This window comes from Zea mays, chromosome 10, assembly GCF_902167145.1.
Source record: "Zea mays cultivar B73 chromosome 10, Zm-B73-REFERENCE-NAM-5.0, whole genome shotgun sequence".
In the NCBI taxonomy this organism is placed as follows: Eukaryota; Viridiplantae; Streptophyta; class Magnoliopsida; order Poales; family Poaceae; genus Zea; species Zea mays.
This window is the reverse complement of record NC_050105.1, coordinates 93,501,721-93,573,809: the sequence shown is the minus strand read 5'-3', so window position 1 is coordinate 93,573,809 and position 72,089 is coordinate 93,501,721. Positions and strand designations below refer to the sequence as shown.

The 72,089-nt window shown below is 43.6% G+C and overlaps 2 protein-coding genes and 1 pseudogene across 2 annotated transcripts; 1 reads left to right on the top strand and 2 right to left on the bottom strand.

Annotated features, from left to right (window-relative positions):
- Positions 1 to 13,650: 13,650 nt before the first annotated feature.
- On the bottom strand, positions 13,651 to 15,779 carry LOC103641402 (cytochrome P450 CYP99A1). Its single transcript, XM_008664757.4, has 2 exons — positions 14,468 to 15,779; positions 13,651 to 14,383 (listed from the first exon to the last, which is right to left on the bottom strand). Exons 1-2 carry the CDS (start codon positions 15,377 to 15,379, stop codon positions 13,745 to 13,747), a joined length of 1,551 nt encoding a protein of 516 aa, XP_008662979.1. The 5' UTR covers positions 15,380 to 15,779; the 3' UTR covers positions 13,651 to 13,744.
- A 14,738-nt stretch (positions 15,780 to 30,517) lies between these two features.
- Positions 30,518 to 33,302, bottom strand: LOC109942863 (uncharacterized). Its single transcript, XM_035963414.1, has 2 exons — positions 33,135 to 33,302; positions 30,518 to 33,061 (listed from the first exon to the last, which is right to left on the bottom strand). The coding sequence occupies exon 2, from the start codon at positions 32,950 to 32,952 to the stop codon at positions 32,293 to 32,295; it is 660 nt and encodes a 219-aa protein (XP_035819307.1). The 5' UTR covers positions 32,953 to 33,061; positions 33,135 to 33,302; the 3' UTR covers positions 30,518 to 32,292.
- A 14,112-nt stretch (positions 33,303 to 47,414) lies between these two features.
- On the top strand, positions 47,415 to 58,513 carry LOC103642630 (probable isoprenylcysteine alpha-carbonyl methylesterase ICME; annotated as a pseudogene).
- The last annotated feature ends 13,576 nt before the right edge of the window (positions 58,514 to 72,089 follow it).

The following is a 72,089-nucleotide window of genomic DNA, read 5'->3' as shown; positions in this document are numbered from 1 at the left end:
ATTTTTCCTTAAACCTTTTAATGTTTATTCTTTTAAATGGATACAGAACTTGCAAATTTCATAACTCGAATTTTACCCAACCAAATTTGGTCAAACTAATTTTGCTAGGTTCTAAATAATATGAACTACTTAGGAAAAATAACAAACACCCTGAGTACTGCAAGACTTTTTAAAGTTTTGATTTAAATAGTAAACTGACCAAAAACTAAATAAATAAGGGAAAAATAGCTATATTTTTGGACTGAGGTTAAGAAAAAAATTAGAGACATAATTAACTACTAACTACCCTGTTTAAAAATGATAAACTCCTCAGTACACCAGAGTAAGAAGGATTAACCACTAAAACTTGCTTTGGTCCAAACCTTTAGAAAATGGAAAAGAGAGTTTAAAATGAGAACCAGAGGGCAACCACATTTTTCCTAGCTTACTTTAGTAACATAGTTCACTAGAAAATTTTGTTGAACCCTCTGTTAGTACAAAAGAAATACACATGTTATTTCATAAAAACAATAAGAAATTAGAAAAAAAATCCTAGAAAAATAATCCTAAGGAGAAAGCACCCCAATCCTTGGGATAACAAATATTATGTTAGTATGAATCTAGGAAAAGTATAAGTTTTGTTGTTTGACATTTTTCAAATAACAAGTTAGTTATAAATGCATTTTGACATTAAACTTTAGAAAATCACAATTAAATAACCATTAGGACTTTTTCTATGATTTTTGGCACAGAGACCTATTATCACACATGAATCCTGGTAAAAATAAGTTTTAGTCCAGAACCCTGAACCAAAATTAGAGCTGTAGTGCAAAGTGCCCTTTTACCCTCACTTTTGATATTTTCGCACAAGGTTTATCTGAATTAATTCTGACCTCAAATTTTTAGAATAAACTACAGAGACCAATATCTACCCCCTGTAATTTTTGCAACATTTTTGGAAAATTCTAAATTACCATGGTAGTTCAAGAGCACTCAAAAACAAGCATAAATAGAAAGTAAAAAGGGGATTGTGGAAGAATTAATCTCTAGGAGTCCAATAAAATAGGAAGGAGATGATTAAAATCCTTAAGTTCAATAAGACCCAAAAATAATTGTATACCAAACACTTAAGACACCATCCGATAAGGAAACCCTAGCGTACCTATCATAATTATTTCACATACCTAGTATTTACTAAATTAACATGTCATTAATATACATGTATCTTATTCATTGCATTCGATAGATTGTAATCTCGCTGACGGAGAGTACATCCTCGTTCCGGAGCAAGGAGTTGCTCAGGAGGTAGCTCAGGAGCCAGCACCAGAGCCTGCCATCGAGGATCTGTTTGTCCCAGCTTTGAAAGGCAAGCCCCGGTTTTATGCATAACCATTTTATATGCTATTTTACTACACTTAATGTTTGTAGGCTTGTACTGTGCACTTAAGTGTAGGAGTTGACTGAAACCCTAGTTGCATAAACTCAGGATTTCCTTTGAGATGGATACTAGTATGCTAGGTCGAGTAGCTGCTTTGCTAATTAGGGATCTCGGTAGAAGTCGAGTGATTTTTCTAGCACTCGCGCGAGGTCAGGAATTGATTATATCCATTTTCTATATCGGAATGATGATGGTCTGTGGGCACGGATCCATGGGGATGCGTGGTCTACGAGACGAAATGGGAATAAGGATTAACGTGCGGATACCTGTGTCAAGCGTTTGAACGTACTAAGCACATGCCGAGAAATATGGTAAATTGGTAAGCCTAGTACCTGAGTGAACCTGGCAGCAAACTTTGCCCCTCACGCGACCTGAGACGTGGTCTCCCATTCCGGTTATGGTGGGTACAAGCGCGGTCACTGCACGACGACAGTCGGGGTCAGTGAGGCATTGTACGCCAAGGCGGTGAGCCCTGTTCTGTTGACGGGGAATCGATGGGGACAGTTGATGTGTGTGGGGACGGAGTGCCTCGCCACGCCGTGTGTTTAGGTTTACCTTGCAAGGTTAAAAACTCGATTCGAATCGTCTGCTTCTCGCAGCTAATGAGACTGCTTGATCCATTGTACCGCATTGAGTAATAAGTGGAAATGAGTTGATTGGAAAAGATGTTGATTGTTAATATGCTTGATACCATGTATGATTAGCCAGGTACACATCTAGTCTTAAGAGAATCACACTAAAACTTGAAAAACTAAAACTTGATTTTAGACTCAGCTAGTGCTTTTGGCAACCCAAACCCCTCAGCCAAAAAGCTACATATCTAGAGGTAGAGGAGTAGACTCCTCACACCGGGTAAGTCTAGGTGAGTATTAGTATACTCAGCCTTGCTTGTGCCATAATTTTATAGGTTCTCTGGAGGATATGGTTGCTGGAGTGACTTGGCCGTCTACCTTGCCACCGGGTTGGACAGTCGAGTGGGACCCTACCTCGGCAGGAGAGGAGCCGAAGGAGTGATGGGCCAGGCTTCTCCATCCTCCCTTTTACTTACCGTTAGTTAAATTCCGCTGCATTCCGAATAATGATTACCACTTTTGCAAAACTCCGATGATGTTGTAATAACTTTAAGCACTTCTTTAATGTATGGTTTTATGCTTTATTGTATTTGCTCTTTGCCTCACCTTTGAGTGAGTACATGGTACTTGATCTTGTTAGTGGCCTTGTCGGACTAGATCCGAGGGACTGGCATTTTATTCCTATTTAAGTGTGGTCTAGCCTCTAAGGTGGGACTTAGGCACTTAAGTTGGAATAATTCAGGCGGTTCCGCCACAGCGCAGACTATTCGCCATTAGCAGAAAGGAGGCAACGAGTAGGAAGTGGTTGGTGGCTATAAATATAACCCCAACCACCTCCATTCACTTCATCCAAGCATTCTATTCACCTACATTCAATACAAGAGCAAGCAATTCATCCCAAGACACATTCAAAGCTTACAAGCCTCTTGAAGTGCCATAATTGTGACTAGTAATCATTAGTGATTAGTGCCTTGGAAAGTCTAGAGAGAGTGTGATCTTATGTTTTTCTTGTTGCTCTTGTTGCTTGGCTTTATTAATCGTGCTTTCTTCATCTCCTTCTAAATTCTCAAGTGACTTGTAAAGCTAGCAAGAGACACCTAATTGTGTGGTGATCCTTGTGGGTCTAAGTGACCCTCGAGATTAAGAAGAAGCACTCAACCGGTCTAAGTGACCGTTTTAGAGAGGGAAAGGGTTAAAATAGACCCGACCTATGTGGCCTCCTCAATGGGGAGTAGGTTCTTTGGAACCGAACCTCGGGAAACAAATCATTATGTTCATTTGTGTTGATCATTACCTTACGATTTGATTCTTCCTCTCCCCTCTCTCTAAAGTTCTCTTGCTTACAATTTTTTGAGTTAGCTCCCAAAGTTATCCGCATTGATTGAGCAACTCATAAGAAGAACTCTCTTCCGCACTCCGATTTTGTTATTACTCATTTCTAATCCTAACCCCCGGGTGAAGTTCGTGTTCAAAGTTTATAATTTTTAGATTTCACCTATTCACCCATCTAGGCGACTTTCAATTGGTATCAAAGCTTGTTACTTTATTAGAGTCCAACAACTCAAAGTGATGTCGGGTGAACACACCAAAAAGGATTTGGTCACCGGGGAAAAGCTCGAATCTTCGGGAAAGAAGTATGAAGACAAGACTCCGTCAAAGGAGGCCAAAATGTCCGGCGACAAGCATAAGGAGAACAAGGAAGAATTCAACGGCTCCGTCAAATCACACAAGAAGAAGGACAACAAGAAGAAAAAAATGAAGAAGATGGTCTACTATGAGTGATAGAGGACGAGGCCCGATCTTCCATGAGGTATGATAACTTGATTGGGTGGAGATCTCGACGTTGATAATCTAAGGCTCCGAGAGAACGGTTTCTCGTAATCACTACACCACTGCTCCGTAGGTTATCAACCGTGACACACGAGCGACCTCGCCACGAAGGCTTATCCCTGCAAGTGCAATCAAGAACACAAGCAAGAACAGGAAGAATGCAACCAAAACTGTGCTGATTACACATTGGGATCTCACAAACTCATGAACGACGAATTGTTCGATGACAAATATGATCTATGAAAAACCCAAACCATAATGTGTCGGTGACTGCTATTAAAATAGAGGTTATGGGCGTGCACAACCCCTGGAGGTACCCCTAATGGGCTTCAACACGATACATGGCCCAACAGCCCAACAGACGGTGTTGTAGCAAAAAATAGAATCTGAGTGATGACTTGTTTCGACGATTCCCGTTTACTCCGGATGAGTTTTAAGGTAGGACCAGTTGGGTTGGTTAGATAATCTTCTTATATTTCCAACCATATCAAGTTAGTCGCAATCGGTGTTCGGATGCGTCCTGGGCGTTTATTTTAGTGCAGTCTGGTCCTGGAACCCAAGATAGAATCGCAGCCGAGTCGGACTTGATCTCTTTCCTGTTGTGAACGCCCTTGCTCCTCCATCTCGACTCCTTGGCCTTTCCCAAGTCCTTGATGGTCCTATCCAAAGTTCCTAATCATTAAAACATCTATGGTAACAAGCGTAAGCTCTAAAACATAATTGACTAGGTTAGAACGAACCTGGAGATTCAGCTTTTGTGCACGTGCTTGTATTGTCGGTCCATGCATTGTTTGTATGGGAGTGATGTCCTCATCATCCTCCCCCACTTGAATTGGATTTGTTCTCGACTCAGGCGATGGCCAAGGGTGTGGCCGAGCAAACCTAGGATGTACAAGGCCTTTAGGCCCAAAACCAGGCGTCACTGATTTCTGGTAGATTTTGGACATCATTTTGCTATGACGATTCTGATCAGCTCCAACCGTATATTGACGTGGGACCAGTTGGGTTGGAAAGATTATCTCCTTAGATTTCCAACGATATCTAGAACGTCGAAAACAAAGTCTGTATGTAGCCTGGACGTTCGTTTTTGCAAGACCCACTCCTGCAGTCTTAACCGGATTCGCGAATAAACTGGACTTCAACTCCCCTTGAGCTTGGAACCCTATGATTGATTGGGCCTTAATCATATAGTTGATATCCATGTACTCATCATTCTGCACTTCTTGGGTTTGAGTCGTCTTCGACTCAAAGTCATTGGTGCCTGCAAAAGGTGTTGATGTAGTGCTTGATGTCATCCAACCTCGCTCCCCTTCTTGAAGTTGACCTTGTTGTTATAAAACATACAAAGAAGGACAAGTGGAACTAGACGTGATATGGTTAGATTTAACACATCCCTCTAATTTATCATGTTGTTTCATGACAAAAGGAGATTTCATATTTGAACAAATATATACTCGATGTACCATATATTCTCCTTTCCAATTATATATTCCAATAACATGATATGTATGTTTAGATAACCATGGCAAATCAGCACTAAAAGAAAGTTTCTCCTCTAAATTATTTAGATTACAAAGAACATCAAATTCAATATAGCCCAAAGTATATAAAGAAGACAACAATTTTAGCTCATCATGCACACTAGTTATAGGATCAAAAGTTCTAATTTCAGCACAATTGACAAGATTGGAAGAAACAATATCAAGTTTGTGCTCAAGTTGTGGCATATAAGTAATAGAAGAATCATCACATAACTGTTTTTTATCACAAGAATTACTAGTACAATCATCATGTAATAAAGGTAACTCAAGTTTATTTGAAGGCATGACATCATTGGAAGAAACAAATCGTTCTCTCATAAGCAATTTCATGTTAGCCCAAGTTTGTGGTTTATCAGATGGAGTTAAGAACTCCCACCAAGATAAAGCAAAATGGGTCAAGATACTGGTTGTCTTTTTGATCTTTTTTCGTTCACACATAAAATATTTTGCAAAAAGACAATCTTAGTTTCCCACTCAATATATTTTCAACATCTATACCATCATAGGATGGAAAAGCATGGATAGAATCACCTATGGAAGAAGTTGTGATAGACGAGTCTCCATCGTGTCCATCTGTTCTTTTTTATTTGTTTTGTGCGGCTTTTTTGTGCACTTGCCTTTTATGTTCTCTTTTTTTTTCACAAAAGTGCCGCAAAAACAAGATACAACTCAAGAGTATCAAAAAAATTCTTGTCTGTTTGTTACAGATTTTCTGCTCTAATTTCAACAAACTGTTTGACAAATATAGCGACCTCAAACGCAAAAACTCACAATACGAAAGTTGTAGATGTCTTTTTCCGCTTTCTTTTAGATATATGGATTGCCTGTTTTGGATAAAGGAAGTGGGAGATAATGGCCTTGAAAGCAGACTTGTCCGAAATTTCAGGATCCCAAATAGATTTAATTCTAATACAAATAACTCCATGATAATGATATTTTCTGGAAAACTTGTAAATACAAAAGTTGTAGATAATTTTTTAAGCTTTCTAGAAAGTGCAAGAACACTAAATGCGAGATTTATGCTCAAAATACCGAACTGGACAGAAATTTGATAAGGACGTGATGATGAGATAAACTAGAATAAGTTAGGATAGGTTTTATAGATGTGATCTGTTTTGGAGATCGATTTTGTAGGATGGAAGCGAATGAAAAGGATCAAACTGAACAAAACAAATCCAAACCAGTAACAAGACCTTAACCTAGAACACAAACTCAATACAACGGAATCTAAAACCAAATTGTGCAAAGGCTAAGGCGAATGTTGTAGGTCAAGACATTAATGATTCTTAAGGTTATGACGAAGTTTGTAGGTCAACACTGATGTTTTTTAGCTTTTTGTGGGTTATGGGACAAACAAAACGAATCGAAAGGTAGGATTATACCTCACGGGCAATCTGAATTTTGATACCACTTGATAGAGAACGAGGCATGATCTTCCGTGAGGTATGATAACTTGATTGGGTGGAGAACTCAACATTGATAATCTAAGCCTTTGAGCGAACGGATTCTCGCAATCACTACACCACTGCTCCGTTGGTTATCACCCGTGACACACGAGTGACCTCGCCATGAAGGCTTATCCCTGCAAGTACAATCAAGAACATAAGCAAGAACATAAAGAACTTAACCAAAACTGTGTTGATTACGTGTTGGGGGTCTCACAAACCATAACAGATATGATCTAAGAAAAACCCAAACCATAATGTGGCGATGGATGCTGTTAAAATAGAGGTTAGGGGCATGCATAACCCTTGAGGTACCCCTAATGGGCTCCAACACGATACACGACCCAATGGCCTAACAGACGGTGTCGTAGCACAAAAACAGAATGTGAGCGATGACTTGTTTCGACGATTCTCGTTGACTTCGGATGAATTTTAAGGTGGGGCCAGTTGAGTTGGTTAGATAATCTTATCTTTCCAACATATCAAGTCAGTCGCAATCGGAGTTTGGATGCGTCTATTTTAGTGCAGACTGGTCCTGGAACCCGAGATGGAATCACAGCCGAGTCGGACTTGATCTCCTTCCTGTTGTGGACGCCCTTGCTCCTCCTTCTCGACACCTTGGCCTTTTCCAAGTGCTTGATGGTCCTCTTCAAAGTTCCTAATCATTAAAACATTCATGACAACAAGCGTAAGTTCTAAAACATAATTGACTAGGTTAGAACGAATCTAGAGATTCAGCTTTCGTGTAGGTGCTCGTGTTGTCGGTCCATGCATTGTTTGTATCGGAGTGATGTCCTCATCATCCTCCCCCACTTGAATTGGAGTCGTCCTCGACTCAGGCGGTGGCCAAGGGGGTGGCCAAGCAAACCTAGGATGCACAAGGCCTTTATGCCCAAAAGGAGGCACCTCTGATTTCTGGTAGATTCTGAACATTATTTTTCTATGATGATTCTGATCAGCTCCGACCGTATATTGACGTTGGACCAAAAGGGATGGAAAGGTTATCTCCTTAGCTTTCCAATGGTATCTAGAATGTCAAAAACGGAGTCCGTATGTAGTCTGGGCGTCCGTTTTTGCAAGACCCACTCATGCAGTCCGAATCAGATTCGCGAATAAACTGTACTTCAACTCCACTTGAGCTTAGGACTCTATAATTGATTGGTCCTTGACCATATAGTTGAGATCCATGTACTCATCAACGAGAACGACTCATCCATGCCCTCAACCTCCGACACCGAGTCAACATCTTCAAAGCCCAAGAGCATAAGAAGTATAGTAAGATCCATCTTCGCTATCCTCGCATTCCTAAACATACTCATTTACTGTCCATTTCCTTAGGCAAACCACCATATTTTGATAGTGAAGACTATTCTATGTGGAGTGATAAATTGAGGCACCATCTAACCTCACTCCATGAAAGCATTTGGGATATTGTTGAATTTGGAGAGCAGGCACCACAAGTGGACGATGAGGACTACGATTCTGATGAGGTCACCCAAGTGAGGCACTTCATCTCCGAAGCCACCTCCATACTCCTCGCTTCCTTGTGTAGAGAGGAGTACAACAATGTGCAAGGGTTGAAATGTGCCAAAGAAATTTGGGACGTCCTCAAGATGGCACACGAAGGGGACAAAGTCACCAAGATCGCCAAGCGGGAAACAATCGAGGGAGAACTCGGCCGGTTCGTCCTCAACAAAGGAGAAGAGCTGCAAGCTATGTACAACCGACTTAAGACCATGGTGAACCAAGTCTGCAACGTCGGGATCACCAAGTGGGATGACCATGAAATGATCAAGGTTATTCTAAGATCTCTTATTTTGTAATCCCACTCAAGTGCAATTACTCCATGAGAATCCTTGGTATGAGCAAATGTCTCACGAGTAGGTGATTGGCAAGCTTTTGTGAGATTTGAACTTATGGTTAAAGACTCCAAACACATTGTCAACTTGGAGCAAGGTGGCACCTCCGGACTCAAGGCGCAACCCATTGCATTCATGGCAACAGAAGAAAAGGAGGATCCCATGCCAACCAAAAGACTCCCAATTGTTGCCTCCAAGCTTAACAATGAGGATATGACTCTTATCATTAAGAGCTTCCGGCAAATCCTCAAGCAAAGGAGGAGGAGTACAAACCCCGCTCCAAGAGGGTTTGCTATCGGTGTGGTAAGTCCAGTCATTATATTGCTAAATGTCCATATGAAAGTGATAATGACAGGGACGATGACAAGAAAGGGAAGAAAAATATGGAGAAGAAGTACTACAACAAGAAGAAGGGTGGCGAGGCGCACATGAGAAGGGAGTGGGACTCCGACAAGAGCTCTACTGACTTCTCCTCCGACGAGGACACCGCCAACATCGCCATCAATAAGGGCCTCATCTGCCCAAACGTCGACCACAAGTGTCTCATGGCCAAAGAGGGAAAAAAAGGTATACTCTAGAGACACCCCAAATACACTACTTCCAATGATGAGAATAGCTCTAGTGAAAAGAATGATGATTTGTCTTCTCTTTTTGCAGACCTTACCATAGAACAAAAGGAGAAAATCAATGAATTGATAAAATCCATTAACGAGAAGGATGAAGTCTTGGAATGCCAAGAAGATCTACCCGTTAAGGAGAACAAAAAATTTGTTAAGCTAAAAGATGCTTTTGGTCTTGAAGTTGAAAAATGCAAAAACTTGACGAAAGAGCTAAAAACAAGCAATGATTCAATTTCTTGTCTCAAAACTGAAAATGCTAGTTTAATTGCTAAGATTGAGGAATCGAATGCTCGTCATGTCCCTACGTCTACCGTTGATCATGTTACTATTTGTACTAGATGTAGATATGTTGATGTTATTGCTATGAATGAACACCTTGCTATGATTAAAGAACAAAATGATCACACAACTAAGTTGAATGCCAAAATTGTCGAGTATGAGCTTGAAAATAAAAAAATTAAATTTGTTCGTAGTATGCTTTATAATGGAAGACACCTTGGTATTAAGGATGGCATTGGCTTCCAACCTGGGAGCCAAAACAATATCAAACTCAATGCCCATGGAAACAAGATTTCCACCTTTGTTAAGGGCAAGGATCCCATGGTGCAAGATAGAGAAGGTTACATTTTATATCCTGAGAACTATCGTGAGCATAAAATTAGAAGAATTCATGCTAAGAGATCTCATCCTATTGCTCATCATGCTTATATTTATAGAAATGAGGCTTCTAGTTCTAGACATACAACTCATGTTAAAATGCCTAAGAAAAAGATTGTTAATGCATCAAATGAACCTAGTATTTCATTTAAGACCCTTTGATGCATCCTTTGTTCTCACTAACAAATCTGGCAAAGTAGTTGCCAAATATGTTAGGGCAAGAACAAGAGTCCAAAGACTTGTGTTTGGGTACCTAAAGTGCTTGTTTCTAATGTGAAAGGACCCAAGACCGTTTGGGTACCTAAGGACACGATCTAAATCTGTGTTGTAGGTTTATGCATCCGGTGGAACAAGTTGGATAATCGACAACAGGTGCACAAACCACATGACAGGGGAGAAAATGATGTTCTCTTCATATGAGAAAAATGATGATCCCCAAAGAGCAATCACATTCGGGGATGAGAATCAAGGTTTGGTCAAAGGATTGGATAAAATTGCTATATCACCTGACCATTCCATTTCTAGTGTATTTCTTGTAGAATCTCTAGGTTATAACTTGCTTTCTATGTCTCAATCATGCAAAATGAAATACAACTGTTTATTTACTGATGTTGATGTTACCGTCTTTAGAAGAAGTGATGATTTAGCCTTTAAGGGAGTGTTAAAATGGAATGCAATGCTGAACTAGACACATTGCCTGATTGCTAAGACTAATATGGGCTGGCTCTGGCAGCGCCGACTTGCCCATGTTGGGATGAAAAATCTCACAAGCTTTTTAAGGGAAACACATTTTAGGACTAACCAATGTTCATTTTGAGAAAGACAGGATTTGTAGTGCATGTCAATAAGGTAAGCAGGTTGTAGTTCATCATCCACACAAGAACATTATGACGACCGAGAGGCCACTTGAGCTACTCCAAATGGATCTATTCGACCTGATTGCTTACATAAGAATCGGTGGGAGTAAGTATTGTCTTGTAATTATGGATTACTATTCCCGCTTCACTTGGGTGTTCTTTTTGCAGGAAACATCACAAACCCAGGAGACCTTAAAGAAATTCTTAAGACGGGCTCAAAATGAGTTAAGTTTGAGAATAAAAAAGATTAGAAGCGATAATAGAACGGAGTTCAAGAACTCTCAAATTGAAGGATTTTTTGAGGAGGAGGGCATCACACATGAGTTCTCTTCTCCCTACACACCTCAACAAAATAGTGTTGTGGAGAGAAAGAATAGAATTCTTATGGATATGGCAAGAACCATGCTTGAAGAATACAAGACATCAGATCGGTTTTGGGCGGAGGCGATTAACATCGCCTGCTACTCCATCAACTAGCTCTACCTTCACCAAATTCTCAAGAAAACATCATATGAACTCCTCACCAGTAAAAGCCCAATGTTTCTTATTTTCGAGTCTTTAGGAGCAAATGCTTTATTCTTGTTGAAAGTGGTAGAAATTCAAAATTTACTCCTAAAGTAGTAGAAGGTTTTTTTTACTTGGTTATGACTCAAACATAAGGGCATATAGAGTCTTCAACAAGTCGCAAGTTGATCTTGATGAGTTAGATGCTGAAGAGGCTCCGTGCATCGCTAAGAAACATGTCCATTGGAGATGTGCGTCCACAAGAACTCGAAGAGCCTTTATAAGCACATGATCAACCGTCATCTTTCATACAATCATCTCCACCAACTCAAAATGAGGAATCGGCTCAAGAAGAAGATCAAGTTTAAGACAATGAGCCACCTCAAGAAAAAGATATCGATCAAGGGGGAGATGAAGTTGATCAAGGAAAGGAGGATGAACAAGAGATTCAAGATCAAAGACCACCTCACACAAGAGTCCACCAAGCAATTCAACGAGATCACACCGTCAACTTCATCCTTGGTGACATTCAAAAGGGGGTAACCACTCGCTCTCAAGTTGCTATTTTTTGTGAACATTACTCTTTTGTGTCTTCTATTGAGTCATACATGATAGAAGATGCAATTAGAGATCTTGATTGGGTGGTGGCAATACAAGAGGAGCTCAACAACTTCACAAGGAATGAGGTCTAGCATTTGTTCCACGTCCTAAGCAAAATGTTGTAGGTACGAAGTGGGTATTCCGAACAAACAAGATGTGCATGGTGTGGTGACTAGGAACAAAGCCGGCTTCTTGCCAAGGGCATTCACAAGTCGAAGGTTTGGATTTCGATAAAACCTATGCCACCGTAGCTAGGCTTGACTCAATTTAAATATTACTTGCCTATGCTACTTACCATGACTTTAAGTTGGATCAAATAGATGTGAAAAGTGTCTTCCTCAATGGCCCTATCAAGGAAGAGGTGTATGTTGGGCAACCTGCCGACTTTGAAGATAATGAGTAACCTTTACATGTCTATATGTTTTCAAAGGCGCTTTATGGGCTCAAACAAGCCCCAAGAGCATGATATGAATACCTAAGAGACTTTCTTATTGCTAATGGTTTCAAAGTCGAAAAAGTTGACCCTAGTCTCTTCACTAACACCCTCATTATTGCATGGGCTTACAACCATCATGGCTCATCCACCCCATCTAGCATCATTTTCCACCTTTGAGATCACACTTGCATGGGTGCTAGAGGAATATTTGTAAGGTAGTTATCTTATAATCTAATTGTAAACATCGATTATATTGACCTAGTTGGAAAATGGTCTTTGTTATCGTATATATATTTGTATTCTAAGATGTTTATTGTCATATATATATATATATATAGTTTTGTTCTATGGTCTTTGTTATCACATATGTAATTTTATCCAAAGGTCTTTCTTAGTGTATGCTTTTTATATATGTACCTTGTAATAGTTTGCAAGGTGTTTGTTATCATCTTTACTGCCTAGCATTTTAATTTTTTCCCACTACCTTTACATTAATTTTGAGTAAAATAGGGTAGGGGTTTTCGAACTTGGCACACTCTATTACTTGGGTCCCCGAACATAGAAAAACATAAAAATAAATCCTATAACTTGGTCGGGTCACGAAAAACCGTCCAAAACCGAGTTTGCTCAAACTAGATGTCGATATAGCGTGCCAAATTTATTACAGGCGGGTAACTAAGGACCACGAGCAAGTCGCGGCATTTTTCGCGCAAAATTCATGTGCTACGCGGTTGTTAGGAATCGAACCGCCGACCCCACACTCGCGCGTAACCTCCACTACCACTCTGCCTATGACATGATTTGTGTCTAGTTTGTAGTTTTTTGTCCACATATTACAACCAACTGAGTGTAAATTACTTGCTTTAGACTGTAAACGAATTCAAATAAAAAAGTTGTCTACTGCAAAGTTGAATAACTTTTGAAGTTCAACAACTTTCATTTTGACACTTTTTTCATTTGAGATAGTTTGCAAAATTTGAATTTTAAATTTGTCATACTTAAATTCAATTTTTAGAACCGAAACGAGTTCAAATAAAAATGTTGTCAACTACAAAGTTTCATAACTCAAAAAATTAAGGATAAAAATAATTTCTAGTGGTGGCTCTTTAAAAAACCGTCACTAGAAATCGATTTCTACATACGGTTCTTTAAGAAAACTGCTTTTTACCGGCGGTTTTCTTAAGAAACTGTATGTAGAAATACGATTTCTAGTGTCGGTTTATTAAGGAACCGTCACTAGAAATAAAATAGACGGTTGATAACCGAATTCGCCTGTAAAAATATATGGTCCTGCAGCCTTTTAGCCGTTTTGTATCGGTGCATCGAGGAAGTGTATTTTTTATGAAAATGATAACAATATATCAAAAGTGACAGCTTTTATTCAGTAAATCAGAACAACACCAACATCAGCTCTCGATCTCCTTGCACGGTGACGCAACCAGATGCAGGTGGTTTCTTCTCCGCATGGTCGAACCAACGACGGTGTCCATGTCCAGCTCGTCAGGCCGCATTCCATCCGGGAGGCTCCAGTCGAAGTAGTAGAGCAGCCGCGCAACCATGAGCTCCAGCGCGGCGAGGCCAAAGGTGTTTCCAGGGCACATCCTCCTGCCGCTCCCGAACGGGATATACTCAAACTGAGACCCTACGTAGTCCGCCGCCGCGGCGACGCTAGTGTCGTCGGCGAATCTCTCCGGCCAGAACTCCTCCGGATGCTTCCAATGCTCGGGGCTCCTCGCCAACGCCCACGCGTTGACGATGACCTTGGTGCCCTGGGCCACCTCGAAGCCGCCGACGTCGCACGTCTCCCGGCAGAGACGAGGAAGAAGGAGAGGGAACACCGGGTGCAGCCTCAGGCCCTCCTTCACCACCATCCTCGTGTAGCTGAGCTTGTCCATTTGCCCTTCGTGGTCTTGCGGGCTCTTGCCGTCGAGCACTCGGCGGACCTCGGCTTGCGCCTTGGCCATTGCCTCCGGGTTCCTCATCAGCTCCGACATGATCCACTCCGCGGCCGACGACGTGGTCTCCGTCCCGCCGGCGAGCATGTCCTGATGATCGATGAGCAAGAATTGACTTTTTGAACTAGAAAGACAAGATTCAGCAGCACCATATATATATTTCACCGCACTTACAAATAAGATTGCTTTGATACTAGTCATGCTGATGCCGGTCTCCCCCTCGTCTCGGATCCTAAGCAAGACGCTGAGAAGGCCGTCGCCATCTCCGTTCGTTGTCCCGGTCGTCGTCTTCGCCTGTCGCTGCCGTGCCTCACACTCGGCGATGATCTTGTCAAATATGCCGTCGAGGTGCCGGCGCGCTCGCCACAGCCGTCGTGTCAACCCAGTGACGACGTCCACGAACGACAGGGACGGGAAGAGGTCCCCGGCGCAGAACCCGCCACCGTACAGCACCGCCACGTCGACGACCGACATGAGCTCGTCGCCGCACAGCTGCCCAAACGTCGCCCTGCCGGTGATCGCCATCGAGCAGGACAAAACCAGCCTGCCCAGATTGACCGGCTCTCCGCTCTGGCCGCCGGCAGCCCGGACCTTCCTGACCAACGAAATGGTCTCGCTGTCACGGACGGCCAAGAGCTGCCGCACCTTGTGTGTGCTGAGCAGCTCGGACATGCAGAGCTTGCGCAGCATCCTCCAGTAAGCGCCGTACGGCGCGAACGACATGTCCATGCTTCCGTAGAGGATGATGTCCGCCACGAGCAGGTTCGGCCGCGACGCGAAGGCGACGTCCTTGTCCCGGAGCACCTCCTGTGCCGCCGCGGGCGAGGAGATCACGACGGCGTCGATCTGGCCCAGACGCAGGTACATGACGGGTCCGTGCTTCCTGGCCAGATCCCGTAGCGCGACGTGCGGCTGCGAGGTGGCTAGGTGGAGGAGGTTTCCGATCAAGGGGAGACGCCATGGGCCTGGAGGCCGCTTCTTCTTGGGGCCTGGTGAAGGTTTGCGGCGGCTAAGTGAGCACACAACAAGGATAGCCGCTGAGATGATAGTAGTTAGGAAGAGGAGGGTGTCTGAGTTTAGTTCCATGTTGATGGCATAGTTCGCATTCGTTTCGGCCCCGTTCGGCAGACGTGGATCAAAAACAGATCAGTAACCAATCCAGTCCAGGATTGAGTGGACACTTATTCCTGGTCACTCGTCCGTTTCTAGGCTGGGAACCAATCTAGAAGGTGGATTGTCCGTGTTTGTTCCAGGCCAAAGACTGAAGGGTTGACTCAAAATCATGTGGTTTCCTTTCCGGCCAACATCAAAACGAACAGTTCTACGGATTCCAAACCAGACTCATTAATTCTGTCTAGAATACGGCCAAGAACGGCCCAATCCGCTCAAAACGAACGAGCCCTTCCTGTTTTTCTCTGGGGAAGAAGAGCAGCTCATATATAATGGCATTCCCGGCCTAAGCTTGCATTATTGGGCACTAGAATACACTATGTACGTCTGTCTGACAGACTGACACACATCGGCTTCATAAACAATTGAACTGTATTGTATTATATGTTTCACGTGGACATCTCATCTTGTTCTTTTTATTCTTTTGAGACATTGTCTTTTATCCAATACAATAGGTTTTTGTCGGTGCTTCCTTTCGTTAGGCTTTTTTTTACTCTCGCATACTGCCAATATTTTTTACATAATAAAAGGAAAGAATAATGCTGCCAATAATAACTTTGTGGCAGTGACGGAGTCATGTTACATCACTTTTTTTACTCTCGTTGCTATGCTAACCAATATTTTTTACATAATAAAAGGAAAGAATAATGCTGCCAATAATAACTTTGTGGCAGCGACGGAGTCATGTTACATCAGTCACTGGTAGAAAAAAAGGCTCAAAACCTATGGAGCGATATAATTTTACAAGCGGACTCGGTTATCAACCACCTATGCTATTTTTAACTGTGGTTCCTTAAGAAAATCGTCACTAGAATCGTATTTCTACATACGGTTCTTTAAGAAAACCGCCTGTAAAAATCTATGATTTGTAGTAGTGGTTTTCTTAAGAAACCGCATATAGAAATCGATTTCTAGTGGCGGTTTTCTTATAGAACCGCCACTATAAATCATTTTTATCCTTAATTTTTTGAGTTTTTCAAACGACCTTGTATGATGAAACTATCAAAATAAAAGTTGTATATCACTAAAAGTTATGAAACTTTATAGTTGACAACTTTTTATTTGAACTGATTTCGGTTCTTAAAAATTAAATCTAAGTATGTCAAATTTAAAATTCAAAATTTGCAAACTATCTCAGATGAAAAAGTGTCAAAATGAAAGTTGTAGAACTTCAAAAGTTATTCAACTTTTTAGTTGACAACTTTTTTATTGAAATTTGTTTACGGTCTCAAACAAGCAATTTACACTTAGTTGGTTGTAATATGTGGACAAAAAAACTATAATTTAAATGCAAAGCATGCCATAGGCGGAGTGGTAGAGGAGGGTACGCGCGAGGGTGAGGTCGACAGTTCGATTCCTAACAGCCGCGTAGCCAGAATAATGTCGCGACTTCGACGAAGATGGTTTTTAAAACTCGTTTAATGTTTCTGAAAATAATTTTTACTAGCGTTTTTCACTGGCGGTCCACAGTTACCTGCCTATAAAAATGATGATTTCTACTGGCCCCTTGTACCGACGGTTCTAAGAAACGCCAGTGAAAATAGGTTCACAACCGTCATTATAGAACTTCTTTGTACTAGTGAGTGTTTCATCTATCGCGTCACCCAACAAACTTGAAAGTACTAAGAGATTACGTATTGTTACCATTAGACATGCAACGTCGCAGAAGAAGAGTTAAAGTAGCGATCTATGGATAGGAAGTAGTCAATCACGTTCGTCTCCTCCTCTATAGCCAATCAGCACAATAGTTGTAGCCATGCCTCCATGTAGTTCATATGTATGGGGAGGAACACCGTAATGCCGTTGTGCTAGCACCATGCACACCGCGAGAGTCTAACGATAAGGTCCAAATGAAACGACGACTAGGGTTTGCACGTGTGGTGGGATCCTGTAACTAAAAGTCACCTAGAGGGGGTGAATAGACGAAACCTAAAATTTATCATTTAAAACAAAAACTCAAACCTCGGTCAGGCATTAGAACAAGAGGCAAATTAATCGGAGTGAGAGAGAGTTGTTCTTCATGCTAGTGTTGCGCTTATGATTGCGAAATTACATGCGAGCAACACAATTATTTTAGAATCAAGTCAAACAAAATAACATGGTAAAGGGAGAAATAAATCGCAAGGAAAACACTACACAAGAGACACGAGTGATCTATTTACTGGAATTCGGTTACCAAAGGAAGCCAACATCTCCGTTGAAGAGTCGACTTAGGACAGGTCTCTTTCAACCCTTTCACTCTCTCAAGCAATCACTTAGATCGAGCTTGAGTATTATTTCTCAAATCAAGAGACGAAGTACCCCCGGACAACCCCATATACACCCCCATCATGTAGCTAAACAGGACACGCATAACAAGACGCTACAGTTCCCCACCTAACATTTTATCATGCGCGGAGCTCCCCTTTTGTCTCTGAGTGCTTGGTTCCACCTGTCGAAGCCTAACATTTGGCGTCCACCGTCTGTGCTCCAAAGACCAACTCTCGAGATGGCTCCTAAGAAAGCAACCACTAGGGCCAACTCCCCCACGGGCAAGATCGTGAAGGCAGCCCTCACTGCCAAGAAATGCAAAATTACCTTCGTCGACAACACCTTGTCCCCGCAGGTGAGAACAATAGAACTGAAGCAGAAAGCATCAAGCACCCTCACACCGAACACCCGCCCACGCCACAAGGTAGCATTGACACTAGCAGCTTCGAAAGACAGCTACCAAGTGATGTCCCACCACCCGAGTTCGCACCCATGGGACACCCCATAACACATGAGGATGAAAGACCTAGAAGAAGGCGAGGACCTCGAGATTTCAGCAGAAGACCAACTGACACTGCATTGCCACCGCCTTAGAAACAACCATCTTTAGAAATAGAGAGAAGTCATCACAGCAAAGAAGCAGAGAACCACCATGCATGCCATAATGAGACAACTGATCATGAAAGAGGAGGAGAAAACAATAACACTATAGTAGGAAATCGTAGTACAACGGTAGCATAGACCCTACTCACTATATAATGACCTATCAGTCTATTGTCGCATCCTTAGGGGGACGACCACACCATGGCCAAATCATTCATCATCGCCTCGAAGGCCCGACCCTTACATGGTATTCAAGATTGCCTCCTCTTTCAATCGAATCAGGGAAGACCCTTTGCGACAAGTACTTGCTCAACTTCCATGGGTATAGGCCCGAAACAGATGCATTGGTCGAACTGTCGCTCTGCAGACAACTGGAAAAAGGAAGTCTTTGTGATTATTACAAGATATTCTTATTGCTCAAATCGCAGCTACCGCTGGTCGATGCCACATTGTAATCCATTATGCGATCATCGGCCTCTACACTAGTCAGCTATACAACCATTGCACTAGAGACCCACCATCCACCCTCCAAGGGTTGTACCAGCTCTTCAAAAAGTATGTCCGATCCAAAGAGCTCCACTACAGAAAAGTGGAGTCACAACACAAGTCAAAGGATATCATGCAGTCTAGCAAGTCATGGACTAGAGGTTCACAACAAGAGCACCCTCTCCAAGAGCAAGGCCAACAACAACTTCAAGTTCACAACGTAGCCAATCAACAGCAACCAGGCGAAGGCCCCCATCAACGTCAAGACTACCCCTCACACCAAGCCCACGGTGGTAGTGCAGCAAGGGGGGAGAGGCTGTGGGAGAGGCCCTCTGCAGCAAAGAAAGCTCTACTACATTTTCCATGGCGAAGACGTAGGGCATTCGACCAGAGATTGCCTAGTAACAAAGGAAGCTAATGACCATATGGCTGGAATGGCCCCTGCAAACAATGAGAGGGCTATAGCCCACAGGTACCATCCACAATACCTCCAACGATACGAAGACAATCACCAACCCTTCCCGCATTACCACAAAAACTACAACCAACATCCCTCCAACTACCCCCATCAACACCCCAACTCCCAAGCAATGAGAGATTAGCCCTTCCACCGACCCCCACCACCTCTACAACAACCAAACCAACAACCCTATCAAGTACCCCCCACGACCAAATCACAAAGAGCACTTCGCCAACCCACCATTCAGGGGGTCATCCACATGATTACTGGAGGGTCCAGTTTAGATTTCAAAAAACAAGCAACGGAAAAAGAATCATTACCGAAGGGTGAACCACGTCTCTATCACTGGCCTAGTAGTCCAGCGAAGTGGCCCCATGTCCCACTCACCTTTGATGCAAGAGACATTGACCTTCACAGTGCGCCCCATGCAGACACACTGGTTATAAACTATAATGTAGCAGGATGGGACCTACACAAGGTCTTCGTGGACAATGACAGCCAGGCTGACAATATATTCCTACATGCCTTCGATCATATGGGCATCAACCAGAGCCTGCTCCAGCCAGCTGACAACCCATTGTATGGTTCTAGAGGCAAGGGAGCGTTCCCATTAGGCAAGATATAATTAATGTTGTCCCTTAGCAAAGCCCCAATGCGAGGACCGAGCAAGTGACCTTCGACATAGTCGACATGGTCTACCCCTACAATGGCATCATAGGAAGAGGGCCAATAAACAAACTCAAGGCAGCCATTCATGGCCTCTATTTGTGCATGAAAATTATAGGCCCACAAGGCTCAATATCTGTATACAGAGATCAACAAACTGACTGCAATATAGAAAGGGACTTTGTCCCAAGGCAGCATAATGTGCATTGTCACATCACTAAGAGAAAGGACCCAACAACCCTCACTCAACAAAAGCAAAAACAATAAAAGCTTAGATTCAGAGCAACGAAGAGGCCAAGAAAGTCCCCTTGGACGCCTCGGTGCCAAACCAGATGGTTTTAGTCAGCAAAGACCTCAACAAGATAGAGGAGGACAAGTTGTTATCCTGTCTGAATTGCAATAAGGACATCATCTCATGGTCAGCCTTAGACCTCATCGGTGTTAGTCGCACAATCATCGAGCACGGTCTAAGCACCGACCTCTCGATATGCCCCAAAAAGCAGATGCTACATAAAATGTCGGATGAAAAGACTGAATGTAATGGAACCTCCCAAGATATTAGGCCCACCTACAACTGTCCTTGTCCCAAGAACCTTAGATAGCCATGCAGATGCACCCAATAGCTTGACAGGACCTAGTTCTTGTATCTTCTTCATCTCCTAAGGGTGTACATCCCATATCACACACATTACACAACATCATAGTAAAAGCGGAAAGGATTACAATAACTTAATTTACATTAACAGGTACAATATAGAAAGAGTGATTATTACAATATATGGGTTCAAGTGCTTTTACTTATTACATCACAGGAAGGTAGACACCTTCCATAAGTTTTACTTCGTTTTCATCCGCCTGCTTTGGGACGATCTTGGAACAGAAGCAACAAAATTCTGCAGTTTCTTCACCTACAACAACATGGGTTCGAAAACCCTGAGTACGAAGTGTACTTTCGCAAGTCTTACCCGACTAAAAGAAAAGACTCTCAAGGATATGGTGGCCTTTAGGAGTCAAGGTAAGGTTTAGCAAGAACCAATGACTGAGTTTGCTCAAAGCATACTAAAGTTGGTCCTTATGCATTCTTTTTACTTGTCAAGTTAAGAAATTTCCTAAATCTAGATTCCTTTCCTAATCTAAATTAAGCACTTGGCCTACACTAGCCATCTTTTATCACACCCAGAGTTTACTTGTCACTACGGTGTAGGGCAGTGACCAAGTCTTCATATCCGAGAAGTAACGGCGATCCGAATCGATTAACACCCAGATGGGGATCTCCAACCACACGACATATGTAGCACTTAACCCTTGCATATGTCAACTCGCACCCAGGTTTCTCAAGACCAGAACGGGTTCCCGTTACCCGAGAATACAGTTACTCCATTGTCCAGCCTCTTGCCACAGAGGGTACACGCTATTCTCACCATCTCCCACTGAAAGTCGCCTAGAGGGGGGTGAATAGGCGTAATCTGAAATTTACAACTTTAAACACACACTACAAGCCGGGGTTAGCGTTAGAATAAAATTCAAGTTGGAAAGAGAGGGAAAAACAAAACAACCAAAAAATAAGGCGAGTGAACACAGTGATTTGTTTTACCGAGGTTTGGTTCCAAAGAACCTAGTCCCCGTTGAGGAGGTCACAAAGACCGGGGCTATTTCAACCCTTTCCCTCTCTCAAACGGTCACTTAGACTGAGTGAGCCTTCTTCCTTAATCTCACGGGTCACTAAGACCCCGCAAGGACCACCTCACACTTGGTGTCTCTTGCCTCGCTTACAAAGCACTTGAGAATAAGAATGGGAAAAGAATAAAGGCAATCCAAGAAGCAAGAGCTCAAAAGAACACAAAATCTCTCTCTCACAAGTCACTAAGTGTTTGAGATGAACTTGGGACTTGGAGAGGGTTTGATCTTTTGAATTGTGTCTAGGAGTGAATGCTAGAGCTCTTGTATTGAATGTGATACTCAGAAATCTTGGATGCTTGAAGTTGTGGTGGTTGGGGGGTATTTATAACCCTCAACCGCTAAGGTAGCCGTTGGGGAGGCTGCTGTCGATGGGCGCACCGGACAGTCCGGTGCGCCACCGGACACTCACTGTTCAGTGTCTGGTGCGCCGCCATGTCACCCAACCATTAGGGTTATTGAGCAGATGACCATTGGCGCCTTTGTCTTCTTGTGGCACCGGACAGTCTGGTGGTGCACCGGACAGTCCGGTGCCCCTCTGACTCGCTGCTCCGACTTCTGCGTGGCACTGTTGCTCACTGTAGCTCCTGTCAGAGTCAACCGTTGCACGCTGGATAGTCGTTGCCCGCTGGCTCACCGGACAGTCCGGTGGCACACCGGACAGTCCGGTGGCACACCGGATAGTCCGGTGAATTATAGCGGAGCGCACCTGCATTTTCCCGAGAGCGCCTGGTTGACCCTTGTACGGTCCTGGTGCACCGGACACTGTCCGGTGGCACACCGGACAGTCCGGTGCGCCAGACCACAACACACTCAGTTCTTTGCTCCGGTTCAATTTGCTTCCTAACTTCAATCTTTTATTGGTTTGTGTTGCACCTTATGCACCTGTAATACATGAGTTCTAGAGCAAACTATTTAGTTCATATGTTTGTGTTGGACATTCAACCACCAAAATTAATTGTAGGAAAAGGTTAACCCTATTTCCCTTTGAATCTCCCCCTTTTTGGTGATTGATGCCAACACAAACCAAAGCAAATATATAAGGGGCAGAAATGAACTAGTTTGCATTTTGGAATGTGCATAGGTTACTTGGAATTAAACCAATTGATAATCTCACTAGATATGAATGGATTTCTTTTCTTTTATTTAACATTTTGGACCACATTTGCACCACTTGTTTTGTTTTTGCAAATCCTTTTGGAAAATCTTTTCAAAATCTTTTGCAAATAGTCAAAGGTATACGAATAAGATTGCAAGAAGCATTTTCAAGATTTGAAATTTCTCCCCCTGTTTCAAATGCTTTTCCTTTGACTAAATAAAACTCCCCCTGAATGAAATTCTCCTCTTAGCTTTCAAGAGAGTTTTTGAATTAGATACCAATTTGAAAATTAAAACAATACCAATTGAAGGATTAATTGTAAATTATATACCAATTGAAATTTTACTTTCGCAAATCAAATGAGGCAAAGATACCAATTGATATCAAATACTATTTTTGAGAATACATCAATTGAAATAGATACCAATTGAGAAATTGCCATGACATAGATACCAATGTGAAAAATATCAATCAAAACTTCATTTTAAAATTTTTTAAAATGGTGGTGGTGCGGTCCTTTTGCTTTGGGCTTAATATTCTCTCCCCCTTTGGCATGAATCGCCAAAAACAGAGACTTTGAGAGCCCTCTTTATATTTTCTCCCCCATTGGTAAAGGAAATATGAGTGAAGGATTGTACCAATTTGAGAGATGTGTGGGAGTAACGGCCAAGGGTAAATGATACCGTCAGAGTTGGAGTGGAAGCCTTGTCTTTGCCGAATACTCCATTTCCCTTTGAATCTATGACTTAGTATAGAAATACACTTGGAAACACATTAGTCGTAGTCTTGGTATAAGAATAATAAGAAATATGCAATGTGTGCAATGTTTCAATCAAAATTCCGAGAATCAAGTATATTTAGCTCATTCCTAAGTTTGCTAAAGGTTTTCTCATCTAGTGGCTTGGTAAAGATATCGACTAATTGATTCTTGGTGTTTACATAAGCTATTTCAATATCCCCCTTTGTTGGTGATCTCTCAGAAAGTGATATCGAATGTCTATGTGCTTAGTGTGGCTATGTTCAACGGAATTATCCGCCATGCGGATTGCACTCTCATTATCACATAGGAGAGGGACTTTGCTCAATTTGTAGCCATAGTCCCTGAGGGTTTGCCTCATCCAAAGTAATTGCACGCAACAATGGCCTGCGGCAATATACTCGGCTTCGGCAGTGGAAAGAGCTACTGAGTTTTGTTTCTTTGAAGCCCATGACACCATGGATCTTCCCATAAACTGACAAGTCCCTGATGTGCTCTTCCTATCAATTTTGCACCCTGCCCAGTCGGCATCAGAATATCCTATTAAATCAAAAGTGGATCCCTTGGGGTACCAAAGCCCAAACTTAGGAGTGTAAACTAAATACCTCATGATTCTCTTCACGACCCTAAGGTGAACTTCCTTAGGATCGACATGGAACCTTGCACACATGCATACATGAAGCATAATATCCGGTCGAGATGCACATAAATAGAGTAAAAATCCTATCATCGACCGGTATACCTTTTGATCTACGGATTTACCTCCCGTGTCGAGGTCGAGATGCCCGTTGGTTCCCATGGGTGTCTTGATGGGTTTGCCATCCTTCATCCCAAACTTCTTAAGAATGTCTTGAATGTATTTTGTTTGGCTGATAAAGGTGCCATCTTGGAGTTGCTTGATTTGAAATCCAAGGAAATACTTCAACTCCCCCATCATAGACATCTTGAATTTTTGAATCATGATCCTACTAAACTCTTCACAAGTTGATTTGTTAGTAGACCCAAATATGATATCATCAACATAAATTTGGCATACAAACAAATCTTTTGCAACGGTTTTAGTAAAAAGAGTAGGGTCGGCTTTTCCGACTTTGAATCCATTAGTGATAAGGAAGTCTCATAGGCATTCATACCATGCTCTTGGAGCTTGCTTGAGCCCATAGAGCGCCTTTGAGAGCTTATACACATGGTTAGGGTACTCACTATCTTCAAAGCCGGGAGGTTGCTCAACATAGACCTCTTCCTTGATAGGTCCATTGAGGAAGGCACTTTTCACGTCCATTTGATAAAGCTTAAAGCCATGGTAAGTAGCATAGGCAAGTAATATACAAATTGATTCAAGCCTATCTATGGGTGCATAAGTTTCATCAAAGTCCAAACCTTCGACTTGTGAATACCCTTTGGCCACAAGTCGGGCACACCATGCTCGTCTTGCTTGTTGCAGAATACCCATTTGGTACCTAAAACATTTTGGTTAGGACACAGAACTAAATGCCATACCTCATTCCTCATGAAGTTGTTGAGATCCTCTTGCATTGCCAGCACCCAATCCGGATCTCTTAGTGCATCCTCCACCTTGTATGGCTCAATAGAGGACACAAAAGAGTAACGTTCACAGAAATGAGCAACTCGAGATCTAGTGGTTACCCCCTTATGAATATCACCAAGGATGGAGTTGACGAGGTGATCTTGTTGAATTGCTTGGTGGACTCTTGGGTGTGGCGGTCTTTGACCCTGAATTTCTTGATCATCTTCCTTGTCTTCATTCTCTTCATCTCCCCCTTGATCATTGTCCTCCTCTTGAGGTGGCTTATTCTCTTGATCTTCATTTTCATCATCTTGAGCCTGGTTCTCATCTTGGGTAGGTGGAGATGCTTGATTGGAAGATGACAGTTGCTCTTGTGTTTGTGTGGGCTCTTCAGATTCCTTAGGACACACATCCCTAATGGACATGTTCCTTAGCGCGACGCATGGAGCCTCTTCATCATCTAGTTCATCAAGATCAACTTGCTCCACTTGGGAGCCATTAGTCTCATCAAACACAATGTCACAAGAAACCTCAACCAATCCAGTGGATTTGTTGAAGACTCTATATGCCCTTGTGTTTGAGTCATAACCAAGTAAAAAACCTTCTACAGCCTTAGGAGCAAATTTAGATTTTCTACCTCTTTTAATAAGAATAAAGCATTTGCTCCCAAAGACTCTAAAATATGAAACATTGGGCTTTTTACCAGTGAGGAGTTCATATGATGTCTTATTGAGGATTCGGTGAAGATATAACCGGTTGATGGAGTAGTAGGCGATGTTAATCGCCTCAACCCAAAACCGGTCCGGTGTCTTGTACTCATCAAGCATGGTTCTTGCCATATCCAGTAGAGTTCTATTCTTCCTCTCCACTAAACCATTTCGTTGAGGTGTGTAGGGAGAAGAGAACTCATGCTTGATGCCTTCATCCTCAAGAAAGCATTCAATTTGTGAATTCTTGAACTCCGTCCCATTATCGCTTCTTATCTTTTTGATCCTTAATTCGAACTCGTTTTGAGCCCGTCATAAGAATCCCTTTAAGGTCTCTTTGGTTTGTGATTTTTCTTGCAAAAGGAACACCCAAGTGAAGCGAGAATAATCATCCACAATAACTAGACAACACTTACTCCCGTCGATGCTTATGTAAGCGATCGGGCCGAATAGATCCATGTGGAGTAGCTCGAGCGGCCTGTCAGTCGTCATGATGTTTTTTGTGTGGATGATGAATTCCAACCTACTTTCCTGCTTGGCATGCGCTACAAACCCTGTCTTTCTCAAAATGAACATTTGTTAGTCCTAAAATGTGCTATCCCTTTAGAAGTTTGTGAAGATTCTTCATTTCAACATGGGCTAGTCGGCGATGCCAGAGCCAACCCATATTAGTCTTAGCAATTAAGCAAGTGTTAAGTTTAGCTTTGTTCTCATTAAAATCAACTAAATATAGTTGAACTTCTAACACTCCCTTAAATGCTATTGAATCATTGCTTCTTCTAAAGATAGTAACACCTATATCAGTAAAACGACAGTTGTAGCCCATTTTACATAATTGAGAAACAGAAAGCAAGATGTAATCTAAGGAATCTATAAGAAAAACATTGGAAATAGAATGGTCAGGTGATATAGCAATTTTACCCAAACCTTTGACCAAACCTTGATTTCCATCCCCGAATGTGATAGCTCTTTGGGGATCTTCATTTTTCTCATAGGAGGAGAACATCCTTTTCTCCCCTGTCATGTGGTTTGTGCACTCGCTATCGATTATCCAACTTGAACCACTGGATGCATAAACCAACAAAACAAATTTAGGCCTTGTTCTTAGGCACCCAAACGGTCTTGGGTCCTTTCACATTAGAAACACGCACCTTGGGTACCCAAACACAAGTTTTGGAGCTCTTGCGTTTGCCCCCAACATATTTGGCAACTACTTTGTCTGATTTGTTAGTTAAAACATATGATGCATCAAAAGTCTTAAAGTAAATATTATGCTCATTTGATGTAGCAGGAATTTTCTTTCTAGGCATTTTAACATGTGTGGTATGCCTAGAGCTAGAAGCATCATTTTTATACATAAAAGCATGATGAGAAAGAGTGTGAGATTTCCTAGCATGAATCTTCCTAATTTTGTGCTCAGGATAATTAGCAGGATATAAAATGTAGCCTTCATTATCCTAAACCATGGGAGCTTTGCCCTTTACAAAGTTAGACAATCTTTTAGGGGCATTAAGCTTGACATTGCTCCCCTGTTGGAAACCAATGCCATCCTTAATGCCAGGGCGTCTCCCATTATAAAGCATACTACGAGTAAATTTAAAATTTTCATTTTCCAGCTCATGCTCGGTAATTTTAGCAGTTAATTTAGCTATGTGATCATTTTGTTGTTTAATCATGGCAAGGTGATCATCCATAGCCTCAACATTAACATCTCTACAACTAGTATAAATAGAAACATGCTCAACAGTAGATGTAGAGGGTTTGCAAGTATTTAATTCTTCTATCTTAGATTTAATCTAGCATTTTCATCTCTAAGACAGGAAATGGAATCATTGCAAACATTCAATTTTTCAATCTTAGAAACTAAACTAGCATTTTCATTTCTTATACTAGAAATTGAATCATGACAAATGCTAAGCTCCTTAGATAAATTTTCACATTTCTCTACTTCCTAAGCATAAGCATTTTTGAATTTAACAAATTTTTTGTTCTCTTTAATTAGGAAGTCCTCGTGGCTATCCAAGAGTTCATCCTTCTCATTAATTGCTTCAATTAATTCATTTAGTATTTTCTTTTGGGACATGCTAAGGTTGGCAAAGAGAGACATTAAATTATCTTCACTATCACTAGAGCTACCCTCATCATTAGATGTTGTATATTTAGGGGTGGCTCTAGAGTGTACCTTCTTCTTCTTGTCGTCCTTAGCCTTAAGACACTTGTGGCCTACATTGGGGAAGAGGAGGCCCTTGTTGACGGCGATGTTGGCGGCGTCCTCGTTGGAGGAGGAGTCGGTGGAGCTCTCATCGGAGTCCCATTCTCGACATATGTGGGCATCGCCGCCCTTATTCTTATAGTACCTCTTCTTCTCCTTCTTCTTCCTCTTCTTGTCGTCGTCCCTGTCACTTTCACTAGAGATAGGACATTTAGCAATAAAGTGATCGAACTTACCACACCGGTAGCACACCTTCTTGGAGTGGGACTTGTAGTTCTTCCCCCTTCTTTGCTTGAGGATTTGGCGGAAGCTCTTGATGATGAGCGCCATCTCCTCATTGTCGAGCTTGGAGGCATCGATTGGAAGCCTACTTGATGTAGACTCATTCTTTTCTTCCGTTGCTTTGAATGCGACGGGTTGCACCTCGAGTGTAGAGGTGGTGCCTTGCTCCAAGTTAACAATGTGTTTGGAGTCTTTGATCATAAGTTCAAAGCTCACAAACTTGCCAATCACTTCCTCGGGAGACATCTGTTTATATCTAGGGTCTCCACGGATTAGTTGCACTTGAGTGGGATTACAAAAGACAAGTGATCTAAGAATAACCTTGACCATTTCATGGTCATCCCACTTGGTGCTCCCGAGGTTGCGCACTTGGTTGACCATCGTCTTGAGCCGGTTGTACATGGCTTGCGGCTCTTCCCCTTTGTTGAGGACGAATCGACCGAGCTCCCCCTCGATCGTCTCGCGCTTGGTGATCTTGGTCACCTCGTCCCCTTCGTGCGCGGTCTTGAGGATGTCCCAAATTTCTTTGGCGCTCTTTAACCCTTGAACCTTGTTATACTCCTCTCGACACAAGGAAGCGAGGAGTATAGACGTAGCTTGGGAGTTAAAGTGCCTAATTTGTGCGGCCTCGTCCGAGTCGTAATCCTTGTCCCCCACTTGTGGTACCTGCGCTCCAAATTCAACTATGTCCCATATGCTTTCGTGGAGTGAGGTTAGGTGATGCCTCATTTTATCACTCCACATACAATAATCTTCACCATCAAAATATGGTGGTTTGCCTAGGGGAACGGAAAGTAATGGAGCGCCCTTAGAAATATGGGGATAGCGAAGAGACATCTTACTATACTTCTTGCGCTCATGGCGCTTAGAAGCGACGGACGACTCAGAGCTTGATGTGGAGGGTGACGAAGAGTCGGTCTCGTAGTAGACGACCTTTTTCATCTTCTTCTTATCACCTTTCCGATGCGACTTGATGGAGGAAGAGGATTCCTCCTTGTGTTTGTTGCCGGACTCCCTCGAGAGAGTCCTCCCCGAGCTTCCGGACTTGTCGCCGGTCAAAATCTCCCTCTTGGCGTGATCTCCCAACATCACTTCGAGTTGTTAGACTCTAATGAAGCACCGGGTTCTGATACCAATTAAAAGTCACCTAGAGGGGGTGAATAGGCGTAATCTGAAATGTACAACTTTAAACACACACTACAAGCTAGGGTTAGCATTAGAATTAAATTCAAGTCAGAAAGAAGTCAGAAAGAGAGGGAAAAACAAATTAACCAAGAAATAAGGAAAGTGAACACGGTGATTTGTTTTACCGAGGTTCGGTTCCAAAGAACCTAGTCCCCGTTGAGGATGTAACACCCCTGATGTTTATATTCTGCTCGACAACGAGTATGGATTTAGGCACGTAATATCAGTGGATAAAACGGATGCTAATTTTTTTAAAACATCTTCGCCTATCGCGATTTTAATATCGCATCTGTTTCATCTTTTGCGAGTGCAACATCGTTTTTATTTTTATTTGTCCGAGCTCTTCCTAAATTTTTGTCATGTTCGGAACATCGTTGTTCCGAAAATTGGTGCGTCTCGTGATTATTTAAAATTCATCGCTCCCGTGAATACGAATTTAGAGCCTTGATCTATTCTTACGATTTTATCCCGGGCAAATTAATTTGAACTCGACGCCTAAAATACTCAGTGAAAAATAATTAGAGCCGAACTCGAGTAATTAGTTTGACTTCAACGAGATCCTTCGTAAATTAAAATACCGAAGCCGAAATCTGTTTAATTCGATTTGTACGTTTCTTACGAGCTTTAAATCTCCGGATATAAATACCTGGTAAAGGTTCATCTGACTTTAGAATAGTCACCAAATCAAATCTCTCTCAAATATTACTGTCATTCTGTCAATCTTATTTTGGTTTGACCTTTTATACATCTTTCAGATCCAAATATCAGAATCCCAAATATCTACAATTTTCTTAAAAAAAAGAAAATGAAAAGAAATCTAACAAGGAAAATCTGCTCACGTCCTGGTATAGATGGCCAACAGGCCGACCCGGCACGACCCGGCACGGGCCCGGGGAAGCACGGCCCATCAGCCAACGGGCCGGCCCGGGCACACGGGCTTAACGGGCCGTGCCTAGGGAGCCCACGTGCCTGGCCGTTGGCCCAGGCACGGCCCTCTGGGCCACTTTTCGTGCCGGGCCAGTCCGCTAGGCACGCTCAAAAAAATGGGCCGTGCCAGCACCAGCCCGTCAGAGATCCCAAACAGCAGAAAACATAGAGAAATTTAACCAAAGTTAAAAAACGGCATAAAATATAGACAAATATAATAAATGAGCTGTTTTGTGCAATGCTGCCTCATTAAAAACCTTTCTAGGTAAAACTCACCCTTGTGAGAAACCCTAGAAAGGAAAAAAGAGTGCAGCCAGCTCAAAAGTTTAATCACTAAGTTTGTATCTGTTACAAATGTATATTACAATACAAAATGACTCTCTCACAATCACTCAATGACAAAGCAGTGAAAGCACATGTCAGATGACCACATCACTGTCTAGAAGACTACAACTAAGCAGCAACAGGTTCATCTTCATCAAGAAATAAATTCTGGAATGAGTCCTCAAGCTCTGGATTGTCAACAGCATGTTGTTCTCTCTTTTCTCCTAATTCCCAATCTTTTAAGCAAGTCAGCATCTCCACATTCTCAGGCAATAAGCGTCGTCGTCGCTCCTCAATTATCCTCCCTGTCAAACTGAAACAAGACTCCGAAGAGACAGTAGATACAGGAACAGACATAATATCCCTTGCCATTATGGATAAAACTGGATATGTTAGCTTGTGGTCACGCCACCAGAGAAGTATATCAAAATCATCCTCATAAGAAGTGACATTGTCACTGTCTAAGTAGGCTGAGAGCTCACAAATAGCAGATGAAGATGAAGCAGAAGGGGTAGAGCTAGGGGGAGGACCAACAACACCTGAACTGGAATCTCCAAATATTCTTCCCCAAGCTTGTTTTCTTTTACCTGTATGAATAGAAGGCTGAGCAGCCCTTTGAGCCCTAACTGCACCAAACTTAGTCTCATATTTAGTAAACAGTTTATACAATTCATTTTTTACATCAGCATAATATGTACTGTACTCACACCCAGTGCACTCTCCAAGTAAATGCAACACATTAAAAAAACCTCTCATCTTAGCTCTAGGGTCCAGAATGAATGCATATGAATATAGCAAAGGTATGTCACTCCAGTATTTAAGGAATTTAAGTTGCATTGGAAACACAATAGTTCTAAGATTTAAATCTCTTTCACATGCTTTCAAATGAGATGCAATTTCCAGAATATGATGAAGAACTAGTGGACTAGTTGGATAATAAACACCAGACAGAACAACAGTAGAGTCATAGTACAGTTCTAGAAACTCTAAAATCTTCTCAGCAACATACCAATGATTAGGAGGCAATAATTGTGACTCATAATGTGAATTGATGAAGACAAAAAAAAACAGTTTTGTATGGGACCAAGTGTTTAAGCATCAAATAAGTAGAATTCCATCTAACATCCATATCCAATCCAAATTTTCTGGGTCTAACACCCCTTGCTAAGCAGTACTCTTTAAATGTTGCTATTCTAGAATTAGAAGCATTTAAGAAATTAATTGCAGTTCTAAAATCTTCCAAAAAAGGTTTCAGTCTCTTCATTCCAGATTTCACAATGAGATTAATGATATGACAAGCACAACGTTGATGCATAAGAGTGTAGTTAGAAGAAGGATCAGGACCCAAATAACCAGCAAACAAAGGTGTCAATGTATCCATAGCCTTTGAATTAGAAGAAGCATTGTCTAGAGTGAGAGAGAAAATCTTGTCAACCAGACAAAACTCCTCAACCACAACACCAATTCTTTCAGCAATATTTTGACCAGTATGTCTAACCTCAATAAGCCTAAGACCAATGACCTTTTTCTGTAATTCCCAATCAGCATTAACATAATGACAGACAACACTAATGTAGTCCTCCTTAGCATTACCAGACCAAATGTCTGAGGTTAATGCAACCGAAGAAGTAGCAGGCAACACAGAATTGATAAGCACATTACGTCGTTAAGTGAAAAGCTTCAGAAGGTCTCTAGTGGTGGTCTGTCTAGACACTTTGGTAAACCTAGGGTTATGAGCACGGGCAATATAATCCTCCCAGGCCTGTGACTCACCAATACCTAATGAAAGGTCAAGCCTAGCAATCAGACGACATAACTCAGTTCGAGCAAAAATAGGATCATATTCCCAATTGTGTAGAGAACCATCAGGATTGAAAGCAAGCCTAGACTGGACCCTAGCAGCGTGATCAACCTTCTTCTTACAAGCTTTCTGGTGTCTAAGCAAATGCCCAGTACCAGCAGAAGATCTAGCAGATAAACGAGTCTTACACATTCTACAAATAGCAGCAATTCGAACATTGGACCCATTCACTTTCTCAAATACCTCATCAAAATCAACCCAGACAGTAGATTTACGCTTACCAACAGATGAGGTACCAGTACCACCATCGGTGCTGGTGGAGCCGACCGGAGTATCGGTGGCCGTAGCAGGCCCTCCACCAGCGTTGGTCGGATTAGAACTTAGATCGACAGGAGCAGAGGTTAGATCGATACCGAGCAAAGCAGCAGCGTCAGCCTGGATGTCGTCTTCGTCATCTGGGACAAGCCCTGCCGTGCGAAGGTCGTCGTTGCCGGTGACCGGATTGACATCGTCATCATCCGCCATGGCGACCTTCACCGCGGACGGCCGATCTCCAGCACCGTCCCTCAACGGAGCACGCAGTCGCCGTGCCCGATCTACCCCAGAGGAGGAAGACGAGGCATCAGCAACTGACCTACAAAAGAGCAAAACATTATACAGTTAGGGTTAGGGTTTACGAAAGATCTAGGGTTAGGGTTAGGGTTTACCTGTGCTACCGGAGCCCGATGCCGGAGAACACGGGGGCCACCCAGACGACACACGACAGACAGAGACCGATTAGAGACGACGGCGAGCTGGGGAGGGCCGGAGGGGAGGATGAGACGACAACACGAACTCACATAGTTCACCGAGAGAGAGGAGATTGGATAGGGAAGAGGGGTTAGAGAGGAGCTGGTGGATCGAGGTCACCGGTGTCGGGGACGGGAGCCGAGGTCGCTGGACAGGGGCGGCGCCGCGACGGAGGCGTCGGAGGGGAATCGCCAATCGCCAAGTCAATCGCCGCCGAGTCGGGAGAGAGAGAGAGGGAGCAGGGTGCGAGTGCGAATGCGAGTGCGAGCGGAGGGACTGAGAGGTGGGCCCCTTGGGGCGAGGAGGCGAGGAGGTAAGGGGCACGGGCGGCGTCGGCTACGGCCTACGGGCCCCGACCGGGCTCTCCGCGTGGAGCAGGCCGTGCCGTGCCGGCCCACGTGCCTGGCCAGCGGCCCAGGCACGGCCTGCTCCACTGGGCCGTGCCAGCCCGGGCCCATCCCATACGTGCCGGGCTGGGCGCGAACCGGGCCAAAAAAACGGGCCTCGGGCCGGGTTAACGGGCCCGTGCCTCATGTACCTCTATACGTCCTGGTCCTTCCGCCGCCTCCAACTAATTTTTTTTCCAGCCGACGTCTTCACTCTCACGCTTTCTCTTTCTTATCCTCTCCCCGTGATATTTCTCTCGCACGCTGAAGCTCTCTATTTTTGCCGGCAGCCAAGCTTGTCCCCTGCGCGTCTTCTTCCTTGTTGCTCGCCGCGGTGCTCCTTCTCTCTCCCCTCTGCGCGGTGCTTCTGCTCCAGCTCCTGCTGCGCGCACGTCCATCTCCTCTGCTCCTGCATCCATGACTACGCTCGGACTTCTCCGTCTCGGCCATTTCGTCGTGCCCTGCCATGGAGTTCTCGCGGTGCTCCAGTTCCCCTGCGCCGGTCGCTTCACCCTGCTCGGTTCCATGGCCGGCGTTTATCCCTGTTCCCAGCTCGCGGCGTCCCATTCCCTGGTATTTCTTCAAGCTGCGACCCCCATTGTCGTGGAGCTTTTTCTTGCGCGTAGCTCCCTGGAGCTCGCCCAGCTCCCTCTTCCTCTGTCGGCGCCCAGTTCCTCCGCTCGCCGGCGTCAAGTCCCTGTTCGTCTTCCTCCAGACCTCCACACGACGCGCGCCCAGCCGGAGTTCCGCGTTCCGCCCATACGCGCTCCCCTCTGCTCATCCCCAAGCTGCACTCAGGTCTCCGGCTCCCTCTCTGGACACGTGCACTGCTCCGACCGTCGGTCCCTCCATAGCGGTGCCTCCTCCAGCCGCGCCACCCACAACAAGCCGTTCGTCGTCGCTGCTCCTCCCGCATCGCGCATGATTCGGACTTCATACCACCATCGCCTGTTGCCTGCGCGCGACTGGCGTCTCACTGCACACCAGTTCGCGCCGCTGCGGTTTCGTGCCCCTCGCCTCTGTGCACCTGGGTCATCCTAGCTTTTGCCGGTCGGACTCGCGCTCGCACCGCATGGGAGTTCGCCGTCGGTCCCCGCTACAACGTCGACTCGCCGTCGCCTGGTCGAGTTTTTCTCAGTGTTGCGCCTATACTCGGCCTTGTACCGTGTGCCGTGCCATCTCTGCTCGAACTCCACCACGCTGCTGGCCATCGACCGAGCTTGCCAGGACGTGCCTCCCCTCACGCTCAAGGCGCTCGCCAGGCTGCTCGTCCTTGTCGTCAAGTACTTCGTCAACATCCGTGCTCGCCAAGCCCTATGTCGCTGGTGCAGCACGCCAGTCCCTACATCATCGCTGTGTGCCAAGCTCCGTAGAACCCCTTCGTGCCCTCCCACCGTCATCATTCTCGTGGTTATCGAATTGGTTTGTGTGGGTAAGCTGATCTATTATTCCTGCTAGCTAAATTGTTGAATGGATGAAACGAGTGATAAGTTTGGTAGGATCAATCGGTATCGCTTGTGTTTAGCTGATTTTTGTTGTGTGGTAAAATTTAGATTTAATATATAAGTTATGCAGCGTGTAATTAAATTGGTTCTTCGTATCTGATGTGGTCAGTCTAGTCATACGTGATACTGTTGTTTGTCTAGTGTACAGTATGAGCTAATTAGCGTAGTGGGTTAGAAAGCTATAAATGATTTCTATCTGTAGTCTTGAGTTTAATTATCTTGGAAACTTGAGCCTAATTTTCGTTAATTGTTTGGTATAGGCTATAGCTTAGGGAAAGTATAGAACTTATACTTAGGGTGTTGTTGCCTGATGTATGAGTTAAATTCGGTTAAGTAGGAAGGACGTTAGTGCTGTAGTTAGGCTATCCGCACTCGTGCAACTCTAAATTTCTACTCTAAAAAGAATATTCTATCCTGGTCAGCAAGATTCTCTACTCTATCACACAATCCCCCGCAGTCATATTTACCCTAAATCTCTACCCTATACCAACTATCACATATTCTATTATTTATTTTACCTCACATCCAGCTGCGTTGCTGCCGATCCAGCCATCACGCAGAGGAGAGAGAGTCCATAGGGGAGCAACTCGATGCACTGTAAATATGGGGTGAGAGAGTGTCCACCTTGTGGTAGGGTGATGTTTAGAGTCATCCGCTGCAGGGCTTTTCACCCTAAATGGTTACCCTATACGTTTAGGGTGAGGTTCCCAGTCGACGACTGCAGATAGCCTTAGTATGTATATTTTATTATTTTGTGATTATTGCGCTTAGTCGTATATCGATAACTAGTGTTTCCATATAAAATGGTACAGCGCCTCGCCGCTAGATGTTTAATTCACTGTCGTGTAGCAATATTTAGTCTTGTTCTATTCTTGTTTATATGCATTCATGTGCATAATGCATTTCAATTAGGTACGATAATTAATCACGTGATGCGGAAGACGACCCTAGGATAATGCAGAGAGTGGACATCTCCGCGGGACAGTGTCGTCAGTCGGGCCAACCTGAAGATGGACAGACAAAGCAAGTATCAGAACGAAGGATGGTCGTCAAGTGATCGACGTCTAATAAACACTAACGTAGTGTTTATCCCAGGCAAGCCCCGGTGCATGCAACCCCTTCCTTGTGTTTTTAAACTATTTTTACACACTTTAAGTCTAGTGAATGTGCATTAGGTTTATAGGAGTTGCTTGGAAACCCTTTGATGCATTGGCTACCTTGAAATCCATTCCTTTTATAGATACTTCTGGTGAAGTATCAAAATATGATTTACAAAAAATGCTTAGCCCTGCTTTTAAGCAGATAGAGTTTGTCCTTTGCACTTATGCCTAGCTCAGGTTTATCGTGAGGAAGGATGACTTCTGCCTACAAGAATATTTTCATTGGGAGCATGGTGGGATCTTACTGCAAAGTTCCCTATAATGCTCTTTTCATCCTAAGGAACACAAACAATCCTAAGGATGGAAATACTTAAATCGAGACTTTGGCTAGGAACAGGTAATGCTCCACCCAGGTTAATTAAGGATTGGATGTGTATGTAGGCCTGTATGATCAAGGACTATCTTAACTGGCCACATGTCCTGGATATGGGACAGGGTAAGCTTGAACCCGGCTATTCCATACGTGAATAGACAACCGCACACTAGGCGTGGGAGATGGTGGGAGTAGCGTGTACCCTCCTGGCTAGAGACTGGATGGAGGAGTACTGTGGTCCCGGGTAGCGCAGACCGATTCACGTTGTGGAGGATCTGTAGGAATGGTTGACATATGCAAGGGTTAAGTGCTACATATGTCGTGTGGTTAGAGATCCTCAGCTGAGTAAATCGATTCGGATCGCCATTATATCTCCGGACAGTGGAGACTTGGTCACTGACCTGCAACCTAAGTCAGGATGTAAACATTATGAGTAAAAATGATGTTGTATTGATGAGATGGTGAAATTAGACTAGGTGCAACCAGAGTCTATTAATATTTAAGCTGGCGTTAAAATATTGAAAGTAAGGACTCACTTTAGTAAGCTATTTCTGCAAAAGTATCTAAGTTGATTCTTGCTAAGAGCCTCTCCTTGATTCCTAAATCCAGCATATCCTTGAGAGTCTTCTTCCTTAGTCGGGTAAGACTTGCGAATGTACACTTCGTACTCAGGGCTTTGTCCCATGTTGTTTTAGGTGAAGAGCCTACGGAGTTTTGCTACTTTTGTGCAAAGGTGGTTCCCAAGCAGTAGGAAGAACCGAAAATAGAAGTGTGTTGCTGCGGATGGTGCTAAGTGCCGGTGGGCTTGGCCTTCTTATAAGTCTAAGTACCTCTTCTATACTTCTTATCGAGGATGGTCACTTGAGCTAGCATATAATTCAAAACTACAAATAATTTATAACATTTTAAAGTTATTTCTTTGAATCACTTTGTAATCACTCCGATAAACATAATGTAAATTTGATGTAACTTGTAACCTTTTGTAATAAAGAAATTCCGCTGCAAAATGTTGGTGTGTGATTTGTGTTTATTTAATCTTGCGGTTCTGGTTGTAAGTGGTTTATCCGAGGTCCTTGGGGCACTCGGACAGATCCTGTTAAGTTATCTGGTTCACATGCATACCCGTCTGAGGTCTTTGTGACAAGGGCAGGTGCATGTGGGCCCAATAACTTGGGAGGTTTTTGCCACAACTGGTATCAGAGCAAGATTAAGTATATTACGGTCACATACGTATTTTCAAAACAAAGTTTTGGTTTTATAAAACCTATTTTCAACTAAACATATTGTTTGGCTTTGAAAAACAGTTTTGAAAAACTATAATGCTAGCGACATCCTCTATTAAGCCCTAAGTTAAGGACCCACAACCGTGTGGATATTACATACATGTGTATTGTTATTTTTTTAGGCCATTCAATTATGGATGGATCAACGCTCAAGGTAAGATGAGATGTGAGAGCATGACCGAACAAACGTCGGTCTAGGGAAGAGTGTGAAAAGCGCTTGATTATATACATGTTACACTTATGTATATATGAAAGCTGCGATGTGGAGTATTTACTTTTCGGGAATTCAGTACCCCATGGATGTGTATGAGTATACAAACATGGAAATACTGAGAAGTGTAATGTACTTGCAACGACGCAACTACGCTCAGGTAAGAAGGTGAGTTACCATAATGAGTTGCCCTTGGTTAAAGTGTGGCAACAGCGCCTATGCATGGCTCGGCGCTTAATGATGAGCTGGCCTCCATATAGAAATATATGGAGTATAAACTGTGATAAACTGTCATGTGTGAACTGCATCATGGGAAATTGGGCTGTGATGGAATTTTTCTGCAGGTACACTAACCTCGAAAACGTATGTGTAGTTGACGACTAGTAAAATACCGAGAGAGTCGTAAGTATGCCACCGATATAGAACATTATTGCCACATTATGTTGGCCAAATCAGTGAGGACAAATAAGACGAGTATGCATCCTGATTGTTGCATTGTGTTTGTCACCTATACATCCAAAATGCTCCTCTCATCTATATTCTAGTAAACAGTGATAGTGGATAATGTGGTGTAATGCTGTATTATAAACTTCGATGAAATAGCTGTCCTCCATTCTTTAGGTGATATGTTTAGGTGTTATACGTGTTTACTCTTATGCTTGTGTGTTGATAGAATGCTAGTGACTTGTTTGCTTAAGCCCCAAAACTAGGCCATGTTCTTATTTAGTGAACCATGACCCAAACTTGAATTTTCCGTTATCCCTCCACGACCAAACCCATGCAACTAAATGCTTAGATAATTTATTTGTTGGACATAAAGTGTACCCAGGATTAAAACGAGAATCTTGAGTTATATCCCTTATCCAGTTTTGCCTCTTCTTAAGGATCATGTCGTTATTTTATCAACCTAACTTAGGAAAGGACTACCCAATCTTTTCCTTGAACTTGATGTCTTGGGTTTCCTCATATCTATCGAAGGCATACCAACTTAATCTTGTGATTGTTTTCCCTTCGTATCTAATCAGATATTAATCCTTTTCCTCGTGATCTCTATGATGGGCGTAGAAATATTCTTGAGCTAAAGCAACAGTCTCCCATCATACTCCTTTCATCAAGTTTAGGTTTTGGCCATATCGTGTTCATTTCATCGGGCCACGATCTATTTGGCTCTCTACTTGTAACCATTCTTACAGATGGAGTCTCTTTTGTATATTGTCATCCTTGACCAGTCTATTTGTGTTGTGTGAGATTTCTTATTGGTTATGTCTGGTATTGGCGTTATGACTAAAATTGATGATGCCGCGCCAAAACCGAGGGCCTCTTGTGGGTATACACACAAGGTTGTGCTGCTCGGTACACGCTAGTATCACAGTTAGTAGTCATAATCCATTATGAGATTATATCAATATGTTATCTCTACACAAATTGTTCTTACCACGTGAGATTCATTATTGGTGCTGTTCGGCAATGGTGTCATAGTTAAGGACTTGTGGTACCACGACGAAACTGAGAGCCCCTTGTGAATGTACACGCAAGGTTATGCTGCTTGGCGCATGCGGGTACCGAGGTCTCTGGTCATGATCCATTGTGGAACTACACTGATGTGTGATCTTCCGTAAACAATTCCCTTGAAATAATTTCTACGTTGTTTGTCGAAGAGATCAAGCAACATCTATCATCTTTGTTGGATCAAAAGGGCATACCACTTCCATGTGTGGTCTCTTTTCTTTTGATCTTAATAGTGACTACTCATACAAGTTCCATTTACATCCTTTGTGTAAAGGTGAAGCCTTGGAGCTTTTTAGTGTTGGAAAACAACTGATTAGCTCTCAAAATGGAGATTGGGTTTCCCCTGCTGCTGAGATGCAGTAGTTTGTTCATTCACTCTCTTATTAATCCCTATATTCCTTAACCAAGTGGATAATTCATCTCGCATGAAGAAACGGAAGAACAACTTGACCAAATGAATTTCTACCCAAATACATGATCTCCTATTAGCAAATGTGAACTCTCAACCCTTGGCTTACATATGGTACTGAGAGGACTTGCTCAATGTCAAAAGTAGTTCAACAAGTTGGTTTTACTAACTTGTAACAGCCCAATAAACAAAGGTTGAGTTTAGAGATCCTTTTGTCGAGTTATCTAAACTCACTTTGGTTCAACCCGTCCTAAAGAAAGTACTTACAAGAATCGAGATTAAGTCGGTCAGTAACCACCTAGTCATCGCTCTAGTCATGCCTCGATTGCCTCACGTGTGCTTTTCCAGCATGTGTGATCAAGTCGAGCCATGCCTAGTGCTTGATAAAGTGGATTGATTGTGAAGTCAACCTTTGTTGATCATCTTCACTAATGTGTTCCTCAAATTTTTATTATCTTCCTGGAACTTGAATTCCTCAAATGGCCACTTGTTGGTAAACCTCTTTCTGTGTGTTTTACCCAAGAGGTTGCATCTGGTTCTGTTTGGGGTAAAATCGCGTAATTGTCACTCGCCCAACAGACTCAGATAGTATAATGTCATCGAAAAAAGCAAACTGCACACATGGAACCTTATGTGTTCTTCTGGCAGATATCATCTCTATTGGTGGACATATCTAGATTAGCCTAAGACGATATATGGTATGTCCACTAGAGAAACCACATCATGAGACACTTATCTTTGCTTGGAACTGCCTTGTGATTACCGCTGATATGGACATGGGTTACATACTTCTCTTCTCTTAAAAGTCTTTCGCTCCGAATCTCGAGACGAGATTCTTTTAAGGGGGGAGGGTTGTAACACCCCTGGTGTTTATATTCTGCTCGACAACGAGTATGGATTTAGGCACGTAATATCAGTGGATAAAATAGATGCTAATTTTTTTAAAACATCTTCGCCTATCATGATTTTAATATCGCATCTGTTTCATCTGTCGCGAGTGCGACATCGTTTTTATTTTTATTTGTTCGGGCTCTTCCTAAATTTTCATGATGTTCGGAATATCGTTGTTCCGAAAATTGGTGCGTCTGGTGATTATTTAAAATTCATCGCTCGCGCAAATACGAATTTGGAGCCTCGATCTATTCTTACGATTTTATCCCGCGCAAATTAATTTGAACTCGACGCCTAAAATACTCAGTGCAAAATAATTAGAGCCGAACTCGAGTAATTAGTTTGACTTCAACGAGATCCATCATAAATTAAAATACCTAAGCCGAAATCTGTTTAATTCGGTTTGTACGTTTCTTGTCAGCTTTAAATCTTCGGATATAAATACCTGGTAAAGGTTCATCTGACTCTAGAATAGTCACTAAATCAAATCCCTCTCAAATATTACTGTTAATCTTATTTTGGTTCGACCTTTTATACATCTTTCAGATCCAAATATCAGAACCCTAAATATCTACAATTTTCTTTAAAAAAAAAAGAAAATGAAAAAAAATCTAACAAGGAAAATCTGCTCACGTCCTAATCCTTCCGTCGCCCCCAACTAATTTTTTTTCCAGCCAACGTCTTCACTCTCACGGTTTCTCTTTCTTATCCTCTCCCCCTGATATTTCTCTCGCGCGCTGAAGCTCTCTATTTTTACCGGCAGCGAAGCTTCTCCCCTGCGCGTCTTCTTCCTTGTTGCTCGCTGCGGTGCTCCTTCTCTCTCCCCTCTACGCGGTGCTTCTGCTCTAGCTCCTGCGCGCGCGTCCATCTCCTGTGCTCCTCCATCCATGGCTGCGCTCGGACTTCTCCGTCTCGGCCATTTCGTCGCGCCCTGCCATAGAGTTCTCGCGGTGCTCCAGTTCCCCTGCGCCGGTCGCTTCTCCCTACTCGGTTCCATGGTCGGCGTTTATCCCTGTTCCCAGCTCGTGACGTCCCATTCCCTGGTATTTCTCCAAGCCGCGACCCCATTGCCGTGGAGCTTTTTCCTGCGCGTAGCTCCCTGGAGCTCGCCCAGCTCCCTCTTCCTCTGTCAGCGCCCAGCTCCTCCGCTCGCCGGCGTTAAGTCCCTGTTCGTCTTCCTCCACACGGCGCGCAACCAGCCGGAGTTCCGCCCATATGCGCTCTGTCGGTGTTTTGGGTCCGACCACTCACCCGAGGTTGTCCTTCGAGATGTTTTTTTAGTAGGACGATGTTACCGACTGTAGCTCGATGATTCGTGCTAGATGCACAAGATATAGTGGACAATTTTATACAGGATCAGACCGCTTAGAGAGGCGTAACACCCTACTTCCTGTTATGGATCTTTTATATGGTGGGTTACAGGGGAGTTCTCTAACATGAGGGATACTAGAGAGTTGAGTTGACAGCTAATGAGTGAGTTCTCTTTGAGGGGTGCCCCCTAGGCCTTATATACTTGACCGTGGGGCGTTACATGCGGATATGATAACAACGTGCGTCTAAGTAATAATGAACCGACTGAGCTTATCTTCCTATAATTCTGCCGACTTATCATCATTCAGTTCCGACGCTTGAGGGCGTAGCGCGGGAGAATCGGATCACTGCTGTGGATAATGCTTAAATTCATTGGGCCGCCTAGGCTCGAGTTGATCCAATCTTTCGTCGATCTACTCTGCCAGACATTCCTCCCCAGACCCACGAAGGGATGACCTTGCGAAACAATGGGCCCAAGGCCTTTCGCGAGGTCTTCTAGCCTTCTAGTGGACCCGGGGGATATCTGTCCTCCACAAGCCCCCAATCTTTGAGTTGATTTTGAAATAATCGGCCCAAAGATTCTAGGTCCAGCTTGCAGTTTTGATTTTTATAATGTGGATGATTTGACAGTACGCTTGTCAAGTCGTTGCTTCTGAGCTTTGATTGGTCAGCTTATGCTTTAGAGATCAACACTTCGTTTTTGGAGGTTGAAGATTCATTGGGTGGACCGAAGTTGCACCCAATAGGTGTAGCCCCCGAGCTTTGAGTGGATTACTGAAGATAATCCACTCAAAGGTCTTAATTTCGTGCTTTTTGGAAGTCGTTGGTTCATCTTTGTCTTATGCTTTAGAAACCAACATTTCATCGTCAGTTCATGCTTTATAGATCAGCATTCTGTCCTCTGGGATTAATGATTCATTGGGTGCACTGGGTGTAGCCCCCGAGCTTTGAGTAGATTAATGAAAATAATCTACTCAAAGGTCTTCATCTCACGTTTTTAGAAATCGTCATTTTATCTTCGTCGGATGCCTTAGAATTCAGCATTATATCATCAGCTTTATGCTTTAGAGATCAGCATATGGTTTTGCCTTTGAGATCAGTAATGCGGTCTACCCATGTCCTGTTAGGTTTGAAATTTATTTGATCGGCGACAGATTGGACGTCCGGTAGATGGCTCTTTGGCTGGTCTTCATTTCGCTTCGTGCTTCAATGCTTCTGTTGATTAGACTTGTACTTCAGCAGCTATTTTTGACTTTCCTCCGATCTCTATTGATATCTTCCTTCTGTCTTGATACATTCATTGCATATACTGTATGGATGCGACTGCTTGGGAAAATCTATTGAAAATTTCTGGACGTCCCACCAATGGGTGTAGCCAAGGGACGGCTTGATGCGCTGAGCATTTAGCAAACTACCTATGAGTAGTAACTTGACGTGACCGCGGGGTGTAATCATATCGTCCAAGCAGTTGACTTCAGTCCCAATGGGTGTCGTGTTACGTGAAACGGCGTCTGGCGCCTGACTTGTTTCCAGACGATTTGAATTGCATATTGAATATTTGTGACTGTTCAGTGACCGTGGTAGGATATGAGCGGTTGCCTCCTGCCCCTATAAATAGAGCGCTTGCTTCACTGGTGTCTTCACACATTTCTCGACCATTTGTTGCTTATTCTCCTCTTTTCTCTTCTCTTCTACTCCACCATGCACTACTAGAGATATGCTTATTTAAGACGCACATTTTAAGACAGATATCAGTGCATTTTATAAAAGTGTCTTTTATTATACAGTGATGAGTAAGTTAAGACGGTTGTTGGAGATCCGTCTTTAATAAAGAAGTGTTTTGAGACTGTTACATTGTAAGAAATGTCTTACATTGATTTAAGACAGATTGTTATTAAAAACCGTCTCACATAAATATACCTTTTAAGTCATTAAGATTGCAAGAATTGTCTTAGATTTTGGTTAGTATATTAGACACTTTTGTATAAGAAACCATCTCAAATAAAGATATTATTAGAGTCATCTAGACTATAAGGACTGTCTTAGATGTTAGTGAGTATACTAGACACTTCTAAATATAAACCATCTTCATATGATATTTCTGATAAGAAGTATTGTGAAAAATATAGTAAATAGTGAATTCAGTTTAGTTTGATGATATATATGATATAAAATATAAAATTTATCTCTGCAACTTAATATAGATGGTAAAATGGACCCACATGTGACCCGATCATTAATGTGTCACATAACAGACCTAAATTATTATTTTGCTTTAATTCCTATCATTTAGGTACCAATATCTTTAAGAAGTTATACTTGTCCTATGCTGAATATAAAACATGATTGCTTTAGAGATCCAGACAAAAAAACAAACACCAACATCTAAAACCTAAACCCATCTGCTTGCATCTCGGTGGAAACTGGACAAACAAGTGTGGTGGACTAGTTTGCAGAAAATCCTCTAATTTTATCAAAATCAACATACGCTCCAGTTCAGAAAACTGCCTGCTCCAAACCTACAACCCTAGGCTCCCTAGCCCAATACAATTTCATCTTCTCTCGGTGTCTCCTTTATGTGTTCTCTCAGCCGCCGCCATCTCCACCCCGCACATCCTCAACTCTCCCTCGAAGCCACGCCGCAGGTCTCCCACACGCACGGTGCTTCCCCCAGCTCGGTCGATCCTCCAACTACCCACCGTGCGCGAGGACGAGGGCCGTCGACGCACCCCCCCAATAGGAGGCGACGGCAGCAGCCAGCAGCGGCCTCCTTTCCTTGTCTAGGTAACCGCTAGCTCAGCCTTCCTTCGATCCTCCTCCCGAGATGATAGCTTGTGAGGTTGGTTCGCCATTCATGGCAGGCACCAGAGGGAGATTAGAGGAAGAATGCATGCACGAGAAGAACCGGACGATGCGCGCGTTGTCGGCGCCACCGCCCATGCCCATCGCCACGGGGGTCGCGTCACATCTGATAGGAGAGGTAATAGAGTACGTCACTCATTTTTCAGAGTTTCAGCACTAGCGCATTAGCTAGCCACAAGTAGCTTAGCATCAACTTGAATTTTATTTACCTCTTTCATGGCACAAAGGCATGTCTAAATTAATAATAAATTGGTATTTTTATGATTTGAAAGTAGACATGTATTTTACGCACTCTTTGGATTATTCATAAATTATTGTGGGAATAAACTAACAGAAGCATCAACTAATTGTCTAGATAAGAAAAGAAATATTAACCTTGAGTGTCTTTCCTTGGTGTTCTCAAAATCAAGTTCAATTTCCTTGCAGAAATTGTTGTTTCCGATAGAAATTTGTTATGCCTGATTGTCTATCTAGAACTAAAACCTATAACAACACATAATTTTCGTATTAACAATGGTGCGTTAAAAAAGATGAGTAACTTGTATCCGTATTTATATCCAAATATATGGTTGTTGGCACTCTCTTTATTTTTACTGATAGCTGAATCTGATTTTCTACATTCATTACGATGAATAGCGCATACATAAGCTAAGCAATATCATAGAGTAAGAGTGTCAACGAAATATATTTTCTAAACTATTCTAAGTGCAATGTAATAATGACTTGATGATAGACAACGCTCATTAGTATTGGTTCTCAGTACTCAAAAAGTCTTATGTATTATCAAGAAATGTATCATAATATATTAAATCAACTAAACCTCAAATTTACATGTATCACGGTGTTACTTCAGTTTCCTGATCTCATCGATTCTCTCCTCCTTCCTATACTTCATGGACATGGGCTGCAGCTTGTCCCTCAGATTATCCAATTCCTTACTAAAATAGGAACATCAGACAAGAGGACTTGTTTGCCTTATTCTAAAAATTAAGTGCTTGAGATACGCACCTCAACCAGCCGGGCTTTGCTGGCCTTGTCCTTCTCCTTCTCAAGCACGTGGAGATCAATTTTAATTAGGATTCTCTTCCTCCATAGACCATAGGTTATAAATCTCCTGCGGCTGGCTGTTGAGTTGCGCCCTCACATTGGCATAGGCCTCGTCCAGCATGTCTATGGCTTTGTCCACAGGTGCCGACCCATGATGTACCTCGTGGAGAGCTGTGTTGCGACGAAAGGGGGCAGCGGCTTCTCTGTCGCCACGGTTGTAGTGAGGTTAGCAGACACCTGGGAGACCGAGACAACGTCGGGCTCGCAGTTGGAGGCAGCCGATGATGCCGAGATGAGGAGGAGGTGCAGCGTGTAGAATAAATATGATGCAGTGAGAAAGAAGAGGAACAGAAGGAGGAAGTCGAGGAAGGAGGTGGTGGGTGTCTCCTTTCCGACCCTCCCCTTCATCATTCCCGGCCGGTTTCGCCGGCAGATTCAGAATCGATGGGATTTCATGGGTCAAGAGGCTCACCCGAGTCGTGGCAGAGGAAGATGAAGGTCACCCTTCGCTTCCTTCGTCGGTTAGAACAGTTTGAATTAGGTCGTGTTAGAGTCTGGAGTCCAAACAAACGCCTCAATTTGTCCATATACAAAATTTGGCTCGGCTTCCATCAATGTCCATAAATTAGATTTGCTCTATTTTTTATATTGACATGGAGAATGCATAAAGCTGCTGTCAGTTAGGGACTTATGGTGTTTTAATCAGCAATAGAAAGTAGGTAAGGTTAGTCTTAATCTGACTTGAGATCAACACAATTGTGTATTGGTTTCATCCAACCTAAGTTTCCTCTACAAAACACAGTAGTTGAGAATCATTCTATTTTTACTGCTTCCTTCAGTATGTGGTTAAATTCAGCGAGATTATATTCCCTACCGATTTCATTGTTGGTGCTGCTGATCTAAGTTGGATCTTGAAATACCGGCGCATATTTAATACTACTAGGAGGTTACTTGTGTTTATAATGCTTATCATCATTTTTTGTGATTATTGCAAGTCATAGCGTTAGCCCAAGATATTTTGACAATTGCAAAGCAAACCGAGAGTGCCCAGAATGTTGTAAGTCTATCACCACTAGGTTATTCAGCTAGAGTCCAGTCTAAGGTTGCTTTATTCTTCGGTACTCGTTAGATGGGTTCTTTTCTTAGCTGGAATTTTGAATAAGCGATATATACATGGCAATTGTTCCATGGATAAAAGGGATTGCCCTGACTAATTACAATTTACATTGCTTATATTAAGACATAATGGCTTGCTTTCCTACTCTACTCTGACAGTCTTGTGGCAGGGAGTGGATGATCTTTCACATTCCCATGGGTTTGTTGTTGATACTAGAGTTCAAGCTGGGTGGAGTGAAGATGGAGAATGTGTGAGCTTCTCTTTGATATACCTATCATTGTTTGTGTCTAGATAATCTTATCTTTAATACTTTTCACTTCATTTCATTACAACATGCTCTGTGGTTTTTCAGGGTTAGTTATCGGTGGATATCGCAGCTTATTGCACTCCTTATTTATGCAGTTCTACTCATTCCTGGTTTCATAAAAGGTGTGTGATAAGAGATTTAGTTTTATCTTGGAATATGGTGGTTACAAATTCTTTACCTCTTTCCTGGGTATTTTTCTCCAAACCTTTTCCTGGTAAACAGTTTGCTTCTGTATAGGCTTCTGATAGATGGTGTTCAAATATGATCGGCATAACATGTTCTAACAACTAACATTTATACCCCCTTTTTTGTTTGTTTCCAGTTGGGTACTACTATTTCTTTTCAAGACATGTTATTAGAAGTGTAATCTATGGAGAACAACCAAGAAATAGGTAAGTAAAGATTAAATAAAGTCATGTCTACATAGCGTCCTGGAGCATTTGTAACAGTAGATCTAGAGATATTATGCAGGTTGGATTTGTACATACCCAAAGATAATAGCAAATCAAGTTCAGTAGTGGCATTCGTAACTGGTGAAGCTTGGATCATTGGGTAAGTGACAGTTTCCTCACGAATCACAATACATTACAGCGTTAATTCATGACGACTTTCCTTGTTACTGATGTGGCTTATATTTAGTTACAAGGCTTGGGGTGCTCTCTGTTGGGATCATGCTTCGTCGTCGAAGGTCCTGCAGGAAGAAACAGCTTCGGCTAAAGCTGTTTATACATGATGACCGAAGCTATCACTCATGAAGCTTCGGTGATATAGCATGTCTGAAGATGAAGGGTCGAAACGACTTAAAGATAGAATGACCTTTTACTCCATAAGGGTCTGAGTCATTGTTGTAAACTTTTATAAGGGGCATGATTGTAATTCCTTGCAGGCTGTGTTCTGTGTCTATAAATAGTGAACAGTATTCCTTTACTGTTCACACGATCTTGTAATTGCAAACGCATTGCTCAGGAATTTTTATCTGTCAAGGCAAAGGTATAAATGTACCTAAACATTATGTTCTGATATTTGAGGTTCATATATTAAAATATATGAATAATGTTATCTATTTCTGATACATCTATCTTTAATATTTCATGTTTTATATACTATTCCATATTATTTTATTTTGTACGTCTAGTCACGAAGGTGCGACCTTCGTGATATTCTGCTTATGGTCTTCGTCCGAAGTTCATTAAATCCTTGGGGAGATAATGCTTCAGCGGACGAAGGTCATTAATATTTAACATTTTATGTTGCCTTGTTCTTAATTCATAGCATTTGAGAACAAGTCCCCAACATTGGCGCCCACCTTCGGTGAACTCACTTCCACTTTCCTGAGACAATGGCTTCGTTCAAGAACCAAGCTAGAACTGCTTCGGCTCCGAAGCTGATCCTCCCGATAACACGCGGTTCATGCTCAGAGCCGGCTAACAAGAAACAGAAGAAGGCGGCACAGAGAAGAGTACAACATGTAGGGGTACAAGGACCCTTCATCAAATCAAGATGGTCTCACATTCCAATTACCTTCTCTCAAGAGGATCTTCAGCTCAAGGACTACCCAAACAATGATGCTATGGTTATCTCTTGCGTGATCAAAGGATTTCTGGTCCATAATGTTTTGGTTGATACAGGCAGTGCAGCTGATATCATATTTGCTAAGGCCTTCAGACAGATGCAAGAGCCCGAAGACAAGATCCATGATGCCACACATCCCCTTTGTGGCTTCGGAGGAAGGCAGATTGTAGCACTTGGAAAAATCACAATGCCAGTAACCTTCGGATTTATCAACAACACAAGGACTGAATAAGTTGTGTTCGACATTGTTGACATGGAATACCCTTACAATGCAATCATTGGTCGTGGTACTCTCAATGCCTTCGAAGCAATTCTTCATCCAGCATATCTTTGCATGAAGATACCTTCGGACCAAGGATCTATTGCCATTCATGGAAGTCAGGAAGCTGCCAGAAGGGCCGAAGGAAACTGGACAGACTCAAAAGCAATCCATAACATAGATGGAGCTGAAGCTTGTGAGCAGTACAAGTTTAGAAGGGAGAAAGCTGCTTCGGCCGATCAGCCGAAGCCCATGCTTTTAGAGGACATAGCAGAGCAGAATTTGCTATTGGGATCCCAACTGTCTGAAGAATAGGAGAAAACCTTGATAAGGTTTCTGTTCAACAACAAAGATGTTTTTGGATGGTCAGCCAATGATCTTTGTGGAGTCAACAGGGATGTTATTGAACACTCGCTCAATGTTGACCCATCCTTTAGACCCAGAAAGCAGAGGCTTTGGAAGATGTCTGATGACAAGGCCGAAGGTGCTCGGAATGAAGTGAAAAGGCTCCTCAGTGCCGGAGTTATCAGAGAGGTAAAATACCCAGAATGGCTGGCTAACACTATTATGGTAAAAAAGGCCATGGTAAATGGAGAATGTGTATTGATTTTACTGATCTCAACAAGGCCTGTCCGAAGGACGAGTTTCCATTGCCAAGGATAGATTCTCTAGTCGATGCAGCAGCTTCATCAGAGCTTATTAGTAACACTGTTATGGTAAAAAAGGCCAATGGTAAATGGAGAATGTGTATTGATTTTACTAATCTCAACAAGGCCTGTCCGAAGGACGAGTTTCCATTGCCAATGATAGATTCTCTAGTCGATGCAGCAGCTTCATCAGAGCTTATGAGTCTGCTAGATTGTTATTCAGGCTATCATCAAATTTGGATGAAGAAGGAGGATGAGCCAAAAACCAGCTTCATAACCCCTAGTGGAACATATTGTTACCTTCGGATGCCTGAGGGGCTCAAGAATGCTGGAGGAAGCTTCAGCAGAATGACAACGAAGGTTCTTCATTCTCAGATAGGCAGAAATGTGCTAACTTATGTTGATGATATCATTGTAAAAAGCACGAAGCAAGATAATCACATTGCTGATCTGCAGGAGACCTTCGCTAATTTTAGACAGGCCGGTTTAAAGTTGAATCCAGAAAAATGTGTCTTCGGAGTGAAGAAAGGGAAATTTCTTGGCTGTCTAGTTTCAACAAAAGGGATTGAGGCTAATCCAAATAAAATTGAAGCTATCCTTCGAATGGAACCACCAAGTACAAAAAAAGGGGCTCAAAGATTGACAGGAAGACTGGCATCTCTCAATAGATTTATATCTAGATCAGCAGAGAGAAATTTACAATTTTTCGAAGTGCTGAAATCAGCCGAAGTTTTTCAATGGGGACCAGTTCAGCAGAGAGCCTTCGAAGAGCTGAAGCAATATTTGATAGATCTAACAACACTAACTCCACCAACGCCAGGGGCTCCTCTGTTGTTATATGTGGCAGCTTCGCACTCAGCGGTAAGTGCAGCACTTGTCCAGGAGAAGCTTGAAGGCCAAATCAAAAAGCAAGCCCCAATATACTTTGTATCCGAAGTTCTTAGTTTATCAAAGAAAACTATACAGAATTGGAGAAGGTGCTGTATGCTGTTTTGATGGCCTCCAGGAAGCTTCGACACTATTTTCAGGCATACAATATAGTTGTTCCTTCTTCACAACCGTTGAAGGATATTATGAGAAATAGAGAAGCTACTGGAAGGGTTGGAAAATGGGTTGCGGAGCTCAATGAATTCTGTATTGATTATGTGCATAGATCTTCGATTCAATCTCAAGCATTGGCAGACTTCATTGCTGACTGGACGCCAGGGGCTCAGGAAGAAGAAACGAGTAAAGATGCCGAAGTTTGGACATTATTTTGCGATGGATCTTGGGGAACCTTCGGAGCAGGAGCAGCTGCTGTGTTGGTCGCACCTTCCAATGTTAAAACTTGTTATGCAACAAGACTTGATTTCAGTTGTACAAATAATATTGCTGAGTATGAAGCTTTACTCTTGGGTCTTCGGAAGTTAAAGACGATGGGAATCAGAAGGGCGGTTCTTAAAACTGATTCCCAGGTTATTTCTGGTCATATAGATAAAAGTTATAAAGCAAGAGATCCGAAGCTTGAAAAATATTTAGACACGGTCCGAAGGATTGAGGCTTCCTTTGAAGGGTTTTCTGTTAAAAATATTCCTCGTGGAGAAAATGAATATGCTGATTTATTAGCTAAGTCAGCAGCACAGGGGCTGCCCTTACCTTCGGAAGTATTTTTTGAAACAATAAAAGCACCTTCGGTTGAGCTTCTTGAAAGAGTAGTCCTCAACATATCCCCTATCTATAGTGAAGACTGGAGAACTGAGATCATCTCTTTCCTTCAGGGTAACTTTCTTTCAGATGACGAAGCTTATAACAAGAGGATAGAGGCAAGAGCTCAACCATATGTTATAATAGAAGGGGAGCTATACAAGCGTGGGGTCTGTTCTCCGTTACTCAAGTGTTTATCCAGAACCGAAGGTACAGAATTGATGAAGGAAATACACGCAGGCCTGTGTGGATCTCACATTGGATCTAGGCCTTTGCTCGGAAAAGTTTTTCGCCAAGGATTTTATTGGCCAAAGGTAGCTTTGGATGCAGCGGAATTGGTCCAAAAGTGCGAAGGTTGTCAGAAATGTGCAAGAGATCAAAAACAACCTTCGTCTTTAACTCAGTTAATACAACCCACTTGGCCGTTGCAAAGGTGGGGCCTTGATTTGTTAGGTCCGTTACCACCAGCGCAAGGGAACTTAAGATATGTTGTAGTGGCAGTGGAATATTTTTCTAAATGGATTGAGGCAAAGCCTTTAGCCACAATAACTTCGGTCACCATTCAAAAGTTTTTCTGGCAAAATATTGTTTGTCGCTTCGGAGTGCCGAAGGCAATTGCTGTGGATAATGGGACACAGTTTGATTCCAAAGCTTTCAGAGAGTTTTGCGATCAAATTGGCACGAAGATCCATTTCGCATCAGTTCGACATCCGGAGTCAAATGGACTTGTTGAAAGAGCTAATGGCATCATAATGACAGGAATAATGAAGTTAATCTTCAATCAGCCCAGGGGAAAGTGGCCAGACGAATTAATCAAAGTGGTGTGGAGCCACAACACAACAGTATCAAGATCAACAGGTTTTACACCATTCAAACTATTGTTTGGTGACGAAGCAATAACCCCGGAAGAGGCCAAGGCAGGATCAATAAGAATAGTAGCTTCGACAGAAGGCGAAGCTGAAGCTGATTACTCTGTGGAAAAAGATGCTATAGAAGAGATCAGGCTTCAAGCTGTGGAAAACATCAATAAATACCAAGATGAAACAATAAAATGGCGTGATAGAAAGGTTAGACTAAAGAACATTGAACCAGGACATTTGGTGCTTCGAAGAGTAGCCAACCCAGAGACAGTAGGCAAATTACAGCTGAAGTGGGAAGGACCTTTTTTGGTAGTATCTTCGTCAAGACCCGGTTCCTACAGATTGAAGGATATGGACGACAACAACATTCCTAGATCATGGAATGCGGACGAGCTTCGGCGATATTATGTTTAGCTTGATGTAATTTTTTCTATTCTTTTTTATGGCACCCTTTTCCTTTCCAAAGGGTGAGAAAGGTTTTTAATGGGGCCACAACATGTAATTTTTCTTTTCCTTATTTCAATTCTATAAGAGTGATATCCCCCAAAAATGTAAATGTAAATGCAAAGGAAAAAGAAAAGAAAACAGGGAGAAGCTCAAAAGTCGTTCCTAAGGGAATGCAGAGCTTACAACGAAAAATAAACGCTGATTCCGCCAAAAGTAAAAGGCGAAGAAGCTCCTAAGGGAGGCTTACAGCGAAAAATAAACGCTGATTCCGCCGAAAGTAAAAGGCGAAGAAGCTCCTAAGGGAGGCTTACAGCGAAAAGTCAGCGCTGATACACCGAAAAGTAAACGGTGAAGCCGAGAAATAAACGGCAAAAAGATTTGAGTCATTCCCAAGAGAAATGAAGGCTATGATTATGGTTTTGAATATACATTCCGATATTCATTTGCACGATACATTACATCATAACATTTGCATTCATAAGAATTCGTTTAGACATATATAGAATCATCATCATCATACCACACAAAAAAGACAGATGCTTCGGCTATGAGGAAAAAACTTCAGAGAAAGAGGAAATTTTCATGCTTCGTTGTGTACGAAAAGAAGGGAAGGTGTTTTTCGCCTTCGGCTCAAAAGTAAAGTTTCGTTCACAGCAAAGCAGATTGTACACGGATAAAGGAGAAAAGATATATTACAAGGTATGCACAAATTTACATAAGTTTTTTCTACAATTATATTACAAAGATTTCTCCAGAATTTTTTGCAGGACAGTCTTTTACAGCAATTGTTAAGCTTCAGCCCGTCATTCTTCAGCTTCATCATCCTGCACATATTAAAGCAGAATGAGAAAGGTGCAAATTTCAAGGAGAAGGTAAAAGTAACAAGTATAAGTTTCTCACCGACTTAAGGTGGCTCCGAGCTTCGTCACCAGCCATTTTACGCCCGCCATTTACCCAAATCTAGGTCATAAATCTGTTTCCTATGCTTCGGGCTAGGCTTGGGATGTCAACCAAATCCGCCGGTGATAGACTGAAGTTTGGCCTATTTACAACCTTCCCATGCGTACAGCCGGCCTTCAGGAAAGCGGTAGCTGTGCCTCGAGAAGCTAGCAGGGCGCAGAAATCGGCATGCCCAGCAATAACTTCGTCAAGTGCATCAACCTCGCCTTCAATGTATTCCAAGGTGTTGGGCAGGTTTTCAGCTGAAGGTGTAAATTTATCAGAGCTGGCTCCGATCGAGTGAAACACATCCTTCAGCCGTTGCACGCATCGGCTGCCGAAATTTAGGCATTTCTCCTGAAGCTCCTTCAACGATTTTTGCAAATTTGAATTCTTCTCGATCTCGGTCTTGAGACTTGTTTCGAGGTTCTTCTTTTCCTGCTCAGATTTTCTGACTTTTTGAGTAATTCATTGTTTAACCTGTCATTTTCGGCTTGGACCTCAACCAGTGAGCCTTCCATAGAATGAATAACGAAGTCTTTCTTTTCTAAGGCAGCTTCGTGTTCTTTAACTATGATTTCAAGGTCTTGAATGATGAAGTCCTTTTTCTTCAGAGTAGCCTCGTAATTTTCGACTTTGTCTTCTAGATCTTTGATGATAGTTTTGTTCTTTTCCTCTTCAAGATCTTGTTGCATTCTCAGCACTTTACTTAATAGTACACTCTGCCAAAAATAACCTTCGTCAGAAAACAACTCAATTAAAAATATATATAATAATAACAACAATAATAAAAAATTGAGAGTTTGTTACCTTGAAATTAGCATAGAGCAGGCTACCGGCGATATGTTGTCGTTGGTACCTGCAAAGGTCCGCTTCTATCTTCGGCAGGCCAACGCTTTTGGAGAAGGTTCTAACAACTTTGGCCTCGGTTCGATTCCGAAGGCATCTTAGCTTCCCTTCGTTGACCCCACCAAATAGCAAAGACCCTGGTTTGTATCCGCAGGATATGACATATTTCTTCAGCTCTTCTTTTTCAGCTCCTGTTAACTCTTGTCCAAGTAAATCTTGAAAATTAAAATTTCCTTCTTCCAAAATGTCTTCAATCTGCTCTTTTCCTTTTTCAGTTGCCGTATTCACCGCAACCACAGCAGCTTCTTCTTCAGCCGTTTTCAGAAGAATATTGTCAATATCATCAAGTGTGGTTTCCAGGTTAGGATCTTCGGTGGTCCCGGCTTCGGCTCCGGTGGCTTCGGCTCCGACGGTTTCAGTTCAGTGGTTTCGGCTCCGGTAGCTTCGGCTCCAGTGGCTTCGGCTCCGGTGGTTTCGGCAATAACAATTTTTGACACCGATATCGGTGGCGGTGTCTGATGAATCACATCTGCCACTTGGATAATTCTTCGTTTTTTCGGCTTTGCAGAACTCTCTGCTGCCGAAGCTTCTTTGTCCTTCTGAAAAAACTTCGTCAGTTCTGGCGCCAGCGGACTTAGCTTGACAGGCAAAGGTTCAGTCATTACCTTCAAAATCTTTTCTACTTCGGCAGCAGAAGGTGTTGCAGGAGCTTCCTCCTCTCGGATCAATGTCTTTGGTTTTGGAGATGCAGGTTTTGGAGATACAGCTTTTCTTTTCCTTGGAGCAGCTACCTTCGGCTCTGGGCTCAGTTTTTTAGAAATTTCTTGTTCCTTTTTTGGCCAATTTGGTGCTTTCTTTGTCAAGGGCGCTGGCAATTCTTTTTCTCTTTGGGCCTTCGGCATCTCCGCCTAGTTGCTCGTAATCAGAATAGTCAAAATTCAAGGCATCTAGCACCCGATTCAATCTTCGCTTCGGGCGACTGCCGAAGGCTGCTGTCATCAATTGATCCTCTTTCTTAGAATAACTACCGAGGATATCGTTGCACATAATCTCGATTGTGTCTAACCATTCCTGGCAGGGTTCTTTAAAGTGTTTCTTAAACTTGTAGTAATAAGGTAATCGAACAAGTTCTCCCTTTTTCTTTTCCCCCTCCAGCTTCGGCATCTCCCAATCCCTCATTGTTGGGAACACTTTAAAAGCCAGAAAATCCTGCACTAAGTCTCTAGTGCCAATATGTTCTGAAATGACTTGAAATTCACCCAAAGCAATCTGTCTTGGACTTCCCCTTATCATGTTGCATTGGGGCCTCGTCTCTCCGAAGGTTAGCTCTAGCGGACTCTGGACCAATTTATCTTCATCCTTATCAACTTTAACATAAAACCATTCAGATTTCCATCCGGCCGGCCATTTGCTTCGGTAGCTTATCACTGGAAACTTCGTAGTTTTGCGATAAGCAAAGTTGTAGTAGCCAAAGTTCTCATGCAGACCATCTCCCCTGGCTTTAGTCTGGTAATGTAATTCATGAACTTGGCAGAAACCCTCACCGAACGGTTCCACCCCCTGGCTGCGAAGGGCCCAAATGTAAACACTTAATCTAACAATAGCATTGGGGGTCAGTTGATGAAGGTAAATCCCAAACTTCTTCAGTACAATAGCAATCATCCCATTCAGGGGGAATCTTAGGCCAGCTTTAAAAAAGCTTTTGAACACCACAACCTCATTCTTTTCTGGCTTCGGAATAGTTTCCTCTCCGCCGAATCGAACCAGCTCCTTTTTTGCCTCACTAAAGTAGCCCAGCTTCATCATTTTTGGAAGATCAGCTTCAGAGATGGTGGACTTTCCAAAGTCCAAATGACTAGGTTTGCTTGGCATCCCGCAGCTGTACTCATCTTCGGAACCAACGTCTTCGACATCAGCTCGCGTTGCTTCGGCAGCAGGTGTGTCCCCTCATGGAACCAGCCTAGAGCGCCTCATTGCTTCAGAAATCGGAACAGTATCAATGGCTTCGGTCTCGTCTCCATCGCGCTCAACCCTAGCAGTAGAGTGTATTCTGGCCATTTGATTTTAAATTTTCTTGAAAAATTCTTTGGAAGTCAATAACCTTTTTTCCGAAGCTCTTATCGTGACGAAGCACAATCCAAACTGGAGCTTCGTTTGAATGCAAAAATCAAGCTTCGGCTATGGTTAAATTTTTGGCAGCAAAACAGTGCAATAGTAATGAATGCTGTTGTAACTTCACACCTACCTGTCTGTTTATATAGTGCTGCAGGTAAGAAGGTGAATCGTCAGGATTTTTTCCACCGGGCAAACAGTCGCCCACACCCACTGCATGGTGGGCCGCAAAAACCAAGAGAGTGAACCTGCATGGTGGGACCGCTCCGCGCTCGGAAACTGTATCGTTTCTCGGCAACGAGCTCAGGGAAGGTGTTTTTCGGACCTTCGGCTTCCCGAAGCTTAAGAGACTTTTTTTACGGATCAAGCTCGTTACGAAAAACGATCTAGCACCGCGAAGGGGCTACTGTTGGGATCATGCTTCGTCGCCGAAGGTCCTGCAGGAAGAAACAACTTCGGCTAAAGCTGTTTATACATGATGACTGAAGCTATCACTCATGAAGCTTCAGTGATATAGCATGTCCGAAGATGAAGGGTCGAACCGACTTAAAGATAGAATGACCTTTTAGTCCATAAGGGTCCGAGTCATTGTTGTAAACTTTTATAAGGGGCATGATTGTAATTCCTTGTAGGCTGTGTCCTGTGTCTACAAATAGTGAACAGTATTTCTTTACTGTTCACGCGATCCTGTAATTGCAAACGCATTGCTCGGGAATTTTTATCTGTCAATGCAAAGGTATAAATGTACCTAAACATTATGTTCTGATATTTGAGGTTCATATAATAAAATATGTGAATAATGTTATCTATTTCTGATACATCTATCTTTAATATTTCATGTTTTATATACTATTCCATATTATTTTATTTTGTACGTCTAGTCACGAAGGTGCGACCTTCGTGATATTCTGCTTATGGTCTTCGTCCGAAGTTCATTAAATCCTTGGGGAGATAATGCTTCAGCGGACGAAGAACATTAATATTTAACATTTTATGTTGCCTTGTTCTTAATTCATAGCATTTGAGAACAAGTCCCCAACACTCTCCTTGGAAGGCGGTTAGCAGAGAGAGGAATTATAGTAGCTTGTATTGATTACAGGTGCTGATGCCTTAAAGAATTTTGTGATGTATACACCACATATGTGTAGTTCACCATTATGTTTACAACCTGTACCTTTTTAATTAATTTTGAGTATTGACTGAATGATTTATTTTTGCTTCATCGGCAAAATTTAAATATGGATGGCAGAAATTTCCCTCAAGGAACAATAAGCGACATGGTCAGTGATGCTTCTGAGGCGATATCATTCATTTGTAACGATGTTGTTAGCTTTGGAGGGGATCCTTATAAGTAAGTGATACTTTGACATTTGTTTGCAAGTAGTAGTACTTACAATTGTTCTTTGAGCATCTCTACTTTAGATCCTGTATTTTGATTGTTAACTTTTAATAAATGAATTTATGATGAATCTGTAGAATCTACTTGATGGGTCAATCAGCAGGAGCACATATCGCGACCTGCGCTCTCTTACAGCAAGCAATTAAGGAATCTAAGTGAGAGAATACCTATTGGAATGTGGCTCAAATAAAAGCATATTTTGGTTTATCTGGAGGGTGAGAACTTGAAAGCCTCGGCATCTGTTTTAATGTTTGTAAATTTACATTTTTAATCATATATCATATTATTAATCATTTCTCAATAGTGCCAGCACATAAGATAATTTTATCTGATAAAGCACTAAACATACTTGCACCATGCTTGAATAATGAAATATGATATATGAAACTGGGTCTAGCCCTTCACTTTTAGAAAAGGCTAGACTTCTTCGATTTCATCAGACTGAATTTTGCATCTTGGCAAATAGGAATATAAAATGATCTGTCAAACAAAACATACTATTGCTACCCTGTTTCTGCTGTTTCAAACTGAGATACTAAGGTTGTGTTGCCAATCCTACATAACATATATACTTATTTTCTGTGCTCTGCAGTCTGACGATGAACGTGAAATGTGTGCAAGGACTATCTACTGCACAAACATTGACAAGAAGGTTTGGTACCTGCATTCATGCTACTACCACTAGTTATTTATTGTGTCATGGTTCTGTTTTAATACACGTAGGTCACTCAAGCAGATCTAAAGTTATTCTTTGAGTCCAGATGTGGTGAGGTTGGTCGTTCTTTACTCCAAACAAAATCTCCCTTATGTACAGGTAAAAGTTTGCAGAAATGGCACCATCAAGATCGATCTGGAGACCAACAAGATCATGGACTTCATCAAGTTTGACGTCGGCAACATGGTCATGGTGACCGGCGGGAGGAACACCGGGCGTGTAGGAGTGATCAAGAACAGGGAGAAGCACAAGGGCAGCTTCGAGACCATACACGTGCTGCTTGGAGCTTTTTGCTATGTCTAATTTTCTCCTATTTGTTGTACAGAAAACATAGAATGGAATTCAAATTTGGTGGCCGCAAAAGTGTGGAGACTTGAATTCATATAAAGTTAGGCTTAACATTAGTGTAAACAGTTGTATTGTAGTTTAGATTTAGAGTACACTTATCTATGCGTTGTTTGACAATGCTTATTTATGATATATTGAATGGTACTTATTTATATTATATTAATTATAATGTTGTTCAATATATGTGTATGTATATTTCTCTTTCAAATTATTATAACGTGATATCTGAAAAATGATTATAAATTGAAGAATGTACTGTCGTGTAAGTCATTTCGTTTAAATCATAATAAGACGGTCACCAAAATGTCTAATATCAGTCTCCTAAATAAGACGGTTTCTAAAACGTCCATTATTAGTCACCTAAATAAGATGGTTTTTCTATTGTAATCGTCTATTATTGTAGGGTATTCGAGACAGTTTGATAAATACTTTATGACTTATAATGTTTGTATTCTCTATGGTTCTTTAGAAGCAGTGTCTTAAACAAAAACCTAATTCAAGACGGTTTATCGGACAAAATGACTTAAACAAATACCTTTTTCAGACGGTTATAAATTAAAAATTGTCTTATATAATATCTTTTAAGACGGTTTATAACCATCTTAAATGTGGGACATCTTTTACGACTCCATCAAATTTGGACACTTTATAAGCGTCTTAAGAACTAAAAATTAACCGTCTCATATAACATGTTTTGTAGTAGTGATGGTCAAGAGCAAGAAAGGAGGGAGTTCATCGCACCACTCCGGTGACAAGCAGAAGTGCGAGCCGAGTCCCCCCTCCGAAGACTTCGGTGACTCCGAGTACTCGGAGGAGGAGTTCTCCTCCGAGTCCGAAGGGTCACCAGCCTACGCCTCTCCCCCGGTATCGTCTGATGACTCAGACGATTCCCAGGGGATCGCCGCCGAGGTGTGGACGTACATCCGGGCCGTCGAGCGCCCCGGGCTCGAGGGCTCGGATGAGTTGGAGATCTCCTCGAACGAGGAGGACTCCTCCGACTCGTCCGAGGAGGGGAGCGGTGGCGACGGCGGCAAGGGCGACGGCGGCAGCGGCAGGGCCAGCGGCAAAGCACCTCTAGCTTAATTATTAGTATAGATAAGTAGTAGTAGAAGTAGTATTAGTAATAGTGAAATAATGTAGTAGTAATTAGTAGTATAGAGTAGTGTAAGTAGTGTGGTAGTGTTGTAATGTAATGTAGCGAAAAAGGGAAGAAGGGCCGGCTCATAATGAGTTGGTCTTTGAGTTCGTGGAAGGACTTCCCTTATCAATATATTGAAGGAAATTTTGACTTGTTCTGAGTCTCTCATCTTTGTTTTTTCATCGCTCTTTTATAGTCAATCGATAGCTTGTATTCATTCCCAGCGTTGTCGTTGTTCTTAGAGGTAACACCCGAGTAATGACTGGTAATTGATGAGTAGCATTTGGTTCTGCTGGCGTTTACATGGAGAAAACGGTTGAGTTATGCATTGCCGACATTTTTTAGAGATAACTGCCGAGCTGCTCTGGACCATGTCGGCGTTTTAGAAGTAACGACCGAGTTATATTGGGCCATGTCGGCGCTTTAGAGGTAACAACCGAGTTAGGATGGGCCACGTCGGCGCTTTAGAGGTAGCTACCGAGTTATGCTGGGTCGCGTCGGCGCTTTAGAGGTAGCTGCCGAGTTATGCTGAGCCACGTCGGCGCTTTAGAGCGCTTTAGTGATGACTTGGCACTTTTTAGAAACGGTATCTGACCCGGAAAACCCCTTTTATATCACATCGCCACACGCCTCTGCGTTCTGAGCCCTAACTTCACCTTTCTACCTCCAAATATTACTCTCCTTCCCTTTGATTTCGCTTCCCTTCCATCCGCTAACGAGATTGCGATGGCGCCCAAGCGGAAGAACCAAAATTCTGCTGCAGTGGTCATTCCTCCTATCGACCCCAACAACCAGTTGCCTTTCGCAGGTAACCACATGTCTATTGTCTTGGAATCGGATCTCCTTCACCTTGTTGATGTTGGAATTATTCCTCCGAAAGAGCTTTGTTCTTGGCGGATTTGCCGTGGGGTTACTGTCCCAACAGAGGATACCCACAAGTCCGTTGTTTATGTTCCATTTCTTGTCCGCGATCTTGCTCTTCCCATTTCTCCGTTCTTCCACGACCTTTTTGACTTTTACAATCTGAACCTAACTCATCTGAATCCCAATTCCATTCTGCAAATCTCTATCTTTGTTCACCTGTGCGAGGCCTACCTCGGAGTTCTTCCCCACTTTGGTTTATGGAAGTATCTGTACCATTATCGGCCTGGGATGGCTGGGGGTCAGCACCAACTCGTGGGTGGTGCGAGTCTGGAAATGCGGCGCGGAAGGAAAACAGAATATCTTGATATTCCGCTTAAGGACAACATTAAGGGGTGGCGTCTTGAATTGTTTATTATGGAAAACCATGGCAAGTTCCTCCCCCCCGGTCGGGAAGACAACCAGATGTGTGCACTCCAAGTTGGATTGAGTCTCCCACTGCCCTGGAAGTAACAGAGGCTAAGGTTCTGCTTGCTGAAGTCTGTCTGCTGAAGGAAAGAGGTCTGACCGCTGAAGCTTTGGTTGCTAATTTTGTTTTTAAGAACATCCAGCCCCTAAAGGACAGAGCATACCTGGCTTACTTGTACAGTGGTGTTACTTACTCCACTCGGGTTACCAATAGGAGAATTCCTGCTAAGGATTTGGTGAGCCGGCTAGACATGATTTTGAGAGGCAAAGTATCAAATGTTGGTGCTCCTGTTGCCTACTCTGCTTGGAATCTGCCACCTCCTAAGTCATTTTTCAATTTTGTGTCTAATCCTCCTTCTAGTGATAGTGGCCTGGGTCTTAGAGTGCGACCCTCTCCCGAAGATATTGAGGTCTTGGTTGCTTCTCTTTGTGATCTTCCCAATGATGAGAGGCAAGTTCATTTTGAGATGCCAGCGAGTCCAGATGATGCAGAAATGAATGCAATGCTTGACATGTTGGCTGGAGAATCATCTGACTTGGGCCCTACTGAAACAATGGTTGTTGCCGCTATACCAGAGCTGGACAAAGCAACGGACGCCCAAAAGCCTGAGGGTACTCGCCCAAAGCGTCGTCGCCAACTCAGTCGTCCAGCTGCGCCTGCTGAAGAAAAGAAGAAGAAAAGGAGACAACTTCAACGATTGTCATGCTTGAATTAGGGTGCTAGCCTTTCTGCTCCTATTGCTGAAGAAGTATTGGCAGAGGTCTTTACTGGAGTTGATCCCACTGGTGGTGTACCTGCTGAAGTTGACCCCAATGGGTGTGATCGTGCACTGACTGACCCCAATGGGTGCGGCCCTACTGAATCTGAACCCAATGGGTGTAATCCTGTTGCAGCTGAGCCCAATGGGTGCGATCCTGCACCATCTTTTGTCCGCATTTTTTATGATGACGAAGAAAAAGAAGAAGAAGTTCCATTAATTCGCAAAAATAGCCGACTCTACAGAGGTAGTAGAGGAGATAGTGATATTCCTTCTCCAGCCCTGTCTGCTCTTGTTAGCCTTCAGGATTTATCTATAACAGATTTTGATCAGACCCTTGAGGATGACATTCCTGAGGATATGCTGTCAGAGCCGACTAATGGTGATATGATGGATGTTTGTTCTGACATTCCAGATGTGGGATTAGAGGTATCCCGGGCAGCATCTCGCGCGTCGTCGACCTTGGAGGGCGGTCTTCAGTGTCAAGAGGTTGGTCCAGACTGCCCAACTCCCATGGAGGTGACTGAGGATCCTTCAGCCTTAAAGGTGGCTGTTGAAGAAAACCCAATCCTCAAGGGTGGTGCTGGCGGTTACCCAGCCCCCGAGGGTGTTGCCGGTGACGATCCATCTCAGGTGGGTAACACAAGCTATAACCCAGCCCCCGAGGGTGTTGCCGGTAGCAATCCAGCTCTGATGGGCAGTGCGAGCAGCAACCCAGCCCCCGAGGGTGCCCGAGCGAGCTCTCCTTCCGATACCTCCATGGATGTCCACGTTGGGTCGTCTCCACCACATTCTGATGGAGTGATAGTGATGCATACTCCTTTAGCTTCAAGTGAGGGAGTCGCCTTAGAGGTCAGCGCACTGGATGACAAGATTTTGATATCTGCTGGAGGAGCTAAATCAACCCTCGATGATGCTTTTCAGATTGTCCCAGTTGATCTTCCTTCATCGAGTCATAACGCGACTTCTCATGACTTGGGATTGCCTTCGTTCTTTTCTAATCTTCAGGTAAATCAGCTTTTTTCATTCTGTCGTTCCTCCTGGTAAATTACTTTCTTCGTACTCACTTGTTTTTTATAACAGGCTTTGGTTGATGGGATGTCTGCTCAACTAAGATCACATGGCATCGCTGTTCCAGAAGGAGTTTTGTCTCTGATGCAGTGGAATCCATTGCTGCTTCAGAGACAGATAGCTGATTTGAAAGCGTCAAGTGTTGGTTGGTACCTTTGCTTTTTTGGCTGATTGACTAATTTGTTTTTTGACTATGTATCTTTCTTCGGTTGCTTTTTGTCAGATATGACCCGGAGATACTCTGAGCTCGAGGAGAAACATCTTCAATATCAAATCTACTCAACTCGGCGGTATTTTGAGCTTGAGGAGAGATATCTTCAACATCAAACCGACTCAACCCGGCAGTATTCTGAGCTTGAGGAGAGATATTCCCAAGGTCAGATCAACCTGGCTCGGGTTTTTGCTTCTTTAGACGACACGAATTCCTTGAATTCCTCTCTTAATGGTCAGCTCGACTCTGAAAGGGCGATTAACGAGGTAAGCTTACTTAATTGGATCTGCTGTGCTTTTACTGATTTCTGGATATTTGAGGGTTGATTCTTGTCTGCAGGAGGAGAAACGAGCACTTGCAGCTTCTCGCGACAATCTGGATTGGTTATATCGTGACGCCAGTAATTCTCTAACCATCTTGGAGAGGAGCCACCGCTTCACCATGGCAGATCTGGATCATCATCGCCATGAACTGCAAGTATCCTAGGATGAGATCCTGTGGCTCAGGCAGCTGGTGTCGAGCAAGGACTCTATCATTAAGGATCTGCGTGCCTCCAAGAGATCAGTCGCCCAGGAACTAGAGGCCGCTCGACTGGTTGCCAAGGTTGCAGAGGACAAATGTGTTGTTTTGAAGACCCAGCGAGACAAGGCTATGGATAAAGCCATTCGCGCGGGACGAATCTTGATGAGAAGGCCTGATGTAGTTGTTCCTGATGACATTGTGGCGGACGTTAAGGCTGCGCCTGATGCTTTAAGTCGTCCTTCCTCCTCGATAGCTCCTGCAAAAGACATTACCAAGTAGACATGTTTCACTGTGTTTAGAAGATACTCAGCTGAAAACCATAACGTTTTGTTTCTGTTGTTAGAATTCAAAATTTGTTATGAATGATCGTAGAAGTAAGTGCAGTGTGTTGGTTTTGGAATCTTTTTCTAATTTATGCTAATTGATCAGTTAGTAAGGCATAGAGATCGCCCTAAGATGAGTAAACGCGAGCACGTTACACTAAGTCGAGTAAGCGTGAGCATGTTGTACCGTCTTAAGTCATTGCCGACTTAAGCCGATTGCTCCGTTTGTAGGGTATAGTGGTCACCCTAAGTTGAGTAAGCGTGAGCATGTTGCACCGTCTTAAGTCACTACCGACTTAAGCTGATTGCTCCGTTAGTAGGGTATAGTGGTCACCCTAAGTCGAGTAAGCGTGAGCATGTTGCACCGTCTTAAGTCACTGCTGACTTAAGCCGACTGCTCCGTTAGTAGGGTATAGTGGTCACACTAAGTCGAGTAAGCGTGAGCATGTTGCATCGTCTTAAGTCACTGCCGACTTAAGCCGATTGCTCCGTTAGTAGGGTATAGTGGTCACCCTAAGTCGAGTAAGTGTGAGCATGTTGCACCGTCTTAAGTCACTGCCGACTTAAGTCGATTGCTCCGTTAGTAGGGTATAGTGGTCACCCTAAGTCGAGTAAGCGTGCTGATTGGTAATAAACAGTTCGAGTGTCCTTGAGAACGAAATCTTTTATTGATGAGGTATTTACCAATTACAGAATACAATGCTCCCCCGATAGCTTTTGAAATCTTGCTAAGGGTAAAATTTCCTGAGATGCTCTATATTCCATGAATTCCCTATTTTCGTGCCATCCATTTGAGTAAGCCTATATGATCCTGGCCGAGTGACCTCTGCTACTACAAATGGCCCTTCCCATAGTGGTGACAATTTGTGTCGTCCTTCCCCCGTTAGAATTTGGTGAAGGACCAAGTCTCCCACTACAAAGGATCGATGTCGTATGGCCTTGTCATGATAGCGCCTCAGGGTTTGCTGGTATCTAGCTGACTGAATTACTGTATTAAATCGCTCTTCCTCCAATACGTCAACGTCCTCTAATCTGGTAGCCTCTGCTTCAGCTATGCTTTCGAAGACCAACCTTGGTGCCCCAAACCTGAGATCAGCAGGTAGCACTGCCTCCAAACCATAGACCATGAAGAAAGGAGTATTTCCGTGCAGAGCTCGACTAGATTGAGTTCTTAAGCTCCAAACCACATACGACAACTCTCTGATCCATTTTCCCGCAAACTTTTTATTCTTGTCAAAGACTTTCTTCCTTAGTGCTTCCAGTATCATTCCATTAGCCCTTTCTACCTGACCGTTAGCCCTTGGATGTGCTACTGATGCATATTTAATCTAGATGCTTCGTTGTTCGCAGAAATCAAAGAATTCAGAGCTAGTGAAATTGGATCCCAGGTCGGTTATGATGCTATTCGGTATCCCAAACCTGAATATTATATCTTTTATGAACTCCACTGCCTTGGCTGAAATCAGAGAATCAATGAGTTTGTATTCTATCCATTTGGTGAATTTGTCAATGGCGACCAACACGTGAGTGTATCCTCCCTGAGCTTTCTTGAAGGGTCCAATCATGTCCAATCCCCAGCACGCAAATGGCCATGTCACGGGTATGGTCTGCAGTTGCTGTGCCGGTAAATGTTGTTGCTTTGATAAGAATTGGCAAGCTTCACACCTCTGAACTAACTCGGCTGCATCACTCTTTTTTGTCGGCCAGTAGAAACCAGACCTGAAGACCTTCCCAACTAGGGTCCTGGATGCTGCGTGTATCCCGCAGTGTCCGGCGTGGATCTCATCTAACAGTTGCTTCCCAGTAGCTGAAAGAATGCACTTCTTGAGGACTCATGTTGCGCCCCTTCTGTACAGTGCATCCCCAATGAGGGTGTAGTGGGCTGACTGCCTTGCGATGCGTTCTGCTGCAGCTTTGTCATCCGGTTCCTCTTTATTCTTTATATATCTGATGATGGGCTCCCTCCAGTCATTAGAGTCTGACTCTGGCTGGCTCAAAACATTGCACTCTTCTGCTTGATCTGAGGAAATGCTTGGGCGTGGCACCTCTTGGACGAAAACTCCAGGTGGAACCTGGGTTTGACTGGATCCTAGTTTCGACAACGCGTCTGTCGCCGCGTTGCGATCTCTTTCCACATGATGAAATTCCAGCCCTTCAAATTTTTCTTCTAGTTTTCGGACGGCTGTGCAGTACTTGCCCATAGAGTCATTCGAGAAAACCCATTCTTTATTTATCTGACTTATGACCACTAGTGAATCTCCGTATACCATTAACCTCTTAATGCCCAGTGATATGGCAATGTTTAATCCGTGGATCAAAGCTTCATATTCTGTTTCATTATTGGATGCTGAGAATAACAACTGAAGAGCATATTTGAGTTGCTCACCGCCAGGTGCAATGAAGAGGACCCCTGCACCTGCCCCCTGCAGCTTTAGCGAGCCATCGAAATATATTTGCCATACTTCTGCAGTCTCCGGGTTGTCTGGTACTTGTTGCTCGGTCCATTCTGATACGAAGTCAACTAGTGCTTGAGTCTTTATTGCAGTACGAGGCCGAAACTCGATGTCGTGAGCTCCCAGCTCGTAGGCCCACTTGGCTATTCTTCCAATGGCTTCTTTGTTGTGGAGAATATCCCCTATTAGAAACCCGGTGACTACTATGACTTTGTGGTCGTCGAAGTAGTGACGGAGCTTGCGTGCAGTTAGAAGTATTGCATACAACATTTTTTGAACTTGAGGATACTTCTTCTTATTAGATGACCCCAGAACTTCGCTGATGAAGTAGACGGGATGCTGTACTGGATATGCGTGTCCTTCCTCTGCTCGTTCGACTACCAACATGGTGCTCACCACGTGAGTCGTGCAAGAGATGTACAACAACAGATCTTCTACCAGTTGGTTTGGCGTGGCTCGACGTGGCGGCTTCAGCACTGGCAGCGTGGTCAGGAAATTCTTTAGTGCATCAAGAGCTTCCTGAGCTTCTGAGGTCCACTGGAACCTATCCACCTTCTTGAGCAATTTGTAGAATGGTAGGCCTTTTTCTCCAAACCTTGATATGAACCTGCTTAAAGTTGCCATGCATCCAGTAAGTCTTTGCACTTTCTTCTGTGACCATGGTGCTTCCATCCTCATGACAGCCTCGATCTTTTCTGGGTTAGCTTCAATCCCTCGGTGTCTGACAATGAATCCGAGCAACTTCCCTGCTGGCACTCCAAAGACACATTTTTCTGGATTGAGCTTCCACCGATATTGCCTCAGACTGTTGAAGACCAGTTGCAAATCTTCAATGAAATTTTCTGAATTTTCTGTCTTGATCACCACATCATCAACATAGGCTTCTACCCGCTTGCCCCAGTGATCGGCTAAGCATGTTTGAAAGGCTCTCTGGTAAGTCGCTCCAGCGTTCTTGAGGCCGAACGGCATGGAGGTATAGTAGAAAGCTCCAAACGGGGTAATGAATGCTGTTTTTTCCTCGTCTTCTTTTGCCAAGCTGATTTGATGGTATCCTGAGTAGCAATCCAAGAATGACAGTATAGAACATCCGGCGGTTGAATCTACCACCTGATCTATTCTAGGAAGTTCGAAGGGATCCTTCGGACAGTGTTTGTTGAGATCTGTATAGTCGACGCACATGTGCCAATCCACTTTATTCCTTTTTTGTATAAGAACATGATTTGCTAACCACTTACGATGCAATACTTCTCTAATGAACCCTACTGCGACTAAGCGAGCTAGCTTGGCACGGATGGCTTCTCTCTTGTCGGGCGTGAAATGAAGCAACTTTTGTCGGATTGGCCTCGCCTGGGGATAGATCTTCAGTTTGTGTTCGGCCAGTTCTCTCGGGACTCCCGACATATCCGCAGGTTTCCATGAAAATACGTCTCGGTTATCTTGCAAAAACTGGACGAGCGCGCCTTCGTATTTGTCATCCAAGCTAGAGCTGATGATGGCGGTTTTGCGTTCATCAGCGAACCTGAGGTTGATTCTTTTTGTTTCCTCAGTCGGCCGCATAGAGGTCACGGCTTGAGCTTCGTTTGCAGGTACTGTGAGGTCCTCCTCAGGCTTTGAGTTTGCCTACGCGGAAGACGTCGTTGATGGTTTGGTGGTGAGGGCCGCCTGAATGGCCACTCAGAAGCATTCTGCGGTGCCCTGGAAGTCAGCGCGCACGGTGATGATCCCTTGTGGTCCCGGCATCTTCAATATCATGTATGTATAGTGCGGAATGACCATGAATTTCGCCAATCCCGGCCTGCCGATGATAGCGTTGTATCCGCAGTCGAAGCTTGCTACCTCGAACCTTAGGAACTCGGTTCTGTAGTTTTCCGGAGTTCCAAAGGCGACCGGCATGTAGATGTGTCCGAGTGGGTATTCTCCTTCAGTCGGCACAATGCCGAAGAAAGGAGTGTCTGACTCATGGAGGTCTTTGAGTGCGACTCCCAAGCCTTGGAGTGTTCGGGGGAAGGTGACATTGATGCTGCTTCCCCCGTCCACTAACACCTTCTTTACCCTACTCTCACGGATCACCGGATCGACGAGGAGCGGGTATTTGCCCGGGTGATCAAAGTTGAGCCACTGATCCATCCGAGTGAAGGTGATCGGGTGTTCGGACCATCGATACGGGGCGGGAGGACCGGTGGCCGCCACCAGTATCTGACGGTCGTTGAGCTTCTGCTGCCTCTTGCTTTCTTGCGACCCATGTCCGCCGAAGATGATGTTGACTTCTCCGTTGACGCGTGGGAATGCTCTGCCTCCTCCCCCTTCCTGCTGTTGAGGTTGTCGAGGTTCTCCGGGTCCTTCTTGTGGTGGGGGAGGTGGCAGAGGTTGGAAGGGTCGGCCGTTCCCGACAGAGTGCTTGAAGTCTCTGCAGTTCTGGAGGGTGTGGCACATGTCCTTATGGTACGGACATTGGGCATCGAGGATGTCATCCAATGTACGTTTTCCTCCGCGTGGTGCTCCTCGGGCGCGAGAGGCGGGTGGTTCGGCGGCGTGGACTTCTTCGCGAGGCCTCTTCTCCCAAAGTTTGTCGGGTTGTTGGTTCGCGTCGCGTCGTGGTGCAGGCTTTGCTCCTCCGATGAGGTCCTGAGCTCGTTCGTCGGCGGTGATGTAGAGGTCCGCTTCCCTGAATAGCTGCTTGGAGGTAGTCGGCGCCTTTTGCAGTATGGCTCAGATGAACGCCGAGTCATTAGATCCCCGGTAGAAGTCCTCGATCACTACTGCTTCCGCAATCTCGGGGATACGATTTCTCATGGTCTAAAACCTTTTGAGGTATGACCGGAGAGTCTCATCCCCTCGGCGCTTGATGGATTTAAGGTCCCATGGCTGCGCCGGTTTGTCGGAGAGGGATTGGAAGTTGGCGATAAAACGCCAACTGAAGTCGCTCCAATCGTCGATGCAGTGTCGGGGCAGGTGTCGTAGCCATTGCAGTGCATCTTGCCCAAGTACGATGGGCAAATATGCAGTCATCACATCTTCAGTTGCCCCAGCGGCCCAGGCAGCAGTGGTGTAGACAGCCAGCCAGCTTCCCGGGTCCTGCTTGGGCTCGTACTTGTCAACGTTGGAGACCTTGAAGTTAGGGGGCCACTGAATGGCCCTGAGACATGGAGTAAGCGCCGTTACTCCACACGTATCCTCCTGTCGACGATCGTGGTGTCGGTCCCGGGGAGAGGAGTTGTCGAAGTGCTGCCTCGACCGTCCTCGGGTCGTGCCGCCAGTTGAAGCTGTTGTTGACTCAACTCTGGTGGCCTGACTTCGCGTAGGGATGCCATGATCCCGATCATACTCTTCTCGACGCCGAAACTCGTTCTCATGTCGTCGTTCACGCGAAGCATTGATGGAGCTCCGTGCGTCCTGCCGACTATTGATGGTGTGTCGTAGATCGCTCGGAGGGTGAGCGAGAGGTAGAAGGTAGTTGGCTGCCCGAGTAAGCAGCCGCCGATAGCCCTCGGCGTCTGGAGTCCAGGGGAGGCCATCGGCTATCCGAGCCAACACTCCTCCGACTTCGCTCGGTGTGTTCATGGCTCGGGCGAAGTTAGGGTTCAGATTTCGTCCGAAGAGAGGATTCTCTCGACTCTATCTCGCCTCTTGCTCGGCTTGTTCTTAAGCTTGCCGACGATCACGTCGGCGGGAATTCCTTCTCTCCCTGAAGACTCGTTCATCTGGAGTTTCTCTCACCTCCGAGATCTCATCTCGCAACACCGGCTGCGCCAGATCTCGTTCTCCGGCTTCATGATGTCGCAGGGTGTTACGGCGTCGGTTCCTTCGTCGACGAGCTTCCCGCTGAGGAGGTTCTTCCCCAGGCACAGTTGGTTCGTCTTCGGAGATGGGGGACGATTCCACTCTTCCCCCGATAAAGAGGTCATCAGGGTAGAACGGAGTTGTCGTGACAACAAGCTTCTTTCTATTCTCCTTTAAGGGCGGAGGTACCAGAAGGGCAGCTTGATGGATCCTTGTTTCTTTTCCCTCGTAATCCGTGTCCACTCCTCTATGGATGAGGTGGACAACGGGGTTCTTCGGGTGAATGAATTTTCCGCTCTTGGCTTCCAGGTGGTAGTCTTCGCTTAGAGCGCTGGAGGTTGCGTTTTTTCCTGCTTTGCTCCGGCTTTCCCGGAGATTATCGAGGAAGGTTTTCTTTCCGGCAGATCCGCTATGCGATGTAGAGTTCCTTCTTCATCTGCCACAGATAAGATGGTTCTGAAGCAGAACACGGATCCAGGGTGGAGAGCGATCTTGTGCTGGAAGTGATGGCCATTGAGCTAGTTTGGATCAGTGACACACCCCCTACCTGGCGCACCAGCTGTCGTTGTTTTGGGTCCGACCGCGCACCCGGGGTTGCCCCTTGAGATGCTTTTTGGAGTAGGATGGTGTTACCGACTGTAGCTCGATGGTTCGTGCTAGATGCACGAGATATAGTGGACAATTTTATACAGGTTCGGGTCGCTTAGAGAGGCGTAACACCCTACTTCCTGTTGTGGATCTTTTATGTGGTGGGTTACAGGGGAGTTCTCTAGTATGAGGGATACTAGAGAGTTGAGTTGACGACTAATGAGTGAGTTCTCTTTGAGGGGGTGCCCCCTAGGCCTTATATACTTGACCGTGGGGTGTTACATGCGGATATGATAACAAAGTGCGCCTAAGTAATAGTGAACCGACTGAGCTTATCTTCCTATAATTCTGCCGACTTATCATCATTCAGTTCCGACGCCTGAGGGCGCAGCGCGGGAGAATCGGATCACTGCTGTGGATAATTCTTAAATTCATTGGGCCGCCTGGGCTCGAGTTGATCCAATCTTGCGTCGATCCACTCTGCCATACATTCCTCCCCAGGCCCACGAAGGGATGGCCTTGCGAAACAATGGGCCCAAGGCCTTTCGCGAGGTCTTCT

Bases quoted from the DNA above. Each gene is read 5' to 3' on its own strand.
- LOC109942863 (XM_035963414.1), bottom strand. From the start codon at position 32,952: ATGGCGGATGATGACGATGTCAATCCGGTCACCGGCAACGACGACCTT.
- LOC103641402 (XM_008664757.4), bottom strand. From the start codon at position 15,379: ATGGAACTAAACTCAGACACCCTCCTCTTCCTAACTACTATCATCTCA. The intron at 14,384-14,467 runs GTAAGTGCGGTG...ATCGATCATCAG, and splicing joins GTATCAAAGCAATCTTATTT to GACATGCTCGCCGGCGGGAC.